Genomic DNA, 72,089 nt, shown 5'->3' with positions numbered 1-72,089 from the left:
ATGGCTGAAGAAGTCCAAAAGGTCAATGACGAGGAGTTTTTGATCTTGAAAAAATATCACATGATTGTACAAAATCTTTGACTGCCTTCCACATTTGAGGCCACCAAAAATCCCTAGATATCAGCTCCAAAGTCTTATTATATCCAAAATGTCCTGCTGCTGGGAAGTCGTGACAAGCTTGAAGAACACGTAAACGTGCTTCTCCTTCTGGAACATATAGGAATCCTTCGAAATAGAGTAGGTTGTTCTTGAATTCAAATTTAGAGGGATCATGAGATTTAGAAGAATTATTCTTGATATTATGAACAAGAGGGTCTGAAGACATACTTAACTGGACTTGCTTAAGAAAATTTAAATCAACAGTCAATGTTGATTTTATTGCTCGAAGATGAAATTGCTCTAGCTTCAAGAGAACCATTCTTTGTTGCTCAAAAGTTGCATTTCCTTCTTTTGGTGTAAGATAAGAACGTCTAGACAAGGCATCAGACAAACCTTGTTGTTTTCTTGGCCGATAAGTCATGATGAACTCGAATCTTGATAAAGACATGCTCTAACGAGCTTGAAGACGATTTAATACGCATGCTGACATAAAATATTCGAGGTTTTTGTGATCCATATACACGGTGACTGGACTGAAAGCGCCTTCTAGATAATGATGCCATACTTGAAAAGAATCCACAATTGCAAGAAGTTCTTTGTCGTGGATCTCATAATTGATTTCTATTGCTTAGAATTTTCTTGAATGAAAGGCTACTGGATGAAGTTTGTCATCTGTTCCCATTTTTGATAAAACCGCACCTAGAGCAAAGTCTGATGCATTTGTTTCTATAAAGAATGCTTTGAAAAAATCAACACGATATAAGATTGGTGCAGAAACAAACGCTGTCTTCAAAGATTCAAAAGTAACTTCCACTTCTTGATTCTATTGGAGTTTGTCTTTACAAATCAAACGTGTAAGTGGAGTTACAATTTGAGAGAAGTCTTTGATGAAGATCCAATAGTAGTTAGCAAATCCCAAAAAATATTGGACATCTCTTACCGTTTATGGGATCTTCCAATCTATAATAGTTTGAACTTTTTTAGGATCCATTATAAGTCCATCATTCGAAATGATGTAACCTAAGAAATCGACTTGAGTAGTGTGGAATACACACTTTTCTATCTTGGCATAGAGTCCTGCATCTTTTAATTTTTGTAACACATGACAAACATGAAGTTCATGTTCTTCTGGATTCTTAGAATAGATCAAGATGTCGTCTAGATAACTTACCACAAAATCGTCCAAAAACTCTCAAAAAAACATCATTCATTAGATGTTGAAAAGCTGTTGGTGCATTTGTAAGTCCAAAAGGCATGACGTTGTATTCAAAATGTTCATACCTAGTTCAAAACGTAGTCTTCCATTCATCTCTTTCTTTAATGCGTACTAGATTGTATGCTCCCCGAAGATCTATTTTTATATAGATCTTAGCTTGATTCAACTGATCAAGAAGTCCAGATATTAAAGGTAGTGGATACCTGTTCTTGATGGAAATCTTGTTGAGTCCTCGATAATCAACACACATCCGTAATGATCCATCTTTTTTCTTCACAAATAGAATTGGAACTCTTGCCGAAGATTTAGTATGGTGTATGAAATTCTTGGCTAGATTTTCTTCAATATACTCCTTGAATTCAGTCAACTCATTTTGTGATAAACTGTAGATTGGTCCGAATGGCGGTTGTGCTCTTTCTTGAAGGTCAATTGAGCAATCATAGGGACAATATTTTGAGAGCGTATCTGCATTTTTTTTTTTGAATACATCTTAAAATTCTTGATATTGACTTAGAATGCCACTTGAAGTCTTTTCACTAGTAGAAACAGGTGTGGCATAAATAATATATGGTGATTCTTTCATAGCAGCATGCAAGAAAGCTTTTGCACCTATAAATACGAGTTTAATTGAACTAAACTTATGACTCTCTACTTGATTAATTACACTGTTAGTTATATTTTTAGATAAATTAAGAGTTCAAAAAATCTAATGTATTTGAGGGTTGTATTTTTCTAACCACGATAAACCTAAAATGATTGGATTAGAGAAAAATCTAATAATATTAAATACTACAAAACTATTATGACCATTGATTATTACTTCTATAGGAAGGGTTTTGTGAGTAATATCTCCAGAAGACAATGGACGACCATCTATGACTTCTACATGAACAGGTTTAGTTTTTTTTACTAAAGATATCCTAATTCTTTTAGTAAATTCTTCATCTAAAAAATACGCTGAGGTTCTCGAATCTAACAAGACAGAGACTTTGTAATGTTTAGGTCATAAAATAATATTTAATATAAAACAAGGAGAGGGCTCTAACGAGAGAATAGGACCTTTACTAGATGTTGTGCAAGATTTCAGCCGTACAGTCCCTATTGTAGCTAGACAAACTCGTTTTTTGACATACTGATTTCTTTCACAGCCATACTCCTCATTTTGTGATTGCGTCATTTCTTTGAAAAATGTTGAGCAGTGTGCTTTGGTTCTCCACAATATAAACATAATCCTTCTTGACGACGACGAGTCATTTCTTGCTCAATAAGAGGTTTGAAACGTACTGCATCAATTTGCATATCCTCTACTTCCGAATGTATGTGTTGAAGAGGTGTTGGTGTTGCCATTGAATTATAGTAACGTTGAGGTCTACTTGTATGGTTCTTAGATCGAAATTCAAAAAGACAATTGTCGTACTTCACAGCAAAGTCAATTGCTTGACTCAATGTTTGAGGATCAGGTAAGTTGAGCATTAATTTTTTTACCTCATATTGTAATCCATAGAGAAATTGGCTAATAAGTGTAGCATCATCCCACTTGATATCAGTTGCAAGTTATCGAAATTGTGAAGCATACAACGTTACTGATCGATTGCCTCATCGTAAAATATGGATCTTATTGGTTGCAACACGAATTGCATCATGTTCTCCATACATGGATCGAAACTCTACCAGAATAGCCTCTAGATTATCCAATATTGGATCTCGTCGTTCAAGAAAAGATGAAAACCACGATAATACTGAACTTGAAAGAAGTGTACCAATGTATCTAACTTACGATCCTGAAATTAGATAGCTTTGGAGTTGAAGTTCAATCACAAGTTGCACTTGATTGATAAATCCTCGAAACTTCGATCTGGTGCCATCAAACTTCTCGAGTAGGGCAATTCTTGGTTCTCTAACACTGGAAGGGCGTTCTACCATAGAAGAAAGGACATGGTTTGGTGCAGATGTTGAAGCAGCTCCAACCATTTCTATATCTTCACTTCTTGCCAATCTTGTTGCTCCTTGTGGTGGTAAATTGAGTTGATGTATTGCAAGTATTAACTCCCTCAATTGCTCTTGCATTTGTGCCATTGCATTCTTCATTTCAACAAGTTTTGCCATGATAACACTTACTCAAGAGAAGATGTCTAATATCACTCAAGACAAATAGAAGAGAGGATTTGAGAACAAAGAAAATACTAAGGACAATATCAGTTTAGAAGAGGGTAATCTGCAACTTCTAATATGCTTATATCTTATCAAGAAAAAGAGGTAATCTACTCTTAATCAAGGTTAGACAAAGCTCTGATATTGTAGGTGTACTCTTGTCAATCTGTCAAGGACAAGAACTCGATGAAAAAATAATCCAGACAAGTGAGCCTTCACTCAAAGAAAGGTAATAAAATATAAATAAATAAGTATGTATATTGAAAGAGAAACTAGAATGGCTATTGCCAAAAGATAAGAAAACTAGAGACCCTTGAAACTAGACTAGAAGCAAGAAAGGAATTGACAAGAGTGAAGAAGGCTTCACTCTTGCCTCTATATATACTATCTAACTAGGGACTACATGGCAACATTCTATAGGACCTCCAATATGTCTTGACTTTGTAGGACATATGCCTTGACTTACAAGGCAAGTTTTTCTACGTGTGGGCCACATAGTTAGCTTGATCTTCAAGCTAACAACATGTGTGGCACATGGCCAACTTGTTGACTACGTTTCTAATCCAAAAAGTCAATTAAAGACACCTATGAAGTCAAAGTAGCATCTACAAAGCTTCTAGGAAGCTTCCATATTAAATACTATAGAATTAACTTACTTTTATATACTTTTACTTACTTCTACTTATTTATATATGTAATTACTAGCTTACATGAGTATGTCCATGACACCTTCAAGAAGGAATACAATTGCCATTTGGACCAATCTATAATTTATTACAAAATGAGTTGGCCAAATTCAAAGAATATATTGAAGAAAATCTAGCCAAGAATTCCATATGCCATTCTAAATCTCTAGCAAAAGTCCTAATTCTATTTGTAATGAAAAAAGATAGATCATTGCAGATGTGTATTGATTATTAAGCACTCAATAAGATCACCATCAAAAACAGGTATCCACTACCTTAAATATCTAGATTTTTTGATCAGTTGAATCAAGCTAAGATCTATATAAAAATAGATCTATAAGAAGTATACAATGTGGTATGCATCAAAGAAAGAGATGAATAAAATACTCCATTTCAAAACACGTACGGATATTTTGAATATAATGTCATGCCTTTTGGACTTGAAAATACACCAACAACTTTTTAACATCTTATGAATGATGTTTTTTGAGAATTTTTGGACAATTTTGTTGTCTGTTATCTAGATGACATCTTGATCTATTCTAAGGATAAAGAAGAATATGAACTTCATATTCTACATATGTTACTTAAATTAAGAGATAAAGGACTCTATGCCAAGATAGAAAAAATATATTTCATACTAATTAAATTGACTTCTTAGGTAATATCATTTCAAACAATGGATTTATGATAGATCCTAAAAAAATTCAAATGATTATGGATTGGAAGATCTCAAAAATGGTCTCAGATGTCCAATATTTATTAGAATTTGCCAATTACTATTGGATCTTCATCAAAAACTTCTCTTAAACTACATCTCTACTTACTTGTTTGACTAATAAAGAAAAACTTCAATGGAATCAAGAAATAGAAGTAGAATTTGAAGCTTTAAAAATAGCCTTTGTTTCTACATCAATCTTGTATCATGTTGACTTTTTTAAGGCATTCTTTATGGAAACACATGCATTAGAATTTATTTTGGATGCTATATTATGACAAATAGAAATAGATGATAAACTTCACCTAGTATCTTTTCATTCTAGGAAATTTTCAACACCCAAAATTAACTATGAAATCGACAACAACGAGCCTCTTGTAATTGTGGATTCTTTCTAAGAACGGTGCCATTATCTAGAAGGCAATTCTAGTCTAGTCACTATATATACACATTACAAGAACTTCAAGTACTTCATGTTAACTCTTGTTTTGAATCATCGTCAAGCTTGTTGGAACACGTCTTTGTCAAAATTTGAATTCAATGTTACTTATCGACTAGAAAAACAACAATGTTTATCTTATGTCTTTTTTAGACGTTCTTATCTTATATCTAAAGAAAGAGATGGAGCTTTTGATCATTAAAAGATAATTTTATTGAAACCAAAATAATTTCATCTTCAAGAAGTGAAATCAACATTGACTATTGATTCAACTTTTCTCAAACAAATTCAATCAAGTATGTCCTGTGATCTTCTTATTCATGATATCAAGAATACTTCTTCTAAATCTCAGTTTGAATTCAAGAACAATCTACTTTATTTCAAATGATGCCTATATGTGCTAGAAAAAAAAGCACGTTTACGTATTCTTCAAGCATGTCACAACTTTTCAACAGCATGATATTTTGGATACAAGACTCTAGAGCTAATATCTAGAGATTTTTGGAGGCCGCAAATATAAAAAGCTATAAAAAACTTTGTTCAATTGTGTAACATTTGTTCAAGGTCAATAACTCCTTGGTATTGACTTGATGGACTTCTTCAACCATTACATATTCGAGAACAATCATGGTCTTTTATTTCTATGGATTTTATTATAGATCTTTAAGTCTCAAAATTGTATGATTCTATATTTGTGATAGTAGATCAATTTATCAAAATGAAATATTTTGTACCATGTACAAAATCTATCATAATTGAAGAAATTGTCAACCTTTTCTTTGACAATATCTATCGATATCATGGATTGCTAAAAGATATTATATTGGATAAGAGGACTCAATTTCTATCAAGATTTTAGATAACTCTTTTTAAGATTTTAAAGGTGGATATAAAACTTTCTTCATCATTTCTTAATGGATAAAAAGAGAATGTAAACCAAGTTTTTGAATAATACTTAAGGCACAATTAAAGGAAGTTCAATAACATCAAAAGATCATCGCAAATGCTTATCAAAAGGAACAACCATAATTCAATATAGGTGATAAGATATAATTACTTTGTTGTAATATCAAGACTACTTGTCCTTGTGATAAGTTGGACTACTGTAGGTTTGAACCTTTTCCTATTTGTAGACAAATCAATCCAATTGCTTATTGATTACATCTACTAGAGGCAATTAAAATCCATCTTATCTTCTACGTGTATCTTCTTGAACCATATAAGACTATGAACATACCAAGAAGAAGACAAGCTCCACCCCTCTTATAGAAGTAGACAATAATAAAGAGTTCAAAGTGGAAGAAGTTTTAGACTCAAGGCAACACCAAAATAAATAAAAATATCTTGTCCATTGGCGCGGATATGATATTAGTGAATGCACATGAGAGCTAGTAAAGAATCTTACAAATGTAGCAAAGGTAGTAGAGGCTTTTTATTGACGTCATCTATCTAAATTAAGATGAAGAATAGTAAGTCTTTGCTATAAAAGAAACAAGGTCCAAGGAAGATTGCATTCTACCTTCTATCTTTTTTTGTGGCTTCTGTGTATTTGTAACGTTGAGGAGATGGAGAACCAACAACCAGCAGATTCAATTGAAGAGCTTTCATTTGCGGACTTCTATGATGAGACATTACAATTGTCACAACCTTCAAGATGACAAAACTGAGATAAAGATCCTCAAAAATAACATTTCCTTCCTTAAATAGATTATAAGATAGAACATATTTAATATCACGACCTTGGAAGAGACTCCTAATGTTTAGTAATTTTATTAGAAGTAGGAACAACTCCTGACGGTTTTTCAAATGTTTTATTTGAAAAAAGTTACAAAGGCTTCAACAATAACCAAATAACAAGGTGGTCTTTTGACCCTGATATGGGACACTATCAATGGTTGAGAGGGCCTATCAACTATCTTCAAAGAGAACAAAGATCAAAATATGTGGTAAATATAATTTACCGCATCTTGGATTTTCTCAACATATGAAGACCACTCTTCATGGAACTTGTCTCTAGAAGAAGAGGTAATGTCATGGACATATACATATAAATCAATAATTACTTATATGATTTACATAATAATAGGTAAAAATAGGTTGATTTCATAATATCTTCTTTAATAGCTTCTTAGAAGCTTCATAGATACTACTTTGACTTTATAGGTGTCTTTAATTGACTTTTTAGGTTAGAAATGTAATCAACAAGTTGGCTATGTATCACACATGTTGGTAGCTTGAAGAACAAGCTAATTATGTAGCCCACATGTAGAAAACTTGCCTTGTAAGCTAATCCATGTGTCTTACAAAGTCAACACATATTAGAGGTCTTATAGAACATCACAATATAGCTCTTAGTTAAATAGTATATATAGAGGAAAGAATAAAGCCCTCTTTACTCTTGTCAACTCTTTTCTTGCTTCTATAGATTTAAGAGTCTTTAGTTTTCTTGTCTTTTGACAATAGCCATTCCAATTTTCTTTTAATATACATACTACTTTATTGGCATTTTGTCACTTTTCTTTTGACATAGATTTTCTAGGTTTATTCATCTTCTTCTAGTTCATGTCCTTGATACATTGAATGAAAAGAATAGCAAAAAAAAAAAAAAAAAAAAAAAAAACTATAAAATCTATTAGAATATATATTAGTATTCTTATAGGCAACCAATAATTATAATGCTGAATAAAAAATTAGAATTAAAATGTAGATTTACATAACAATAACAATCACAATAAAAACACTTTGTTGATGTGTAGCATGGAATTTCATTTTTCAACTAATGAGCTAACAAAATAGTTTTATTTAATTAGATGAGCATCTTTGTACGTATTTTCATAAGGTTGAATGATTATGTAGAACTCGTAATTATAATGTAATGCAATAATTTATTTGACAATCAAAGCTTGTCATCAAAAGTAGTATGTGTAGTGAGTATATTTTAACTTTCAAATTTACCATTTAAAGGTGTATTATCAAAACTTGAATATAGTCCATAAAATAAAGCTACAATCAAAATAAAAGATTATATTACAATTTAAAAATATACTTCTAAAATTAAATTATAAAAATCTAATATAATATTAAAGAAATTAATAAAAAAATTCTATTAAATAAAATATCATCATGTTGAAAAAACTTAGAGTACTTTGAATAGAAGTTGATGTCTCTTTCTATATGTATATATATATATATATAAAGTAATAATTTAAAGACACTTATAGAAACACTAATTTTTCTTTAGTTGCAAAAAATGTACATAGCATTAGTATTAATAAATTTTACAAAATATTCTATGCTTATGTTGTGAAAATGTTGAAAATAAATGACTATTGGTTGTGTTCTTTGTTACATTACTCTACTAAATGGTTTGCATTATCTATCTATCTATCTATATATAATCAACTATAATTTTTAAATTTTAAACACAACAATTTAAACCAACTAATTATCATACTTCTTTATTAATTTATTAATTTATTAAAAATAATAATATTATAATAAAATAAAATAAACCTTATATCTTTTCAAAAGTATCTTTTATTTTGTGAATCATTATACAAACATGATTTTGTGTGACAATTTAGCCAAATACAAAAAAATTAAAAAACATAACACAATTAATATGCTTTTAAGAGAAATATATATATATATATATATATATAAAGGAGAAACATGGGGAACAATGGAGACTGAAGGGAGAGAGGGAGGGGAAGCAATACGAACCCATGGAAACTGCGACACACACTCACCACCACACTCATATAGAAAAACAATATCAACAATAATGCAAGTCACACTGAGAGGGACTAGATTCTTAATCTCCCCTTAGAGGGGTGCAAGGGTAGTGCCCTAACGGTCAATGTAGGTTCAATTTGGAGCCTGTTTAGTGGAGGCGCTAGGGTTAGCAATAGGATTTTGTCCAAACCTCATATGGACATCAGAGTGCTCCCTAGCACAGCACATGTTCTCTCTCCAATGGACGTAGCTTCAACTCTAAAAAGAACCAATTACATCTTTGTCTCTTCTCAACTGGATTGCATGTTCTGATCTTGCACATTTGCAAATGTGCAATAAGCGCCAACATGAAGGAGAGAAGGGTCCACCAATAATAATAAAGTGGGGACCTGGCTCAATCACCAATAACTCCATCACCGCCACAGGTCCCACATTCTTCTCCTGTATTAGTAAAGAGAGGAGAGGAGAGGAGGGAAGAAAGCGGAAGAAGGGGGACGCATTTGCTGCTGCTGCTGCTAATGATGTTTCTGTAGCAGCACGCTGGATGGTCGTGCCAGTTACCGAATCAGCCCCGGTTTTCAGTGTTCTCTTCCTCTCGTCTCGATGTGACGCTACTGCTGCTGCGATAGAGAGAGAGAGAGATTCATCACTTGGATTGGCTGTAAATTTCTACTTAGTAAGGGCACAACAATCTATCACAGTACTTAGAAGTAGGTAGGTAAACAAACACATCCACAGCAACCTACTTCTAAGTACTGTGATAGATTGTTGTGCCCTTACTTCCGTTCCTGGTTCTCTCTTTCTCTCTCTCTCTCTCTCCCTCATGAGCTCATAGATGCTATTTGTACTCGTTGCCTGTCTGTCTGCTTACAGTGGTGGCAATTGGCGTAGGTGAGATTAACGAGGTGTGTGGACCTGTTCTTCTTCTGCGTTTTGGGTTTTGGGAAATTTCCTCTTGTTTTGTGCTGCTTCGACTGTGCGTGTAGGTCTTTCTTTAACTTGGTCGGTGGAGGGCGATTGTAAGCCCTGTCCACTCTTAGTCGATCTGGCACTCTTTGCACGCTCCCTCTGGAGCAGCTCTCATCGTGCTTTATTTGGCAGCCTTTTCACTGCGAAGTATTGACGTCGTCTCAGGTTTTCTTAATCAAGCTATTCCTGGAATAGTCAGGTGAGGAAACAGCTGATAGAATCACTTCCATTGTGTCGCCCCTCTTGTATGCACACAAGTGTGACGCACTGTTTGACTTGCTGTAGAAGCTGGCTATGGCTATGTCGGCGAGGGGTGGAAAAGACCCTGGTACGGCCGTCATAACGTTTCAATCTGGGTGCATGTCTTTTATTGCTCTTCTCCTCGTCTTTAAGGACAGAGGCCTATATGCAAGCAAGCAAATGGATTCCGACGTACTCTTTGTATAAGCGCATTGATCTTAGAAATATAGTTAGGTCTCCAACTTTGAAACTACGAAAAGTCGTATATCTCGAAACTTCTGGATGAGTACCGTTGTCAGCAGCTCAAACAGCTCAAGTCAAGCCAAGTCAAAGCAGGTCAGGTCTAGTTACGTCAAGTCAGGCCAAGTGGTCGACTCGCGATTCCCTTACAAAGATCTCTGTACGTTTTCAAAATTTGTGTAGCACACTGCCCTGCTGTGCAAAACGTGGACATTAGTTCTTGAGGTTGCTGATTTCAGCTTTAGCGCGTTTTTAGTTCTCATATTCTGTGCTCTGATTTGGCCCAGATTTGATGATACGAAATCTGAGCTAAGCCTACTCTCTTCCATGGCTTACGGTGACGTCTCAGTTGTGAGTATGATGCCTGAATTAACTAACTCTATTGACGATGATTCTGGTTCTTCGCCGTGGACGTCCCTGCCAACCGATATCGTCGAGCATGCCCTTGCTTTGCTTCCCTTCCCGTACATATTTCAAGTGCGCTCTATCTGTAAGAAATGGAATTCTTTAATCTTCTGCTCTCAGTTCCAAGAGGCCTCCTTACGATGCCCTGTGCCTTGGGGACAATTTTATTCGCCCCGAATTGGATGGAAGGGTGGAGCTTCTCCATTGGTCACATGGCAATCATACAATCTCTCTGAAGGGAAATGGGTCAGTATGCCTCAATTTGAATTTCCAACGTTTGCCAGAAAATTCTCTTGGAATTTGATAGCAGCCAATGGAGGACTATTCTGCTTTGGAGCTTCGGATGCGCGGCGATTATTAGTTTGTAATCCTATGACGAAGAGGTGGAAGGAGCTTCTTCCGGTGAGCTTAGATTCTAAAGCTCCAATAATCAGTCACATGATTGTGGACGAACAAAGAAATTCCTACGATATTCTATTTTTAGGTATTTTTTATTACGCCCACTGCCTGCCCCTCATTTGTATCCAGTCTCAATGAGTTTTATCTCGTGGTTCAAGTTTACATTTTCTGAATGATCGTGTAAAATTTTAATCTCTTAACAAATTATTTTGCAGTCTCAAAAGCTTCCTGGGACACACGGGGACTTTCTGTTGTTTTTGCAGGTAATGCTGCATATAAACAGCCTGATGCTAGATGTCGCATGGTAGATTTGTACGACTCCGTAACTGACACTTGGAATGCAGCTGAGATGTTGCCAGCCGACTTGATTTTGAAGAGTGGAGCTTACTGCAGTGGTGAATTTTACTGCTTGACCCGACACTTTCTGACTGGTCGTTACACAATAGTGATTCTAGATCTGACCATGCTGAGATGGAGAGATAATAATATTCGTATTCCAGAGGGTTTTGAGAATTATCCCTACATCGTAGCTTGCTCGGGGCAGGTGCACTTGGTCAGTGGAAGCTCTGAAGCTACAGATACGATGCCGATGGCAAGCATTGGGATTTTTCGGTTGGATCCTAACCTTTCAAGTTGGGAAAAAGTAAGCGAGTACTCAAATTTCCAGTTCCTTCGATCTACTGGGGCAATCTATGGTTGCGGGGCTCATGGATCGAAGATTTATGTGGTAACATATGCATATGATATGTGGATTGCTGTTTACAACATTTCTACCGGCATTTGGGAGGAGCCCATCAAAGGCAATTTCTACGACATGAAGGACATCTTTGAGACTAAATTCTCTTTCCAACCCAACCTTCGAGTTGCACCCTGAGCAATGTATTTTGAACCTCGGGAATGTGAAAGTAGCTCTCTAGAAGAACCTGTATAGTAGAGATGGCCGTCTTTTCTACGTTTTCGCCCATTCTAGTAGCAAATGAGATTGTCATGAGTTTTCTAGAACTTGTACATTTTGGTGATCACTTGGTGTATAGCTGAAGCACAAACACCTTGCAATTAACTTTGTTAGGTTCTTAAATCGCCAGATTTCTGCTTTTCAATGGTGTGCTCCTCTCCGTTCAGATTTAAATCAGTGGGTTCTTTCAGACTTTGCTCTAGTGTGTCAATCATGGCGACTGATGCTTTTCATTTGCTAAACATGTCGCAAATTTCTCTCATTGCCTGTGCAGTTTGGCTAACTCCTCGCACGGTTACGCTTATTTACATGTTGATGCCAATGGAACTTTTTTCTTTTTGCCAGATTTACCACAATTTATAGAATTCATACAATCAGATCAACCTTAGCCCCAAAGCTGTAACAAATGGATATGAAGACAACCTGTTTTAACAAAAAAATTATATACACGACTCAATCCTAAGGATATGTGCAGAGGACATCTCATGTGTATGTTTCAAAAAAGAATTTGTATCTTTACCTGCTTGTCTAACCCACTGCAAGCTTGCCGAAGTGTAAGCTAGAGTGGTTGATTTTTGCCAGCATCTACCCACAGTTAGAACATGAAGAAACTAACCAAAACATTTGCACGACGAAGGTTATTTCCAAAATAACCCATCCAGGGGCTGCAGGGCCTAGAAATCAAGATTTAAGAAGATATTCAGGAACTGCGCAGGCATCACACCAAGGCGCAAGGTATGATTAAGGGACAGCTCCTGTGTTTTAGTCGAATTGAATTGTAGCACCGCAAAAACTGGCGAAAGAAGTATTCAGCTGAGATAAGTAAATATTATCGTTGTTAAGATGAAACATGCTACTAGGTTGTGCAGAGTTGAACAGACGCAGTTTCTCTGCGGTGTCCAACAAAGATTCAGATCGTTCCAGGCCAGGTTAGTAATATTTCAATAAGTTTATCCAGCTCAAGACATTAAGAAAGAAAGAAAGAAAGAAATCTTCGCAGGAATGAGTTTCGTACGCTATACTAGACGAGCAATACCAGAACATGAATGTGGAGGAAGAGTTTCAATCAATGCACAAATGCATCTAGGTTATAGGAGCACGGATGGTTGCATCTAAAGCTGGCTGTGCAGTTGAGATTGTGATCAAGGCTTTATATACTTACAGATCCTACGGTGATCATGTGGAGTTCGCCATATGGGTGCCTTGGCTACAAACACAACCCGAAATTAGCCAATTACACCTACACTGGGATTTCTGTGGAGTTTTTGAGCGCTCTCGTTGTCGTAGTCAACAATGGTTGATGGAGGCAAGTGGCCAATAGCGATCTTGTGAACAGTTGCAAAAAGCGGAAACTTTTTCTCCCAATTTCGTGCCTTCAACACTTGAAAGACTTCGCCAGCTGTCAACACTCCCTGAAAGGAGGAAGCCAAACAGTTTGTTGTAATTGAAGCAAACAATTCAAATGTTTCATGAAGTTCCTAAAACGAATCACTTTCCAAGGCCAGCTGCACTCATCTCAGAGTACTCATCCTAGAGAACAAAATTTGAAATTGGAGAACCAAGTGTAAATCTTTTTAAAAGCTTACTTGAAGTTTTTGCCCTCCTAATAACTCCGCCTCAAGCTCATCAAAAGATCTGGTATTACATCACCATAAATTAGTACATGCAAATGAAGACAAGAACATCAGTTCCTAACAGAAAATAACAACTGAGTCATTAATTAAGGGTCCATTATGTCCTGCTATGAATCATAATGCTGTGGTGAAAGTAAAACGTAATACGTGTTTGCTAACCTCTTTCCACCATTTCGTGCATATGCCTCAGCAACTTTCCTGTTGCGCCCCCCAACTGTGAAATATTCAAATACCAAGGGTACATCTCAATGACACTTGTGATTCGCTTTGTAACTAATACTAAATTAAGAAGTACATTACATGTAACATGCATATAGTAACTATCGCGAAATAGTGAGTGCAGCATAATCCAAGCAGTAAACTCAAAAGTGGGTGAAAAATTACAGCATGTAGTGATCAGATCTGCTACGCCACAGCTCTCAAAAAAGGTTGCATCACTGACAGTTGGAAACAGCAGCTTTGAAAATCCAATCATCTCCTTCAGCCCTATCCGCATGATAGCAGCCTGCACATTACAACAAGTATCTAAACAAACTCACCCGATTGGGAAAGCCAACGAATATGGGTGATGTAGCAAACAGGATTAGTTCGGAGAGAAATTGAATGTGCAACAAAAAGAACGAGAAATTCGACCTTTGTGTTGTTGCCCATCCCCAAGCCATCCACAAATCCTGCCACAATCATAATTTACGATTTTAGATACAGAGAATTTGTGAGACGATGGTTTTTTCAAATTCTATAGTCCTCAAAAGTGCAAACAGGAATCGGCCATTTATCAGAAACAAATGAACCTGCACATATACACAAGAAATAACCGAGTACCCGCAGCTATTGCTACCACATTCTTCAATGTACCACACAGCTCAACTCCTTCAACGTCTTTTATCTACAAAAGAAGAAGATGCATTTGCTCATATGTCAGCTTTTGTCTAGCATACTCAAAGATATTTAACCAACAAAACACTAGGTACACTAGAAATGAGGTGCTGGCAAAGTAGAGCCTACAGATAGTCATTGCATTCAGTAGAAACTTACAGCTGCAACATGAAAATATGGAGTGGCAAAAGCTTGGACCCAAGATTTCGCTATACTGGTATCTGCTTTGTAACCAACAGTTGCTTCACTAAATTGTTCCATGGCCACCTGAATGTATGCTTCCATTATTAGTGTCCAGCAGAGACGATATCATGAGATGAGGAGCAATTAATTTTAAAAAGCTAGAGCCTTTGTGATTCGAATGGTCAAGCACAAAGTTCGCAACAATCCAACTTACAATACGATGTGATTTGCAATCCTCTTGTAGAGGAATAGGCTTTCAGAAGTTAATAGATTAAGAACAACTCCTTCCTCAATCGTGGCTGACGCTAAAACCTTCAGAAGAGGTTTCAACGAAGGCAATTTCGTACCTCATTTGCAATATTTGCTCCCATAAGTACCGAACAGTCGATGCCTAGGTGCTTCGTGATCAACTTCGACAACATGACAGGGCCATCTGGTTTCACCTTCAATATCACACATGAAAACACGAAGTCATACATAAATGTCGAAAATATTAACTAAAACACTGCTGAAAAGGCCATCCAGCATGCGGATTGAGCCTGCACTCAATCCAGTTCACCGAACGTGCTAAGGGGAAGCTTGTTCACAATATAGCATGAATTTAGAATTCGCGACAATCTAAACGAATTCAGACGAAGCTAGCGTTAGAACTTCGATAGGTGTATTACCATTGCCTTTCGGTAGATCCATTAGAAACTCAACATGAAGCTCAACTGCAAGTGCTCATTTTCCAAGAACCAAAAAGTAAAAATAATAAGAGGCAGGAAATGGCTAAATACCTCCATTCCTTTTATCAAAGATATAGCCTTGGCATTGGGATTCACTTTACCCTGAAGTTGCTTGCAAATTGATTCGACAAATTGATGTGGTGTGCAAAACACTAACATCGTTGCATCCTTAACTGTTCCCTCCTTGCGAGCAACGGCCCTAGTCAGTCACAGATTTCTAGCTAGTTTCACAATTCCTCATGTGTATTGATTTAACATCTGTCGCAGGAAAGCCGAAGGATAAATGAAATCAAGAAGAGTGAAATATGTACATGTATATAGCCACATAGAAGAGAGAAAGATTTCGAAATCCTTTGAATTATAAGTAGAATTGACGAGTTACCAGTGTTCTCGAGATTTGGATCCGCAACAACGTTGACACCTAGATTCACATTGGGCAAATACTTCACATTTATCTGTCCTTCATGGTACAAGAAGAGCTCATTAGAAATCAACCCAAGTATGTGAGCATTAAGATTGGCAGACATGTGCTCATTCCAGGCCTAATGCCTAAAATAATAATCAATAATTCGGGAATCTTCGCAGGAAATATTATCAGATGACAACGATTCTGACCTTATTCTTATTGATGACCTGTGTCAGCTTCTCCCCATTAGCCAATGTCTCCTCAAACACCCACATCCGCACTTCGTCTATAAAGCCACATCCCCTAAAATCACTAGTGAGTGTCTCAAAAACATTGAGAAATCGAAGAAACCAAACAGCTGCAGCAAACGTAGAATCCCAGCGAAATTCGAGTGTTTCTAGCAGAAGTATTTGAGAAACATCATGTACTTAAAACCCACGTACCGTGTATATTTTCGTGGGAGAGGGCATTTGTAGCCACGAGCTTGGCAGCGACACTACCCCAATTCCCACTCCCAATCACCGCAATTCTTTCCTTCCCTGTATTTTCCCCTGCACGGACATCGCTGTGATAGCCATGGCCAATTGCAAATGGCGCCCATGTTGTCATAGAATGCAGCTGATTGCATCCAACTGAGCGTATGTTCAGCACTGCTGCTTCTAGCCCTGCTATCAATTTCAAATGCAATTAGCGCCGTTTCCTGCCCTAGTCTCGGGAGACTCCTCAAATCTACTCCCGCATAAGAATTCAACGGAATGAAGATATGGAGTTGCAATAAATTCAAATGGAACAAAAATAGAAACTGCCGAAAGTTGCCTTCGGTTCGAAACAAACTCGCCCGACCCCCTCCAACATCAACTCTGCTCACATCCCCAGATCAAAGTACTCCCCTACACTAGATCACCACAATGAACCCATCTCCTACAACGTCTCAGCTACTAGAATGTCCACAACACCCACCAGGAGTTGAACTTCTCTCTAACTCCCAATTCAATTCCAAAATCGATACTCCCAACTCCTAGCTCAATTCCCCAACTCACAAATCATCCTTGCCAACCAACCATGGCACTGCTCGATACACACACCCTAACGCACATCATGGCTAAGTAATATGACTAAGCAATGTAGCGATCAAACACCCAAACCGATTGCACCGACAACCGGCAGAAAGTCACTTCTACTGCCACAGGGAGAATCGTACAAGAAATCGGAGCCCACCATGACCAGAATAGACGCCGCGAATTCCATGTCGAGCCCGAGATGCGGCCCTTCCACCGCACCCAACTTCATTAGACGTTCTTCCGAGCTTGAGAAAGTCGGCCAAGATGGATCGAGGAGGAATTCTCATGATGGATCAGCGACGGTGGCAAATGCAATACACTCAGCACACTCAGCAAAGACTCATGAAACCCAAAATGCTGGAGATTGATGTGGAGTTGGTCGACTTCAGTGCGAGAGTTTGGATTCAGGGTGCGATGCATCCTATGCATGAAGCTCATGCGCCATCGTGTGAAAATGGACTTTTTGAAGCTCAGGGGACGCTGTGTGAAAAGGGGTAGTATGGGTGGGCATGCGTCGGCAGCGGTGAACCGACACATTATCTTGTTTCAAGTTAGCTCGTTTCACACTGCTAATATTAGGGGGTTTTGTGGGTTGTAGGATGAGAGCAGATTGGAGAAAAATGTTTAGATCATGTTAAAAATATATTTTAAAAAAATACTGAATCCGTGTAGTCATAAGATGATATATTTATTTTTTAAAATATTAAAAATTTGTATATTAATTAAATCAAAATTCATTTACTAAGTTTTACTTTTACATAATTTAAATAATTTAATTATAGTCCATTATTGCTTAAATATTATTGTAACTTGTACTAAAATTTAATAAAAATATGCATTTTTTTTCTTTGTATCTCAAAAATATTCTGATTTTTTCAAAATTCGCTTTTAATATTGCACCATTTACATTATTTTTTAATTTTATTGTATAATTTTAAGAAGAATAAAGAATTAAGTCATAACTTCACCATCTAGTAGAACAAAAAAAATATCTTGTGTTATTTTATGCTATTGATTATTAGCATACAAAAACTTACCAATCTCATGTCTTAATCCCTGTGTGATCTTAGAATTCTACACCTATATGAAGATGCCAATAGAAAGAAATTTCATCAAATATTTAATAGTCCATGTGGAGTGTCAAAAAAATATATTTCACTTCTTCTTTTATTATTTTATATTTTCTCTTCTTTCTCCTTGTTTTTGTCATTTATGATCTTATACCCACTATTATATCCACAATTGGTTTGTTTGTTTTAGTCTCTTCATTCCATCGTAAATAAAAACAACCACATACCATATTTTAATAATCATTTATAATACTCAACATAAAAAACATATACACATAGAAAAAAAAAACTTTCAAAATATATATATTCCAATTCATTTCTCCACTAAAATTGGCCTGTATTGACATCCTCTAGTGATGATTGACGACTTGTTGAGATTAAAGTTTCAAAACTAGTCAATAGATGACTTTGACAATGGTCAATAGCATCACAAATCATCAAATAAATAATAAAAAACATTGAGAGAATTGACTTGTAATTCTATCCATATGTTTACTATCCCGGAGGTCCAAGGACCACACACTACGGCAACTAACTTCAAGGAATCTCATGTGGTGTCATTGAAAATACCCGATATGTCGCCAAGTGGATCGGGTTAGCGTTGTTTCAGCGTCGCCAGTCTCCACGAGTCTCCTCCCTAGAGCTTGAGTGCTTCCATATCTTGTGACTAGGTCGTTGTTTTAGGACTATCTCAATGTTCGCACAGTTTCAGGAAGTAGAGGAAGCTGTAACAAATCGACAAAAGGTTTCTGTTTTCTAAGTGTCTGCGCAGTCGTATGACGATGTAGCGGTTGAAGATGGAGGATCAAAATATCAGTGATTTCGATGCATGGAAAATTCTTGGTGTAAGAACAGTGCAAGCATGAGGTGGGTATAAGTTCTGCATCTGTGGAGAGGACAGAGTCCAGGGTTGAAGGAAGGGCCTGCGAAGGTATAGCAGGAGGGGTGCGGGCGATGTTCCCCGACGTGCATTTACACGTGAGCTTTCACGAGGTTGCGTCTTCTACCACATAACTTGGCCGATTCTACGTCGCCAGAGGATTTTGTAGGCAGTGACGAGATTTCCTCTCTTGTCTTCACTTTCCTTTTGGTGTGTCCGCAGCTTTGCAGCGAATCAAACGAAACGTTTCGCTTTGTGAACAGCAGAGTTTGATAGATCTTGCTGAGAGAGTAAGTGGGAAGTCATTGCGAATTGATTTTCGATCATTCGGTTGAGGGTGGAGACCGTGATCCAGGGAGTTGTGTTCTCGTGGTGTGTGTTGAAGAGGCGATTGCGTCGACTCTCTCATCATGACTTATTTGAAAGTTTCGGCCTCGGCTTTTTCTTCGCGAACATACAACATCATCATTCTTTGCCTCACTAGTTACATTCTCGTAGACTTCGTGTTGTATCATTGGGGGCCGCCGCTGCAGTTAGCAGATGGAGCTGGAGCGGTCCAGACTTGGGGGGCTGACGAAATAGACCCTATCTGCGAGTCGGCGTTAGGTCACTTGAAAGTTGGGCCCCAACTTCCAGCGGCGAATGCATGGAAGCAGATGAAGTGGACTGGAGCCCCGGCGTATTGTCCCGTGAAGGGACAATTGATCGAAGCTCTGGATCCCTCCAACAATTTTCGCCGCGGGTTCGCCTTAAAATTCGTCACTGATGTAGAGGATATAAGACCTTATTGCTTCCCTGGCTATATGGGGCCAAAATCGACCTCAACAAAAGAGCACGCCGCGTTTATCTAGATATGGGCGCCAACGATTTCCGCACAAGCGTTACCTGGTTTTCGCAGATGTACCCCTGCGACTTTACCGAGGTCCATGCCTGGGAGGTCACACCAAACCGCTTCAAGATTCCTTCACCAGGCTTCAACGAGGACTCCAATTGGGGTCCCGAGAATCCTCATGCCACACGCGTCCTCAGAACGCCGCAAGTCCTGGACTGGATGACGAAGCGTATCAAGCAATACAGTACATTTGTCGCGGATGCCGATGACGAGACCTCCGTCAACATCACACGGTTCATCAAAGAGGAGCTGAAACTCACCTCACAGGACACGGTGGTGGTGAAGATGGACATCGAGGGAGCCGAGTGGCCCATTTTGCAGAGATGGTTGAACGATCCCGAGATGGCGCAGATCGTCGACGAGCTATTTGTGGAGGTTCACTATCACCACCAGAGCATGCTGGATTACGGCTGGGGTCATTTCTCTCGCACTCGCCAGGAGGCCACCCAGCTGATGGCCAGCCTCCGGGCGAAAGGCTTCTTCGTCCACCCTTGGCCGTGATCGGCTCATCGCTCCCACAGCTTCACCAGTTCAATTCTATCGCAGATATGTCTAGATTAGACCACAAATAGGTTGTCCATGAGCATGAAGTAGATCATATTGTAGGTGAGGATCAACAGTCTTCTCTGGTGAGGTAGAAACACCCATTCTTTAAAACACAATAACTACAAATTTCCTACATCGATGGTTCTGCTGATCCTAAATTGAAGTGTTGGCTGCTCATCGTGTCGGCGATCGGGACAATGTCGGTAGGCGTTCGTCGTTCGAAGTAGCAGAGCTATGCAATCGGTTACTGTTTGTGACGTGCTCTTCTCCCTCTCTTCTAGGTTTAATAACTGACCTTTAACTCTGCTAGTTTGAATTTTTTTGAGTAATGTTGATGCTAAAGCATTCATTCCTTGCTTCGTATGTGTTGATTTGTGGCATGCTTTTATGGATCTTAGAACCTTATGCATTTACTTCTAGTCCAATTGCAAATCCATGTGTTACATTGGTATCTATACATACACTTTACATCTACTACACAGAATGTTGAGTGACAGTGCAACAAATAATTCTTTCTCTCTATCTAAACATATATCTATACTAGCAAATATTGCCTAGCTTGCACTCAACTTCTAAATAGTTTGTGCCATTTGTTTGTGCCACCTTTGGATACTATACAAATCATCCAAGCTTTTACTGTTAGGCTTTCAAAGTTGTCTTTCTTACAAATCTATTGATAAATCTGCAAGGTGTCACCCTCAAATCCTAGAGAGTCTTTGTACTTTCCAATTAGAGCCTCTAAGCTTCAATAAATTGTCCAAGAATCACACTTGCTGCATTAAAACAAATTGTTAGGCTTGAATTCATGCATTTATATACACCCATACTTCAACAACACCATATAAGGAGATGAAGGTAAGAAATTAGAAATTGTATGGAATCCACTATAGCCACAAAAGTAACTTTGGCTTTCATAATTTCAATTGGAAGCTCCTGAGCACCACACCTAATAATCTTGCAATGCTATTCTTAGCAATTTGGAGCAACAACATGCACATTTTGATCTCTAATTGATCAAAAGTTGAGTTATTGCTTCATACTTGCTTCACTTTTAATAAAAACAATGAGATATGCAGCCAATTAGAGATGGTTTTTGTCTTTTTGAATTCATCCCATTGGTTTATGTCCTAAATTATTTTATAAGATATAAATATATATATATATATATATGTTTGTATTCACTACTATTTTGTGTATATGAAAAAAATATTGTAATAACTTTAAACCATTTTTAGCAAATTTTGAAAAAAGTAGTGTAGTAATTTTGAGAATAATTTGATTGAAAAGATATTATAATCTTAATTTTTGAACCAGTATAATATCAAAGTGATTCTTGATTATAAATATATATTTTATAAACATTAAAACATTTATCTTTACTTTTTTAAAGACTACATCAAATTACTTTGTAAGGTATTAAAATCTTATTAAGCATATTAAAATATATCTTCTATAGATTATTCTAGATCTTTAATATTAATATTTTGTATATTATTACTAATAAGGATTGTCAATATTCATGGAACATAGTGCTTTAGAAAAAATATCACCAAAAATAAAATATTCATATCTAATATAACAAACAAAATATTTGAATATCTTTACTCACACAACGAATGTACATTTAATATTATTTAATCATAAAATACAATACCATGCATTTCTCAACCTATCAAAAAGATCATTGCTTTAAAGCAATGTAAAATTCTTAATCTTAAGTATTATCAAAGATATGAATCTTAAAGAATCAAAAACTTAATATACTCTTATATAAGTAAAAAAAATAGATATTCATTCAAAATTAATATAGCATTGAAACAAAAATGACTATTACTTAAGATAAGAAGACTAAAAAGTCTTGAAATAAGACTAAGGACTAGAAAGGCATTAACAAGAGTGAAGAATGCTTTACTCTTGCTTCTATATATACTATCTAATTAGAAGGTATGTGGCCACATTTTATAAGACCTCTAATACATGTCCAACTTACAAGACATGTATCTAACTTATAAGACAAGTTTCTTATATGTGTGCCACATAATTATCTTTTTCTATAAGCTACTAGCACATGTAACATGCGGCTAACTTATTAGCAAAGTTTTTATCCTACTAATCAACTAAGAACATATGTAAAGTCAAATATGTTTCTATAAAGCTTTTAAGAAGCTTTGCTATAAGATAATATCAAATCTATCAACATTCATTGTTTATTTAATACTTCTTATTAAGGTAAATATGTATCTCTATGACATTATTTTCCTTCTCCATCTTTTTTTCACTTTCTATGAATGACTTTTATAAAGAATGGCAATTATATGTTGAGAAAGTCAAAGTTGTATCAAATTATATTTGCCACATATTTTGATCATTATTCTCTTTGAAAATAGTTGATAGATTGTCTCAGGTATCGATAGTGTCTCATATTAAGATAAAAATACCACCCTATTAATTGGTCATTGTTAAGGCCTTTATAACTTGCTTTAAATAAAACATATAGAATATTGTTGAAGGTGGTTCTTACTTCTAATAATATCAGTAAGTATCAAGAGTCTCTTCCAAGGTTGTGATACCAAATACGTTGTATTTTGCTATATATTTGAAGAAACACATATAATTCTTGAGGGCCTTCATTTCTATTGTATTGCCTTAAAGATTGTAAAAATCACAATGTCTTATCTAATAACTCAACAAACAACATTGCTTGATTTGAATCTATTGGTTGTTGATTCTATATTTTTTTTAGCACCACAAATATACAAAAATTATAAATAATTATAAAAAATAGAATATAATCTTTCTTGAATCACATTTCTTATATAGCAAACCAAATATTTGCAAGATATATGATTATCACTAATATCATATCTATGCCAATGAATAAGATATTTTAACTTATTTCGGCACTATCTTGAATTTAAGACTTCTTCAAACTTATATTCTTGGTTATTATCCATTTTTATAAGAAGATTTAGCATTTGTTGTTTTTTTAGTTTATTTATTATCTTATATGGTTTAAAAAGAGATACATAGAACACAAAATGGATCTTCATAGACTTTGGTAGGTGCAATCCATAAACAATTGGATTAATTTGTTTACATATAGGAAATAGTTCATATCTACAATAATTCAACTTGTTACAAGAACAAATAGTCTTAATGTTATAACAAAGTAATTATACCTTGTTGCTAATATAGAAATGAGGTTGTTCTTTGTAATAAGCATTTGCATTGATCTTTTGTTATTCTTGAATTTTTTTAAATTGTCTCTTTATTGTTACATGTAGCTCTGATAAATGATTTGTTAAATCTTCTATTGTAGGATTATCAACTTTTAAAAAGTCAAAAATATCAAATTATAGATAATAACTATAATTGAAAAAAAGGTGTTTATTGAGTAGAAGAATGTATCGTATTATTATAAATAAACTCTACCAATCACAAAAAAATTATCTAATTGTCTTATTGGTAGTTTATGATATACCTCAAATACTATTTCAAAACTTAATTTACTACTTCTTTTTATTCATCAATTTGAGGATGAAAAGCCAAAGATATTTTTATATTTATTTTTAGAATCTTGAAAAGAATATTCTAAAATCTTAATACAAATTGTATCTCTCTATTCAATGTAATATTCCTTAGCAATCTATGATAGCAATAGATGTTGTCAAAAAAAAGCTTAGCTATTTCTTTACTTATAATAGATTTTTTATATAATACAAAATATGCCATCTTGGTGAATCAATCTACTATTACAAATATAGAGTCAAAAGAATTTGAGACTAAAAGATTTGTAAAAAGTCAATAGAAACAAAAGACCGTGATTATTTTGAAATAGGTAATGGCTGAAGAAGTCTATAAGGTCAATGACGAGGAGTTTTTGATTTTGAAATAATGTCACATGATTGTACAAAGTCTTTAATTGCCTTCCACATTGGAGGCTACCAAAAATCTTTAGATATTAGTTCCAAAGTTTTGTTGTATCCAATATATTTGGTTGTCACGTTGTCGTGTTGTAACATGATTATATGGTAAAAAATGATAATATGGATCATATTATAGAAGAGCCAAGTTAAAAGATAAAGTAGAAAAATATAGATAAAAGATAGGAAGGTAGTAAAACTTTTAGTAGTAATGATGTCTTTTCAGAAAAGTGACTTCTATTTACTTTGTAGAATTATAAATAAGGCAATACAAAGTAGATTGAAAAAATAAAAATATATATACATCTTTAAGAAGAAGTTAAGAATAAATCCTTGCAAATATTACCTAGAAAAATTAGATATTGATACCCAAAGAGGATCAGTTATGAACCAGAGTCAAAATCATACTTTGAGGCAGAAAACCAAGCTCCAACAATGATTCTTAGGTTTTTTGGTTGATTAGAGATAGAATTAGAGATCAAACTTTATAGAGTATTGATAGGCATTGATTTGAGGTGATTTGGTTTTGTATTGACTTTGTAAGAGCTTTGCAAAGTCAAGGTTTGTTTTGGGTGACTTTGGATTTATGAAGTAAAATAAGAAATACTTTTTGAAGAATTCTGTAAGTTTGGCAATAGATCTATAAGTGAAATTTTGAGAGTTTGTGGATATATATGTGCTCAATATATGTTGTGAGTTTGAACTTGATCAAAGGATTGGATTGAGGAGTATTGAGATTTTAAAGGATCAGGATCTTAGGAAGTAGAGTTTTAGATCTAATAAGGATTTTTAAGATTTCTTGTAATTTGTTAGTTGAATTAGAGTAAAAGTTATGTATATAGATAGTAGACTTTTTTTTCTACATATGTGAGGATTTTGAAAATCAATTGAAAGGTTCTATAAAGAGATATTGGCATTGAAAATTTAACATTTAGATTAGAGAACATGCCAACATTCAAGCAGATTTTAGGATTGATCTTTTTTTTAGAGATTTCGATCTTCTTCAAAATATTTGTACTTATTTTCAGCTTAATTGTTAAGAGGTGTGCAAAATTTTAATTAAAATCAATGGTTCATTTATTAATTATTCAGGTTTAAATTTATTGTAGGAATTACTTGAAATTATTTAGAATTTGATTAAAATTTGTTTAGGATTCGATTAGGGTTTGGTTGAGATTTGGTTAAGATTTGTTTAGAATTCGATTAGGATTTGGTTGATATTTGGTTAGGATTTGACTAGGATTTGGTTATGGTTTTATTAAGATTTTTTTAGAATTTAATTAAGATTTTATTAGGATTTGATTAGGGTTTGACTAGAAATTATTTAAGATTTTATTAGGATTTATTTAGAATTTGTTTAAGATTTTATTAGGATTTTTATAGGATTTGATTAGGATCTGGTTAGACTTTGACTAGGATTTGATTAGGATTTGATTAGATTTTGACTAAGATTTAATTAAGATTTTTATTTTAATATTTTATTTGAATTTTTATTTTAGTATATTTTTGAATTTTTATATTATTTCTTTATGATTTCTTGAAAGGATTTCTAAGAATTCTTTGTATTTCTTGTATAATTCCTTTGAAATTTTACTTGAATTTGATCAATATTTGATTATATTTGCCAATTTTTAATTATAATTTGTTTAAGAATCTATTAGAGTTTTTAGGACTTGTTGTTGCAATTTTCTTTTTATCTTCTACAGCTAGGTGCTTGATGCATTCTCAAGCCAAACTTCTCGTAATACAAAAACATACATACATATTTATTCTAATATTTACTTATATGATTAAGTAGAAGTAAATAAAAGTAGATTCATTTTATAATATTTTTTAAAAAAGCTTCCTAGAAGCTTTATAGATCTTGCTTTGACTTTATATAATGACTTTTTATGATGTGATTTTTTAGTCTTTTGAGCAGCACAAGAGTGTAAAGATATTTTAGTTCTTTAAGATTCCTATCCTTGAGAATGTAACAAAAGTACTAACTTATTATTTTTGTCTTGTTTTAGAAGTATGGATTATCCTACCTTTATTGTTATGTTTTGAAGGTTGTGGATTATCTACCTTTGAATAATTTTTTTAATTTTTTAAACATCGATTTTTTTCTTAAAGAGAATAAATATCCCTCTTTTTAGAAATTTTTATTTGATATTAAACATTGCAGATATCCTTCTTCTAATTTGATTTAAAGATTTATCAAGTTATTTGAAATGGAAGGAAAAATTATGTATGTTACACTTGACAAAAGTGAGAATAGATTTGCAAGTATTGTAAATCTTTATAAATTTGTCAAGATTCATAGGATGAAAATTACATGCATCATCAGTGCCAATTAACAAAATACTAATCATATGTTCATAGAAGAGGTTTAGAGTTTGCATCAAGAAGTCATGGAATTGAAGGAAATAAGTATATCAATCTTACAACCAAATCTAGGAAGTTTTTCTTCTATAAATATAATGAAGACAAGGATTAATATGCCTGAAAAGTATAATAGAACAAGATCAAAATTTTGAGAATTTTTACAATAAGTCAAACTCTCTATAAGGTTGCATCTCTTCCAATATCCTAATGGATTTACTCAAGTTGGGTTCAAAGGTGCATTTCTATTTAGAGGTATTCTTTCTTAATTATACCTTTAATTGAAAAAGATTTATGATTCTTTTATGATTTGAATTTATTTCTAGAAGTTCTTACAACCACATTTTGAAAAAAATGATTAAGAAAGAGTAGTAAAGACAAAAAATTTACTTTTATAATAAAGATTATAGTGAAACAACATATATACTATTAAATTCTAAAATCTTCTTTACAATGTCGAATGCAATGATAAAGTCCTTATCAATCAATTTTGATATAAATTGAAGGATAACATCAAAGATTTATTATTGAAAATGTCAAAAGAAATATCTTTGGAATAATTTATTGCTCAAGCCATTGTATGTAATAATTGATTATTTAAAAGGCATCAAGAATAAAGACTTGATTGGAGAAGAACATATCAAGTAATAATAGCAGCTCTTAGGTTTTTAAAAACTTATTTATTAATACCAAATTGAAAGCAAATTGATATGGTATATTTTAAATTTCTTACTAAATAAGAAAAGATTCATTGTTGTTAAGAGAATTTATGCTTATATTGTAGAAAATCCAAGTACACTATTTAATATTATCCAAAGAAGTAATATAATCATAAAATGAGGAGCATGATTGCCAAAGAGGTCAATGTGTCAAAAAACAAGTCTTTCTAGTTATAATAGAGACTGTGCGGTTAGAATCTCTTGCAATTCCTAATAAAGGTCCTATTTTCTCCTAAAGCCCCTCAACTTGTTTTATAATAGAAGTTTGTTTACGACCAAAAAATCACAAAGTCTTAACCTTACTGGATTCAAGAGCCTCAACCTATTTCATAGACAAAAGCTTTGTCAAAAAATAAGATATAGCTTTTGTTAAGAAAACCAAACCTATGCATGTAGAAATAATAGATGGTTGTTTATTATCTTCTGAGGATATTACACATAAAACTATTTATGTAGAAGTAGAAAGTAGTTGTTATAATAGTTTAATAATATTTAATGTGATTAGATCTCTTTCTAATCTAATTATTTTAGGATTATCGTGGTTAAAAAGATATAATCTTGAAATAGACTAGATTTCTTGCAATCTTGACTTTACCTATAATTTAGTCTAAGATTATATTAGGTAAGTAAAAATCCATAAAATCCAAAATATTATTAATAGGTACAAAATCTTTCATGCATGTTTCAAAAGAAGGATCAATTTTTATTATATATGCTATATCTATTGTTAATAGAAAAAATATTTAAAGTGCCATTTCAACTAAATACGAAGATTATTAAGATATCTTTGAAAAGAAGAATACAAATATTCTTTTAAAGCATCTTTTTTATGATTGTTCCATCAATCTTGTAAAAAGAGCTTAAGAAGCATTGGAACCAATCTATAGCCTATTATAAAATAAGTTGGCTACATTCAAAAAATACATTGATGAAAATTTAGCTAAGAACTTCATATACCATTTTAAATTTTCAATCAGGACTCTTATCTTATTTGTGAAGAAAAAAGACAAATCTCTACCAATATGTATGGACTATCAAGGATTTAACAAGATTACTATTAAGAATAAGTACCTTTTATCCTTGATTTCAAGACTTCTTCATCAACTAAATCAAACAAAGATTTATACAAAAATAAATCTATAAAGAACATATAATCTCGTATGCATTAAAAAAAGAGACAAATACAAAATTACATTTTGAATCAAGTATGGACATTTCAAATATAATGTCATGCCTTTTGGATTCATGAATGTGCTAGCTGCTTTTCAACATCTAATAAATGATATTTTTTCGTAAGTTTCTTAATAACTTTGTCTTCTATTACTTAAATGCTATCTTGATCTACTCTAAGTAAATAAAAGAGTATAAATTTCATGTTTATTGTCTATTAAAAAAACTAAGAGATGCAAGATTATATGCCAAGATGAAAAATTGTGTATTTTACACTACTCAAGTTGACTTCTTATGATACTTTATTTGAAACAATAATCTTATGATAGATCCTAAGAAGATTCAAACTATTATTGATTAGAAGATTCCAATAATAGTTAGAGATGTGTAATATTTATTGAATTTTTTTAATTATTATTAGATCTTGATCTAGAGGTTTTTTCAAATTACCGTCCTTCTTATACACTTGATATGTAAAGATAAACTTGAATGGAGCAAAGAAGTTGAAGCATCTTTTGAAGCCTTGAAGATAACATTTATTTTTGCACTAATCTTATATTGCATCAACTTTTTGAAAACATTCATTATAGAAGAGAATGGCTATTGCCACAATACTTTTTACTCAGTGCACAAATTTTTCCGGTGCACATCAAAAATATGCTAAGCATATAAATAATTAAATTATGTACACAAAATTTGTGTCATTTTAGATTTTAGGATTTTTGTGTGTCAAGTAAAATGTATTGAGGTAATAGCCACATACTTATCTAAATAGATGCATAAAACTTTGCTATGGATGTTATTCTGTTACAAATGGAAAAAATTGATAAGTTCTTTTTGGTAGCTTTTTATTTTAAGAAATTTTTAGCAGCTCAAATTAACTATGAGATCTATGACAAAGAACTTCTTTCAATGATGGATTCATTTCAAAAATAGCATCAATATCTAAAAGATACTTCTAATCTAATTATAATATATATAGATTATAAAAATCTTGAATACTTCATATCAATATATGTTTTGATTTGCCATCAAACAAGTTGGAATATGTCATTATTAAGATTTGATTACAAGATTATTAATTGATGTAAAAAATAATAATATTTTTAAAACATCTTATCTTAATATTCTTATCTTACATCAAAAGAAGAAGATGTAAATTTTGATCAATAAAGAATGATCCTCTTGAAGCCAAAGCATTTTCATTTTTGAGCAATAAAATCAACATTGACTATTGATTCAATCTTTGTCAAGTAAATACAATCAAGTATGCCTTTTGATTCTCTTATTCATGATATCAAGAATAATTCTTTTAAATCTCATGATACTTTTAAGTTTGAATTTAAGAATAATCTATCCTATTTTAAGTAGTAATTATATATTCCAAAAGGTAAAGTATGATTATATGTTCTTCAAGCTCATCATGACTTTTCAACACTCAGACATTTTAGATACAATAAAACTTTGAAGCTAATATCAAGTGATTTTTAGTGGCTTCAAATGTAGAAGGTAATTAAAGACTTTGTACAATCATGTGATATTTGTTCAAGATTTAAAACTCTTTGCTATCAATCTTATAGACTTTTTTATCCATTATTTATTTCAAAATAATCATATTCTTTTGTTTTTATAGATTTTATCACAAATTTTTTAATCTTAGATTTGTATGATTCTATATTTGTGGTAATAGATCATTTTATTAAGATGGCATATTTTTTACTATGTACAAAATCTATCATAGGTGAAGAAACAGCTAAATTTTTCTTGAATAACATCTATTACTATCACCAATTACCTAAAGATATTTTATTGAATAGAACTTTTGACTTTTTATAAAATTAATAATCCTACAACAAAAGATTTGGCAAATTTTTTATGCAAGCTACATGCAATAATAAAGGTACAATTAAAAAGATTAATGTAGATACCTATTGCAAGAAATAACTATAATTTAATGTGGATGATAAAATATAGTTACTTTATCACAATATCAAGACTACTCATCTTCGTGACAAGTTAGACTATTATAGGCTTGAATCTTTTCGTATTTGTAAATAACTCAATCTTCTTATTTATCAATTATATCTACTAAAATCTATGAAGATCCATCATATATTCCACATATCTCTTATTGAGCCATATAAGATAATGAATTTTTTAGGAAGAAGAAAAATGCCACCTCATCCTATAGAAGTGGATAATAATCAAGAATTTGAAGTAGAAGAAGTCTTAAATTTAAGGTAGTACCAAAATAGATTAAAATATCTTATTCATTGGCATAGATATGGTATTATTGAATACTTATAGGAGCTAGCAAAGAATCTTGTAAAATCAACAAAGAAGGTTGAGGCTTTTCATTGATGACATCTATCAAAATCAAGATAAAGAATATCAAATCTTTTCTATAAAAGAAATAAGATCCAAAGAAATTTGCATTCTACTTTCTACTCTTGTTTGTAACTTTTGTGTATTTGTAATGCTAAAGAGATGAAGAACCAATAACCAGCAAATTAAAATTAAGAGCTATCACTTACTGACTTACTAGACAAGACTTTATAATTATTACAACCTTCAAGATGACGTAATCAAAATGAAGATCCTCAAAAATAACATATCTTTCATTGAATAGATGTCAAGATATAATGTATTTGGTATCACGACCTTGGAAGAGATTGCCAATATTTGATGATTTTATTAGAGGTAAAAATAACTCTTGATGTTGTTCCAAATGTTTTATTTGAAGGAAGTTATGAAGGCTTTAAAAACAATCAAATAACATGTTAGTTTTATCACACTGATATGACACACTATTGATGGTTTAGAAGACTTATCAACCAACTTTGAAGAGTTCAAAGATCAGAGTATTTGGCAAACAAAATTTGCCACATCTTGAATTTTATCAATATTTGTTGACCGCTTTTCATTGAACTCTATTTTCAAAAAGAAAAAAATATCATATATATATATATATATATATATATATATATATTTCTAATATTTATATATATGATTAAATAGAGGTAGGTAAAAATAGATTTATTTTGTAATATTTTTTAGATGTTGCTTTAATTTTATATGCATTTATAGTTGTTTGATAGCTTAGAAACTTGGTCAAAAAGTTAACCACGTATTGGCAGCTTACAAATTAAGCTAAGTATGTGGCATAAATATAAAAACTTATCTTGAAAGATAAAATATGTATCTTACAAAGTCAACATGTTTTGATGGTCTTATAAGACATCACCTTGTAGCATTTAGTTAAGAGTATATATGGATGTAAGAATGAATCCTTCTTCATTCTTATCAATGTCTTTTTAGTCCTTAGACTTATTCCAAAACTTTTTAATCTTCTTGTCTTTGACAATAGCCATTCTAGTTTAATACTATATCATCTTTGAGTGATTTTCTGGTCTTTTGAGTGGTACAAGAGTATATTGATATTTTAATTTTTTGAGGTTCATTTCTTTGGTATTAGCTACTAAAAAGTCATAAAAAGCTTAGAAAATACACAATTATGCTTTGTCTTTTAGAATATATAATTATTCTTCAAAATAGAGTAGATTATTTTTGAACTCAAACTTAAAAGTATTATGAGATTTAGAAGAGTTATTCTTAATATCATAAATAAGAAGATTAAAGGAAATATTCAATTGAATTTGTATGAAAAATATTGAATCAAAAATTATTATTGATTTCATTTCTTAAAGATGAAAATGCCTTGACTTCAAAAGAATTGTTCTTTGTTGATCAAAAGATGCATTTTTTTTATACAAGATAAGAATATCTAAAAAGAACATTTAATAGTCATTTTTTTTGAGTTGATAGATAATCTTGATAAAGACATGCTCCAATGGACTTAGCAAAAATTCAAGTACTTAAGATTTTTATGATTTATATACATGGTGATTGGATTAGAAGCACCTTCTAGATAAAGATGTTATTCTTGATATGAGTCCATGATTATAAGAAGCTCTTTATTGTGGATCTTGTAATAAATCTTAGATACTATAATTTTTTAGAATAGAAAGCTATAAAGTAGAGCTTCTCATTTGCTCCTATTTAAGACAAAATTTTACCCATAGCAAAGTTTGATGTTTTTGTTTCTATAAAAAAATATATTAAAAAAAGTGATGCAAAAGAAGATTGGTATAAAAATAAATGATGTCTTTAAGGCTTTAATAGATGCTTTAGCTTCTTTATTTTACTCAAGAGTTTGTTTATATGTCAAACAAGTAAAGAGAGTCACAACTTAAAAAATAAATTGATAAAGTTTCAGTAATAATTAGCAAATCTCAAAGAACATTGTACATTTTTTTTATTGTTTTTAGAATCTTTGAATCTATAATAGTTTTGACTTTCTTAGGATCTATTATAACACCATCATTTGAAATAATGTATCCTAAATAGTGAAGTTGAGTAGTGTAAAGTATACATTTTTTTATTTTAGGATATAATCTTATATCTTTTTATTTTTTAAATATACAATGATCATAAAATTTATATTATTTATATTTTTAGAATATATTAAAATATTATCTAAATAATAAATAATAAATTTATCAAGAAATTTACAAAAGATATTATTCATTAAATGTTGAAAAGTAGCTAATGCATTTATAAATCTAAAAAGTATGATATTATATTTGAAATTCCTATACTTGATTCAAAATGTAATTTTTTATTCATCTCTTGCTTTAATACGTATTCAATTGTATATTCTTTGTAGATCTATTTTGATATAGATCTTTGCTTGATTGAATTGATGAAAAAGACTTAAAATCAAAGACAGAATATATCTATTCTTGATGGTGATCTTGTTGAATCCTTGATAGTCCACACATATCTATAGAGATCTATTTATTTTCTTTACAAATAAGATAAAAGTCGTTCCTCAAATTTAAAATGGAAAATGAAGTTCTTAATCAAGTTTTCAATTAATATATTCCTTAACTACAACCAAATTATTCTATGATAGGCTATAGATTGGTCTGAATGGTGGTTGAGCTCCTTGTTAAAGATCAATTAAATAATCATAGAGACAATGCTTTGAAAGAATATCTGTATTTTTTTTTTCAAAAATATCTTAAAAATCTTAATATTAGCTTAAAATGCTACTTGAAATCTTTTCTCTATCAAAATAGGTGTGGCATATATATCAAAAGCTTATCCTTCTTTTGCAGCATGTATAAAAGCTCTTGCACCTATCAATAAGGATTTGGACATATTGGACTTATAGATTTCTATTTGATTAGTAAAATAATGGACTAAACTATAAGAAAAATTAAGATTACAAAAAATTTAGTCTATTTAAAGATTATATTTTTTCAACCACAATAGTTTTATAATAATTAAATTTTAAAAAATTAATTATATTAAATATTATTAAGCTATTATGACTATTAATTGCTACATATAAAGGAAAAATTTCATGGATAACATCTCCAAAAGACAACAAACAACCATCTTTTATATCTACATATACAAGTTTTATTTTTTTGACTGGGGATATTTCTTACTATTTGACAAAGTTTTTATCTATAAAACATGCTAAGGCTCTTGAATCTAATAAGGCTGAGATTTTATGATTTTTTGGTCCTAAATAAATTTCTACTCTACAAAAAGGTAAAAGATATGAAGAGAGCATAAGACCTTTACTAAATATTACGTAAGATTTTAGCTGCAAAAACTCTATTATAGCTAAAAAAAACTAGTTTTTTGGCACATTGTCTTCTTTGGCAACTATGCTCTTTATTTTGTGGTTGTGTTATTTTTTTGGATAATGTTAAGAAATATTCTTAGATTTTCTATAATATAAGTAAAGTCTTCTTGATGACATCAAGACTTTTCTTACTTAGTAAGAGAATTAAATCATATCATATCAATTTGGATTGATTTTATTTTTAATAAATAAGTTTTTGTGAATTTAGAAATTTTTGTAATGATTTAACTTATACTTCTCCAACTAAATCTTTATTCTTGGTGTCTTTCAAAGAGTCAATTATCACAAGAAATGGCTTAAGCAATAAATTACTCTAATGAGTTTGCTCTTGATATTATCAATAGTAAATCTTTATTTTTATTTTTTAATCTATATTAAAATTGATTGACAAGGGCTTTGTCATTTCAATCAACATTACAAGTAAGGTTTTAGAATTTAGCAGCATATATGGTAGCTAAATGTGATCCTTATTGTAAAGATATGACTTTGATTTTTGCTACTTTTTTTCAATCACTTTCTCTAAATGTGGCCATGAAAACTTTCAAGAATGAATTTAAATCATAGAATAATTATAAATTATTTTCTATCAAAGATACAAACTAAGAAGGAGTACTCTCAAAAAGAAGTGCATCTATGAATCCAACTTAAATAAATTCATCAAGGTATTGAAAAGAATGCAACTTTAGTAGAGTTTTACTTATTGTAAAAATCCTCAAAACTTTAATCTTGTTTCATTGAAATTTTCTAACATACTTATCTTTTCTTTTTTTTATACTTATAATAGTAAGAATTCTCAAATATAATTATGAACTTAATTTCTTTGCTTCTTTAAATTACATAATTTCTTAGTGTAGACTTTGAACTTCATTGTTGATCTCTTCCATAGGCATTGGAATACTACATCTATAATTGATATTAGAGATATATAAAATTTTTATCCAAAAAATATTGAGAAGCTTGTAAAGATCTATAATGGTTACAAATCTATTCTCACTTTTGTCAAAAGTAGCATCTATAAATTTTTTCTATAGATAACTTAAATAAATCTATTTATCAAATTATCCATAATATATAATATCAAATAAAAATTTCCTTCAAAGAAGCATAATCTACTCTCTTTAAGAAAAAAATATTAAATTGAATGTAAGTAGTTTGAAACCTTCAAAACACAATTATAAAAATAAGATAGTCTATTCACTTCTAAAAATAAGACAAAAATAATGAATTAATACTCTTCTCAAACTATCAGGGATATGAATCTTGAAGAACCAAAAATTCAATATTCTCTTATGTAACTCAAAAAGATTAGATGTTCAGTCAAAATTAATATAATATTAAAACTAGAATGGCTATTTTTAAAGATAAAAAGACTAAAAGTCTTGAAATAAGACTAAAACTAGAATGGTGTTGATAAAAATAAAAAAATCTTCATTCTTACCTCTATATATACTATGTAATTAGAAGCTATATGGCAACATCCTATAATATCTCTGATAGGTGTTATTCTTATAAATAAGTTTTTTATATATGTGCTACGTAATTATCTTGTTCCACAAACTACTAGTATATACAATACAAGGTTAATTTTTTAGCAAAGTTTCTAACCTAACAATTAACTTCAAACACATCTAAAATCAAATATGTATCTATGAAGCTTCTAAAAAGCTTTGCTATAAGATAATATCAAATCTACCAATATTTAACTTTTATCTAATACTTCTCATTTAAATATATATATATATATATATATATATATATATATATATATATATTTGTAACATATATCTTTTAATATAATGATCAATAAAACAATGCACATGATGATTTCTTATCTATCAATAAAATGAACATTTGGTATAATGATATTTCTGATTTTATATAAATTTTTAATTATAAGAAGTTTTTTGATTGAATATTTAATTCTTATATATCTTTTTGATTTGAAAAATATAACATCTTTGAAGTTGATATAGCTATCATACTTTTTCAATTCAATAGTTATTTTTTTTCAATAAGGTATTTTTAATTAATTTATTATTTTTTAGTTATCATAAATAAGTTTTATTTATTTATTTATTTATTTATTTATTTATTTATTTATGTTGATTCTATATCAAGGACATGAATTGGAAGATGATGCATAAACCAATAAAATCCATGTCAAAGAAAAAGTGACAAAATAGAAATAAGAAAGTACATATATTTAAAAAAAATAGAATGACTTATTCTAAAAAGACAATAAAACTTGAGACTCTTGAAACTAGACTAAAAGCAAGAAAGCAGTTGACAAGAGTGAAGAGAGTGTCACAGACACAAAATACAGACTTGAAATCTAACAAGAAGTTCAAGAAGAAGTGGCAGAACTAGATTAAACAGATGAGTACAAGAACAACACCAGAAAGGTGAGCTAGAACTCCAAGAGATGTGTTGTCGAAACTGAAGAACGCTTCAGCCTTGATCCCTATATATATTCCTACTTAGGAAGCTTCTCGAGCTACTTCTATTAACTAAGAAGCTTCTAGAAGGTTCCAGAGGCTTCTTTTCTAGAAGGTTCTAAAAACTTCTCAAGCTACTTCTATTAACTAGGAAGCTTCTAGAAAGTTCCAGGGGATTCCTTTCTAGAAGCTTCTAGAAACTTCTAGAAAGTTCCAGGGGATTCCTTTCTAGAAGCTTCTAGAAACTTCTCTTCTAGAAGGTTCCAGAGACTTGCTTTCTAGAAGCTTCTAGAAACTTCTCTCTAAAAGGTTCCAGAGGCTTCTCTTCTAGAAGGTTCTAGAGGCTTGTTTTCTAGAAGGTTCTAGAAACTTCTCTCTAGAAAGTTCTAAGGAATATGTCACTAATATCACCCCCTCTTTTAGCTTCGAGGTCTCTGAGAAGCAATATTGTTGATCAGTATCAACGCAAGAAAATGAAGATCTGTCGCATAACTTCTGCTATGAACTCCAACTGTTGTTCACGAGGCAAGTGGTTCATCGACCCTTGAAGCCAACAGTAGTGGCCCACGCCTTCGACTTCTGACCAAGCATGAACTTCCGTGTCCTCATTATGAAATTGTCCTGCAAACACGCCTTCTGGTTGACCATCGTAAGCAGGCTCGATCTCAAATACGATCACCAGTGATCGGTTACTCGGTATCCTCCGTCGTCGTCGTGGTACATGTAGTTCTTCATCTCGGGGTCGCCTTCGTGAGCTACTCGGTTGCAATACTCTGACTGGCATAGTATCTATCTCTTGGCTATCCATATCAAAAGACCAAACTACGATCTATCTTGGAGAAAATAACTACATCAACTATGAATTTTGCTGGTGCTCTCCCCTTTTCTTATATTGTTGAGAGAACAAGCTTCAGAAAGAAGCTATCATCGAATTGATTTAGGTTTATAGGGATGTCATTGATGAAACTCCTGTACCTTTTGTGGCGCATTCGTAAGATTTTCAGCTGGCTCCCACGTTCGCTCATTAATGTCATAGCCGCACCAATGAACAAGATATTCTAACTTTCCCCACCTTCGTCGTGAATCCAATACCTTTTCAACCTCGTATTCTTCATGGTTCTCGATTTCAATACTAGGTGGCGGACATTGCACTCTTCCAGGAAAAGATGACTCTCGATAAGGTTCCAATAGAGAAACATGAAAGACTGGATGTACCTTCATAGAAGCCGGTAACTCTAGCCGGTACGCCACTGGATTAATTTGCTTCTGGATGATAAATGGTCCCAATCTTCGATAGTCCAACTTATCACATGGTCGTTTGGTCTTGATATTTCGTCGAAGAAGCCAAGCTTTGTCTCCAACTTTGAAAGTAGGTACTGGATTCCGAAATCTATCTGCAGACGTCTTATAGGATTCTTGAGCGGATTGTAATTGAAGCTTCAACATAGTTTGAAGCTCTGATAGTTGCTTCGCAAATCCTTCAGCTGTTGGATTGTTATTTGTTGACGGACTCAATAAATCAAGCTTCGGATGATATCCATAGTTGGAAAAGAATGGTGTTTGTTGAGTCGATGCATGGAGGGTGTTGTTATATGCAAACTCAGCTAGCGGTAGATATGCAGTCCAATCGTCTTGCTGATAGTTGATGCTGCATCGTAAGTACTGTTCCAAGACTTAGTTCACCCGTTCCGTTTGGCCATCAGTTTGAGGATGAAAACCTGAAGAAAGCTTGATATCCACCTTCAATATCCCAAAGAGAGATCTCCAAAACTTTGACACGAATTGGGTACCTTGATCTGATATGATATCATCTGGTAGTCCATGATATCGATACACATTATCGAGAAAGAGTCTTGTTGTGACTTCACTGGACGATGTCTTCTTACAAGGAACCAAGTGTGCCATCTTCGTAAGCCGATCTACCACGACAAAGATGCTATCAAATGAGTTTGATGATGGCAAGTCAGTGATGAAGTCCATAGAAATTGAAGACCATGGTCGATGTAGAATTGGCAATGGCTGTAGAAGTCTATAAGGGCGATGCCGAGGATTCTTAGATCTTGAACAGATGTCACAAGAGAAGACAAAATCTTTCACATCCTTCCACATTTGAGGCCACCAAAAATCTCGGGAAATAAGCTCCAAGGTCTTATTGAATCCAAAATGTCCCGCAGCTGGAAAATCATGGCGAGATTGAAGAACTCGGAGTCATGCTAGTCCTTTTGGAATGTACAATTGCTCTTCAAAGTATAAAGGATCTCCCTCTACCTTGAACTTGTCGTCATTGGTACGTTGCTTGATATCAATGGCTACTGAATCTTTAATGGTCATAGCACGTACCTGGTTTAGGAAGTCTGCATCAAATGATACAATAGTAGCACAAAGTTGAAATCTCTCTGGCTTCAATAACGTTGTACATTGTTGATCTAACGCTGCTTCTCCAGCCTTTGGTGTAAGATACGATCTCCTTGATAAAGCATCGGATAGTCCTTGCTGCCTTCCAAGTCGATAAGTGATAACAAAATCGAATCTAGATAGCGACATATTCCACTGAGCTTGATGCCGATTTAAAACTCGAGCCATCATGAAATACTCCAAATTCTTGTGATCCGTATATACGGTTACTAGATGTACAGCTCCTTCAAGAAAGTGACGCCATTCTTAGAAAGAATCCACTATAGCAAGAAGTTCCTTATCGTGGATCTCATAATTGATTTCACCAGCAGAGAACTTCCGAGAATAGAATGCAACTGGATGGAGCTTCTTATCTTCACTCATTTGTGAAAGCACAGCTCCCAAAGCAAAATCTAAAGCATCAATTTCTAAATAGAAGGCCTTTGTAAAGTCTGGATGTACCAAAATTGGAACTGTAGTAAATGCTGTCTTCAAATCTTGAAACGCCTTCTCCGCCAAAGGTCCCCATTCCAACTTATCTTTGCATGTTAATCGAGTGAGAGGAGCAGCAACTTGAGAATAATTCTTGATGAAGATCCGATAGAAATTAACAAAACCAAGAAAGCATTGTACGTCTCTAACCGTCTTCGGAACCTCCCAAGACATGATTGCTTCTACTTTCTTGGGATCCATCTTCAAACCTTCTGTAGTCGCAATGAACCCCAAAAATTCCATCTCCGTCTGGTGAAATAAACATTTTTCTAATTTGGCATATAGTCCTCGCTTGCGTAGTTTCTCCAAGACCAAACGAACATGCTCCTCATGCTCTTCCTCGTTTTTAGAGAATATTTGAATATCGTCTAAGTAGATGACAACAAAATCGTCGAGGTGTTCTCGAAAGATGTCATTCATCATATATTGGAAAACCACTGGAGTATTGGTAAGACCAAAAGGCATGACATTATATTCGAAATGACCATACCTTGTACGGAATGCTGTCTTCCACTCATCTCCTTCCTTGATTCGTATGAGATTATAAGCTCCCCTTACATCAATTTTTGTAAAGATCTTCGCACGTCCAAGTTATTCTAAGAGACTAGAAATCAAGAATAATGGGTAACGATTTTTCTTAATTACCTTGTTGAGGCCTCGATAGTCCACACACATCCATAATGATCCATCTTTCTTCTTCACAAATAAGATGGGTGCTCCAGTTGATGATTTTGAATGACGAATGAAGTTCTTGGCTAGATTCTCGTCGATGTACTTTCGTAACTCTACCAACTCCGTTTGCGATAGATTGTAGATTGGGCCAAAAGGTGGTTGTGCTCCTTCTTGCAAGTCTATGGCACAATCATATGGTCGGTGTTCCGGTAGTAAGTCGGCGTTCTTCTTTTGAAACACGTCTTCAAAATCTTTATATTGCTCCGGTATACTTGCTGTTGAGATCTTCTCCTCGGTAGTTGGAGCCGCATAAATGACAAATGAAGTGCCTTCCTTAGATGATCTTATAAACGCTCTTGCTCCAATGAATAAGGATTTTTTTTTTCGAGGTTTTTTACTAGGTTTTTTCTTGGATGGTTTTGTGGGAAAAGTCATCTTCCGCAACCTCCAATCTATCAATGGATTATGTTTTTCCAACCAAGAAAGACCAAGAATAATAGGATTTGATGGGATTCTAATAATATTAAAAATGATATGACTACTATGGTCTTTTAATGTTACTTCAATAGGTTTTGATTCATGGGTGATGCTACCAGACAATAAAGGTCGTCCATCTATGACCTCAACATGAACAGGTTTTGATTTTTGTACTAAAGGGATCTTATGACGCTTTGCAAATTCTTCGTCTAAAAAACAAGCAGATGCTCCAAAGTCTAGTAGTGCTAAGGTTCTCAGTTTTTGAGGGCCGATAAACAGAGGGATTGTAAAATAAAGTGCAGGTTGGACAGAAAGAAAGGAACCTGATTGTTGTTGGGATATTTCATTGTCCAGCCGCACGGTGTCGTATTACATGCTTTCTTGCTCGAGAATGCGTCGAGCGTCTGGCTGTAGAAGGTAGTATGGAGATTCACCGATAGTCAAGCAGTCTATCAGTTTTGACTGCTGGAATATAAACGACTGCAATAATGTACCATAAATCTATATGGATGCTCTTCGACTGCTTGTCGAAGTCCTTTTTGCCCTAGCCGGTAGGTCTCTAGACGTTACAGAGAACCCCGTACAACCCAAACTGTTAACCTTCAATACTGCTTTGTACTTACGATCTTGTATCCACTGACTGTTTTGTTAGATTAACCCAATAAATTTCATTCACTCCGCATACTCAATCCTATAGGCACCCTTTTAATCCTTCAATCACAGACGTAACTGGATTTCACAAAACAGTCAAGAGTATTCAAACCTACTTCATTTAAAAATCCCGATTCACCATTACAACACTGACTTCAGCAGCGATTGCCTCAGTCTTCCCCAAAACTCTACGAAGAAGAAAAATCCAAATTCTATGTCTTTCCTTCTCCGACCCGAAGCATGAAGCTCCTCTCTCTAATTCCCTTGATCTTCCAAAACCTCCAATAAAAAAACCGAACTAGTAACCTTGCAGAAGCTTGAAAAATCCTTCCCCCCCCCCCGATTTTTCTCAAAAAAAAAACCACCCCCAAAACTATATCCCACCTAACCTTATCCTCTGAATTTCTTCAATCTTGCGTCTTAGATCTGGAATTGGCTCCCACCTCAAGCTTGGATCCGAAATTGGCTCTCGCCGTCAAGCTTTCTCCTCCGTTTTTGCCTTTAAGAAATCCATTTACTGAAAACAACGTTCCCTGAGACGGCACAGAGAACAGGACAGCCTGAAACAGAATCGAACCCCGTAATCGGGACCACATTGAGTCGTCCGACCAATTCAGGTCCTATATTGAGAAAGATGCCCGTAGTAACCTGGATGTTCCCGTAATTGGGTCAAATTGGTCCTCGCGTCAGATTGGCTAAGATCCGTAGTAAGACCTGGATTTCCCGTAACTGGGTCAAATTGGTCCTCACGTCAGATTGGCTAAGACCCGTAGTAAGATCTGGATTTCCCGTAACTAGACTGCATTGAGTTGGCCCACCAATACAGGTCTCATATTGGGTAAGAGGACCCGGATTGGATTATCGAAATTGGATCCAATTGGCTCCTCGAACCCGTCGTGTGAATTGGTCCTTCTCTTTCTGCTGACTCCCGTTATTGGAATCGAACGGGGCATTTCAGTATGCCCCGCCTGACTGTAACGAAGTCACTGAACCTGACCACTCAGTATTTGTACTGGAGTTGGTCGATGCTCCCAATATTCGAGGTAACTGAATATTAATAAAATTCCCCTTTCTTTTTATTTTCACTGTATACTCGTGTTACAACACGACATTCACCCCCTCTGAACCTGTGCATCCTCCGGTATGCACCAATTTACCCAATTGTTGTTTGATTCAGAATATATCCCCTACGTCTTTGTCCAGTTCGTCTTCGTCACCTCCATTATCCATATCACTTTCATCTTCTTGCTGCGGAATCTCTGTACCTTCATTAAGGTCTTCCATATTCATCTCTGCGTGTCTTTGTTTAAATATTTTTACTCTCTTCCCTGCAATTGGTATTTTTAATTTTGTACCATCTAACTCCCGTAATGAGTAAGTCGCATTATCATGAACAGTTGTTACAACATATGGTCCAAACCAACGTTTTGAAAATTTCCGCAAAGTACTATGTTGATTATCCAGACTATTGTCATAAACAAGTACCCAGTCACCTTCCTCGATTGCTTTTGGTCTCAATCGATGTTGCTTATCGAATCGCGCCTTGTTTTGTAACCTTGCTCTTTTTAACCTTTCCAATGCTATCTGGACATCTTCCGTTCTTTGCTCCAATTGTCGAATCCTAATAGCCAGAAGTTCTTCTCTTGTCAATCCATCTTCCCATGGTAGCATACTCCAAGTAAGTACCTTTTCTTCAATCGGCATAATTGGTTTTTGACCTGTCATAAGTTCTACTGGCATATATCCTGTCACCGAACTATGTGTTGTTCGATCAGCCCATAATGCAAATGACAAAAGCCGTGGCCACTCTTTAACCTTCCCATTACAAGCTTTAACCAATGCTTTCACAATCGGCGGGTGACCGCGTTCGCTTTTCGCATTCCCTTCCGGATTATAAGCAGTAGTCAGTGATAGTTTAACTCCACATCTTTCAAAGAACTTACGAGCTTCTTGTGCATTTAATTCTCCACGATCTGCAGTGATTTTTCCTATGCATCCATAACGGCAAATGACATCTTCAAGCAAAAACCTACAAATCCCCTCTGTAGATTTTGTCCTCAATGCTCTTCCTTCTACTTGATTTGATAAATCTTCACGAGCTAAAACCAAATATCTCATCTGCCATAACCCAACCGGCATAATAACCAAATCAACAACCCATTTAAAATGAATAGCCAGAGGATACGTAGGATGAAGACCATCTCGATGTCGGATATTAGAATATGATTGACAGATTTTACATGACTCTACAAATGAGAGCACATCTCGATACATATTTTTCCACCAATATCGTTCCTTGAGTTTAGCAAAAGTAGCCCAGATTCTTCTATGCCCTGCCCATAAACTATCATGAAACTCCTTTAATAATTTTAGTTTTTCTTCCCTTTTGCCTATCACTCGTTGTGGCATCCCAATTCCTTTCTTCGGTCTCTTCCATAAGAATCCATCTCGAAGTAAAAATCCATATGCTTTTTTTCTTATTTGTTTGAATTTTTCTGTAGACCAATTCCCTTGCTTAGTCGAGGTATTCAAGTAATGACCAATATCCAATAATTCTCCTTCATAAGATTCTTCAAGAAATAGCTTGTCTTCTCTGTTGAGATTTGATATTGAATAGAATTTCTATCCGACGTCATCAATGTCTTCAATCATTTCGTCCTCCCTCTTGTATCTTGCTCGAGATAGCATGTTTGCTACTAAATTGTCCTTCCCAGTAATATGCTTAAATTCTGGATTTAGTGACTTAATATAAGCAATCCATCTCAACATTGCAATATCTGGCGTTGAACAGTTAATAATCATTCCAAGCAATGGCAAGCAATCTGTTTCAATTACTACTACTGCCCCAATCAAATAGTCCTTTTCAGCTTTCATAGCCGAAACGACTCCCCAAAGTTCTCTTTTGACTTGCAAATATGCACGCTGACGAATACTTAAAACTTTAGCCCCAAATCGAACTGCAAATCTACTCCCATTCGAATCAACTTGACCCACCGCCCATCCAACGGTAATTGGACTAGCGTCTACAGTAAGAATCACTGGTCTATTGCTCTTATAATCAACCTTCCTCAATATTGGAGGTGACATCAATAATTTCTTCAATCTTTGCATTGCCTGAATATGCCTTTCTTTCCATTCAAATCGGTAACCCTTGCGTAACAGTTCATATAATGGATCCGCTATGTGAGCAAAATGAGGGATCCAGATTCGATAAAATACACATGCACCCAAAAATCTACGAATCTCTGTTAAAGAATCACAATCCTCTTTCATCCTTCCAATTGCATCAACTTTAGTCGGATCTGGTTTTTTTCCGTAAGATCCGCATAAATGTCCAACAATTACAACCTCTCGCACTCCAAATACGGACTTCATACCCGATAATGTAAGATGAACTTCTCCAAGCCGAGTTAAAATCTTTTCACAATCTTGTATATGATCAACAACATATCTGCGACACCTCCTCGTATCTAAAGTTTCATCCTTGTCTCCTTCTCTGCACCCTTTTATAGGAACATCATCCAAAAAAGGCATAGTCTTTTCCGGGATAAAATCTCTCAATACCTTATTCATCCCATTCATCATATGCGCAACTGAGTTGGTCGCGCCTTGAGGAAGAGTGCACATTGTAACCAATCCAAGGGGTGTCCTCATCGTTGTCATATCTCTACTTCCTTCAGCAAGTTGAAATTGATCATAACCTGAATACAAATCACCCATTGAATAGATCGCCCTTCCAGCAAACGCCTCAGCAAATTCATCCACAATAGCTCCAATTCCTACATTCTTGACAGTTAAAGCATTCACCGGCTGCATATCTTGAATAAACCGCAGTGACCCATTCTTCTTAGGTACCGTAAACCATCGACTAGAATACAGCGCAAATGAAGGTTCTAATATTTTCATCTTTATCTTTTCTTTTAATAGTTCCACCAATTTAGGTAAATGTGCCCTCGGTATTGGAATCGGTCTTAGATTCCAAGGTACATGCGGTACAGTGAAGATAACCATAGGTGTTATAATATTTGGATCCACACACCCAATTTCATGAGATTCGAAGGCAAACGATCTACCTTGTTTAGCCAACATCTTTTTGAAGCAAGTAATTTCCTCCGGCAATAAAGAACCATCAGAACCAATCTTCAATTCTTCAAAAGTCTCTTCAGTAAACTGATGTCCAATACTCATTGGATCTCTTAAACTTGCTTCTTTTGATGTTTCTCCCATTTGTTCTTTAGAATCCTCTGGTAATGGTCCGGCAACAGGCTTCACCTTCTTATCTGCCGTTTTATATCTCGACTCTACTGTGACTTCTGGTGCTTGAAAAGATTCAAACATGGTATAAACCTCTCTCGAATGAATCTCAACAATCTTATCATTATCTCCTAACCCAATAGATGTAATCAATTCCAATGAATCTTCCAGCCCATTTTCTTCATAAACACCCAAAATCCTCTCATCATCTTGCAATGTACCTATCTTGCGTAACTGTCCTTCAATATCATATAATCTTTTTCTTTCTTTTCTTTTAAAATCTTCAACTTTCTTATACATAATATTTCCATTCTCCAATATACCAATAAAACTCGCATCAAAGGCACCTTCATCTCGCGAGAGTACCTCCTCTTTTGTACCTCCATAAACTCGCTTTATAGTGGTACCTCCCCAAAATCCTTAAATCCTTCAACAATCTTTGGCAATGGTTTCTCCCTCAACCTATCTCGATTCCGTTCATGGTTAGGAGGTACTGTTAGAAATTATACAGCTTTCCTCCCATCTTCGCTCCGTACCCTTGCATAAGCAGAACCATCGTCAAGTACCTTTGTTTCCATCCGTGTTGCCGTGATATAAGGTTGTCCTAAAATCAACGGATAAGACGTTGTATCTTGAACGAAGAAATGTTGCTCCGTCGCAACATCCCCAATCCGAATTTTGACATCTGGACAAGCTCCATATAATTCACCTCGTGTGTTATTAGCTGCTCGTATTGCCCATCCATGTTCCATATCAATTGGCCATTTTTGCTTCTTATAAAGATCTTTAGACATGAGATTTATTTCAGAACCATGGTCGCCTAAAGCAACTATTGGTTCTTCTATATCTCCTACCTTCACCAATACCTCAGTAGTTGCCCTTGCCCAATGCTTTCAAGTATAATGGCTCAAAGTTTCCATTTCCTTGTCACTAGAATCTTCGAAACGTACTCGCTGATTATACCCATTCTTTTCATTTGTTGGTTGCTTGTAACCAATATCAACCTCTTCTTCATCTCTACATATTCTTGCATCAATAGCATGACTCATTCCAGTTTCGCCCATTAATTGCCTCTTTCGCTTAATGCTGTCAATGATAAAATCATGAAACTCCTTCTTTGTAATTTCCAAGACTTCTTTCAATGTGAATTCTACCTTAGCGTTTAATATACGTTCTTCCAACACCCCTTTCAAATTTGTTGCCGCTTCAATGTCAGAAAGTAGTTTATAAGCAATTGATTTGCCCTTATCTTTTGTCTCCGTTGTTTTTTCTCCCAATGATGCTGAGGTATCCTTTATAGGCAATTCTTGTGAAGCTGCCTCCCGAGCCTTGTCTCCTCGAGTTTGCCTCTTAAAAGAATTTCCTTCTCTAGTATCATCAAAATTTCCTCGTCTTTTTTCTTCCATCAAAGCTTCATGTTGGCTCTTAGCAATATATGCATGAACTGAAAGAGACTCAACAGGATCCTCTCAACCTGTTCTACCTCGTATTGTAGCTACAGTTCTCAATAACGCTTCTCGAGGTAATTTCCCTTCTTGCATTGTAGAAATGACAGAAGCCCAAAACTCACTAGTTTCCATACTTCCACCAATTTCATCATCTACTCTAGCACCATAACTTGCACTTTCTCGTGCTACTGTTTCATACTCCTTTAAGTAATCTTGAACCAATGCTCTCATTCCTCCCTTGCCAAAATTGGTTTGAAGAAGATCCTCTCTATTTTTCAATGCTATCTTCCCATCTTTCCAGCAAATAATTCCCTGCCGTATCATATTATTAAATTCATTGCAATCTCTTCTAGTGTGTGAAGCATCATCACACCAAATGCATCTTTGTACATATCCTTGTTTTGAAACATTCTTCGAATTGTTTATAGAAGTATTCTCTTCAAGTCTTGCCAATTTGATTTGAAGATCTCGCATTCCTCGTATAATTTCTTCCATACCCATATCTGCTTTCTTTGACAAGGATGTCGAAGGTTGAACTGTAGGCATTGTTGGTGGTGTTGTACGTACTGGAGCTTTGGGTGCTTGTACTGTTTTCGGAATATTGCTCCTATCCTTCCTCCTTTTTTTTTTTTGTAAGCAACCCCACCGCATCTTCAACGTTCTTCCACTTTGTTGTCAATCCTTCATCTTCTTCTTTGTCTTCAAGAAGGGATTCTAATTTTTCTTGCAATTCTCCATCAGCAGCTTGAAGAAATAGATCAACTTTGTTCGGCTCTAATGTTAATTTTTCTACCTTCGATAATTGAGAGTATTGCCTCTCAAATTTTCTTAGTAGCTCTGTTGCTTGCAAATTCTTATTGGGCCATTCAATCCATCCTAGAAACAACTTCTTAGTAACGCGATCAGCATCTTCCAAGAAATATTCATCTTTCAATGCATGTGAAAAATCCTCCCATAAATTCCCATAACGATCCGTAATCGATGTAATGTGGTCCCTTATCTCCAGTATCATGGCAAGTCCAAATAGTGCAACCATTTTCTTCTCAGAAACCCGATTCAATTCCATTTCACGAACATAACATCTTAAATACCTTGAAATATTCCTCCCATCAAATTGATCAATTTTATTGACCACTGCTTGCAATGCTTTGGTTGCCAAAGCTTCCTTTCGATCATTGCTTTGCTATTGCTGCATTGACAATGAGAAGGCTTGAAACAAACTAGCAATAGACGGATCCATGTGCATACCTTGTCCTTTTGAAGACTCCCCACCAAAAACTCCTCCCAAAAATCCTTCAAAATTTTTATTTTCATTTTCCATAAAAATAAAGATAAAATCAACCGAAATCCAATACCTTCCACCTCAAGCTTTCACGTCGGATTCACCACTTTTTTGTCATATTACATGCTTTCCTGCTCGAGAATGTGCCGGGCGTCTGGCTATAGAAGGTAGTATGGAGATTTACCGATAGTCAAGCAGTCTATCAGTTTTGATTGCTGGAATATAAACGACTGCAACAATGTACCATAAATCTATATGGATGCTCTTCGACTGCTTGTCGAAGTCCTTTTTGCCCCAGCCGGTAGGTCTCTAGACATTACAGAGAACCCCGAACAACCCAAACTGTTAATCTTCAATATCGCTTTGTACTTACGATCTTGTATCCACTGACTGTTTTGTTAGATTAACCCAATAAATTTCATTCACTCCGCATACTCAATCCTATAGACACCCTTTTAATCCTTCAATCCCAGACGTAACTCAATTTCACAAAACAGTCAAGAGTATTCAAACCCACTTCATTAAAAATCTCGATTCACCATTACAATACGGACTTCAACAACGATTGCCTCAGTCTTCCAAAAACTCTACGAAGAAGAAAAATCCAAATTCTATGTCTTTCCTTCTCCGACCCGAAGCATGAAGCTCCTCTTCTCTAATCCCCTTGATCTTCAAAAACCTCCAATGAAAACCAAACTAGTAACCTTGCAAAAGCTTGAAACTAGCTCCCTCCGATTCTCATAGAAAAAAAATAAAACCCCCCCTGATCTCTGATCTGAAAAAAAAAAAAAAAAAAAAAAAAAAAACCCCTAAAAACTGATTCTCCTTTAAACTTATTCTCTCCCTAACCTTATCCTCTTGAATTCCTTCAATCTTCTGTCTTGGATCCCAAATTGGCTCCCGCCGTGAGAGCTTAGATCCGAAATTGGCTCATGTCATCAAGGCCTTCTCCTCCGTTTTTACCTTTAAGAGATTCATTTACCGCAAACAATGTTCCTTGAAATGGCACAGAGAACAGGACAGCCTGAAACAAAATCGAAACCCCATACTCGGGTCCACATTGAGTCGCCCGACCAATTCAGGTCCCATATTGGGAAAGATGCCCGTAGTAACCTGAATGTTCGCATAATTGGGTCAAATTGGTCCTCACGTCAGATTGGCTAAGACCCGTAGTAAGACCTGGATTTTCCGTAATTAGATTGCATTGGATTGACCGGCCAATTCAGGTCTCATATTGGGTAAGAGGACCCGGATTGGATTCTAGAAATTGGATCCAATTGGCTCTTTAAACCCGTCGTGTGAATTGGTCCTTCTCTTCCTACTGACTCTTGTTATTGGAATTGAATGGAGCATTTCAGTATGCCCCGGCTGACTGTAACGGGGTGACTGAACCTGGCCACTCAGTATTTGTACAGAAGTTGGTCGTTGCTCCCAATATTCGAGGTAACTGAATATTAATAAAATTCTCCTTTATTTTTATTTTCAATGTATACTCGTGTTACAACACGACAACGGTTCCTATTGTGGCTAGGCATCCTCGTTTTCCTGAACAAATACTCCCCTAGTCTTGACTGTACCTCGATTTTGCTTTTTGGGGCAGTTTCCGACTTTGTGGCCTTCTCCACCGCAATACAAGCATAAATTTTCCTACATACGTCGCTTTTTTTCTTCTATAGTAAGAGATTTGATACGTACTGCATCAATTTGCATGTCTTCCACCTCTGAATGCGAATTCACACCGCTTGCCGACATAGTTGGAGCATGGCGAATTGTATGTTGTATTAAGCGTTGGTCTTGGCGACGTTGGAATAGGCGATTATTGCACTTCACAGCTTGGCTAATGGCTTCAATGAGCGTTCGTGGATCAGGAAGAGTTAACAGCAAATCCTTCACATCATCTCTTAAACCCCAATAGAATTGACTCATCAACGCTTCTTCATCCCAATTGATGTTGCATACTAATTACCTGAAATCCGAAGCATAGACTGATGTAGAACGCATCCCCTGTCGTAGCGACCGGATCTTTGTTGTAGCCCATCGAACCTTATCGTGTTCACCAAATGCTTCCGCAAATGCTTCCAAAAAGGTTTCGAAGTTGTTTAATATGGATGATCGTTTCTCAAACAAAGGAGCAAACTATGATAGAGCTTGTCTCGTAAGTAAGGTTCCAACAAGTCCAACACGTGACTCCTCCGTTGGATATCGTTCGGGCTGTAAAACTGTTATCAACCTGATTTGATTGACGAATCCTCGAAACTTGGAACGTGTTCCATCAAACTTATTTGGAAGGCTAACTCGAGGCTCCTTATGTTGTAGAACTAGTGGTTCTTGTCGAACCTGAGGTAAAGTTGTTTCTCCAAGTGCCAAAATTTGAGGCTGGTATAGTTTAGATTGTGCTATCCCAGATACTCCATCATTATGAAGCCTTGCCACCACTCCTTCAATCTCTGCAGTTCTTTGTGATAGCGTAGCGAGGGCATTCATAATAGCATCTAACTTAGACTCCGAACTTTCTGTCATACTAATGTCTTGACCTCCGACCATTCTAAAAGAAGGACAAAAATGACCCTATAAGAGGCAATATTGGTTTATAGGAGGATAATCCACAACCTATAAAATGCCTTAAGAATTTCAAGAAGAGGAGTAATCCACTCTTTCCAAGAAGAATAAGACTCCAATATTGTAACAGGAGAAGTATCAGTTTAGAGGAGGGTAATCCGCAACCTCTAAAAAATGCTAGTATACCTTCAAGTAGAGGGGTAATCCACACTCTACTAAGAAAGAACTAGCTCTGATATCTCAAGTTAGTGTAGTATCGACAAACTGTCACGGACACAAAATACAGACTTGAAATCTAACAAGAAGTTCAAGAAGAAGTGGCAGAACTAGATTAAACAGATGAGTACAAGAACAACACCAGAAAGGTGAGCTAGAACTCCAAGAGATGTGTTGTCGAGACTAAAGAACTCTTCAGCCTCGATCCCTGTATATATTCCTACTTAGGAAGCTTCTCGAGCTACTTCTATTAACTAGGAAGCTTCTAGAAGGTTCCAGAGGCTTCTTTTCTAGAAGGTTCCAGAAACTTCTCAAGCTACTTCTATTAACTAGGAAGCTTCTAGAAAGTTCCAGGGGATTCCTTTCTAGAAGCTTCTAGAAACTTCTCTTCTAGAAGGTTCCAGAAACTTCTCTTCTAGAAGGTTCCAGAGACTTCTTTTCTAGAAGCTTCTAGAAACTTCTCTCTATAAGGTTCCAGAGGCTTCTCTTCTAGAAGGTTCCAGAGGCTTGTTTTCTAGAAAGTTCTAGAAACTTCTCTCTAGAAAGTTCTAAAGAATATGTCCCTAACAGAGAGCTTCACTCTTATTTCTATATATACTATCTAACTAGAAGCTATGTGGCAATGTTCTATAGGATCTCTAATATGTATTGACTTTATAAGACACATGCCTTAGCTTACAAGGCAAGTTTTCTATGTATGGGCCATATAGTTGGCTTGTTCTTCAAGCTATTAGTATGTGTGGCACATGACCAACTTGTTGACCACATTTTTAATCTAAAAAGCCAATTAAAGACACCTATAAAGTCAAAGCAGTGTCTATGAAGCTTCTATAGAAGATATTATAGAATTGACCTACTTATATCTACTATTATCTAAATCATATAAGTAATTATTGGTTTACATGTATATGTCCATGACATTATCCTTCTTCCTAGGAATGAGTTCCATGAAGAGCAGTCTTCATATGCTGAAGAGATCCAAGATGCGATGAATTGTATTTGCCACATATTCCAAACTTTATTCTCTTTAAAGATAGTTGATAGGCCTTCTAAGCCATTGATAGTATTTCATACCAAGATGGAAAGACCACCCAATTATTTCATCATTGTTAAGGTCTTCATAACTTCCTTCAAATAAAATATTTGAAACATCATCAGGAGTTGTTTCTACCTCTAATAAAATTACTAAACATCAAAAGTCTCTTTTAAGGTCGTGATATCAAACGTGTTGTATCTCACTATTTATTCAAAAAAAAACATGTCATTCTTGAGGATCTTCATCTCGATTGCATCATCTCAAAGATTATAATAATTGCAATGTATCATCTGACAGGTCAACAAATAAAGGCTCTTCAATCGAATCCACTAGTTGTTGGTTTTTCATCTCGTCAGCGTGACAAATATAAAGAAGCTACAAACAAGGATTAAAAGTAGAATGTTATTTTGTTTAGATCTTGTTTCTTTTATAGAGAAGGTCTTCATCTTGATTTTGATGGATGTCGTCGATGAAAAGCCTCCACCTTATTTGTTGTATTTGTAAGATTCTTTGTTGGCTCCTATGAAGATTCACTAATATTATATCCGCACCAATAAATAAGATATTCTAACTTATTTTGGCGTCGCCTTGAGTCTAGTACTTCTGCCACTTTGAATTCTTTATTATTATCTACTTCTATAGGAAGAAGTGGTACTTATCTTCTTCTTGGTATGTCCATTGTCTTGTATGATTCAAGAAGTGATACGTGAAATACTGAATGGATTTTCATTGACTTTGGTAGGTATAAACGATATGTAATTGGATTGATTTGTGCAGAAATAAAAAATGGCCTAAGCTTATGATAGTCCAACTTATCACAAGGATAAGTAGTCTTGATATTGTGACAAAGTAACAATACCTTGTCATCTACATAGAATGATAGTTGTTCCTTTTGATAGACATCCGCATTGATCTTTTATTGTTCTTGAGCTTCTTTTAATTGCTCCTTCATTATTACATATAGCTCTAACAAACAATTTGCCAAATCTTTTGGTGCAAGATTATGAGCTTCTAAAAGGTCAAAAGTAACAAGTCATATATGATAAGCATAATTGACAAAGAAAGGTGTTTATTTTGTAGAAGAATGTATTGTGTTATTGTAAGAAAACTTTGTCAATGGCAAAAGAGTTGTCCAATTATCTTATTGATAGTTGATAGTACATCTTAATTATTGCTCTAAAACTTGATTAACACGCTCTATTCTATTTATCCAATAGTTTGAGAATAGAATATCAAAGATAGTTTTATATCTATTTTTAGAATCTTAAAAAAAAATCTTCTAAAATCTTGATACAAACTAAGTCTTCTTATGTAATATAATATCTTTGAATAATCCAGGATAGCGATAGATATTGTCAAGAAAGAATTTAGCTATTTCTTCACCTGTGATAGATTTTGTACATGATACAAAATGTACCATTTTGGTAAAACGACCTACTATCATGAATATAAAGTCATAAGAACTTGAGATTGAAAGATCCATGATGAAATCCATAAAAACAGAAGACCATTGTTGTTCTAGAATGGATAATGGTTGAAGAAGTTTGTAAGGTCAATAACAAGGAGTTTTTTTATCTTAAACAAATGTCGCATGACTGAACAAAATCTTAGATACCTTTTTCTATTTGTGGCCACCAAAAATCTCTGAATATAAGCTCTTAAGTCTTGTTGTATCCAAAATGTCCTACTATTAGAAAGTCGTGACATACTTGAAGAACACATAATCATGCTTCTCTTTTTAGAACATATAATTGACCTTCTAAATAGAATAGGTTGTTTTTGAAGTCAAACTTAGAAATATCTTAGAACTTAGAAGAAGGATTTTTGATATTGTGAACAAGAGGTTCAGAAGACATACTTAATTGGATTTATTTTATAAAGGTTGAATCAATAGTCAATGTTAATTACATTAGTCAAAGATGAAAATACTTTGGCTTCAAGAAAATTATTCTTTATTGATCAAAAGATGCATTTCCTTCTTTTGATGTAAGATAAGAATGTCTAGAAAGAACATCAAACAAACCTTGTTGTTTTTTGGATCAATATGTGATCTTGAAATCAAATCTTAATAAAGACATGCTCCAACGAGCTTTGCAACGATTCAAATTACATACTAACATTACGTATTTGAGATTTTCATAGTACATATATATGGTGATTTGATTAGAAGCACCTTCTACATGATAATGCCATTCTTGAAATGAATCCACGATTGCAAGAAGTTCTTTATCAAGGATTTCATAATTAATCTTAGTTGCTGAAATTTTTTAGAATAAAAAGTAATTAGGTGAAGTTTATTATCTGTTCTCATTTGTAATAATATAATACCCAAAGCAAAGTCTGATGCATCTATTTGCACAAAAAAATTCCTTAGAAAAGTTGACACAATACAAAATTGGTACAAAAATAAAGGCTGACTTCAAAGGTTCAAAAGATGCTTCAGCTTCTTTGTTCCACTTGAGTTTGTCTTTGCAAGTCAAACATATAAGTGAGGCTACAACTCGAGAGAAGTCTTTGATGAAGATCCAATAATATTTGGCAAAGCCTGAAAAGCATTGGATATTTCTTACCGTTTTTGAAATCTTCCAATCTATAATAGTTTGAACTTTCTTAAGATCCATCATAAGTCCATCATTTGAAATAATGTATCATAAGAAGTCGACTTGAATATTATGAATTATACACTTTTCTATCTTGGCATAAAAACTTGCATCTCTTAATTTTTATAACACACAATGAACATAAAGTTCATATTCATTTGAGTTCTTAGAATAGATCAAAATATCGTCTAGATAACAAACAACAAAATTGTCAAAAAAATTCTTGAAAAACATCATTCATTAGATATTGAAAAGCTTTCGATGCATTTGTAAGTCCAAAAGATATGATGTTGTATTCAAAATATCCATATCTAGTTCAAAATGCAGTCTTCTATTCATCTCCTTTTATAATACATACTAGATTATATGCTCCCCGTAGATCTATTTTTGCATAGATCTTTACTTGGTTCGGTTGATTAAAAGTCCAGATATCAAAAGTAGAAGGTACCTATTCTTGATGGTGATCTTGTTGACAAAATTGTGAAGCATATAATGTTACAAATTAATTGCCTTGTCATAAAATATAGATCTTATTGGTTGTGACACAAGGTATATCATGTTTTCCATATATGGACCAAAATTCCTCCAAAAATGCCTCCAGATTATCCAATATTAGATCTCGTCATTCAAAAAATGATAAAAACCACGATAGTGCTGAACCTAAAAGAAGTGTGTCAATGAATTTAACTTGTGACCTAGAATTGGATAACTTTGAGATTGAAGTTCAATCACAAGTTATACTTGATTAATAAATCCTCAAAATTTAGATCTTGTACCATCAAACTTCTTGGATAAGGAAATTCTTGGTTCTCTAATACTTGAAGAATGTTCCACCATGGATGGAAGGATATGATTTGGTGCAGATATTGAGGCAGCTCTAATCATCTCTATATCTTCACTTCTTGCCATTCTTGTTGATCCTTGTGGTGGTAAGCTAATTTGATGCATTGCAAGCATCAACTCCCTCAATTGCTCTTGCATTTGTGCCATTGCACTCTTCATTTCAATAAGCTCTCCTATAATAACACTCAAAAAATATCTAATACCATTCAAGAAAAGTAGAAGAAAGAGCTACGAAAGAAGTTGAGGACAAAGAAAATACTACGAACAATATTAGTTTAGAAGAAGGTAATCTGTAGCTTCTAATAGGTTTATGTCTTATTATGAGAAAGGGGTAATCTAATCTTAATCAAGACAAGACAAAGCTCTAATATTATAAGTGGACTCTTGTTAATTTATCAAGGACATAACCTAGAAGATGATGCATAAATCAATGAAATTCGTGTCAAAGAAAAAGTGACAAAATAAAAATAAGGAAGTATATATATTTAAAAGAAATTAGAATGGCTTATTTCCTAAAAGACAAAAAAAATTGAGACTCTTGAAACTAGACTAGAAGCAAGAAAGGAGTTGATAAGAATGAAGAGGGCTTCATTTTTGTCTATATATACTATCTAACTAGGAGCTATGTAACAATGTTCTATAGGACCTCTAATATGTGTTGACTTTGTAAGACACATGTCTTAGCTTACAAGGTAAGTTTTCTACATGTGGGCCACAAAGTTAACTTGTTCTTCAAGCTACTAACATGTATGGCACATGACCAACTTGTTGACTACATTTCTAATTTAAAAAGTTAATTTAAGACATGTATAAAATCAAAGCAGTGTTTATGAAGCTTCTAGGAAGCTTCTATAAAAGATATTATGGAATTGACATACTTTTACCTACTATTATCTAAATCATATAAGTAATTATTGCTTTACATGTGTATGTCCATGACATTTTAATAGGATTTTAAGGTATATATAAAACCAATCTTTAAAAAATCTTCATGCACTATTTAACTTTTATTTTTTTCATTATTATGTCTAAAATTTGGATTTTAAAGCATATGAGTATTTTCAAGTTGTATCTAAATTTATTCTTTTATTTTATTATAGTCATTTTAATCATTCTTTTTTTTGCTTTCCAAAATATATTGCAATTGCAAGTTTCTTTGTTGATTATTATTTATTCTTGAAATAATAATAACAAAATTATTGATGGACTTTCTTATTTCTAAAATAAAAAATTAAGATTTTTTTAATAAGTTCGAAATTTATAAAATAGTATAAGATTTTATTATTATTAAATTTCTATAATTCATCATTTATTATTTATCTACTTACTTAAATAATGTTTGTATGCTTCTCATCTATGAAGTTGTACCACTTTTATCTATATTATTTACTATACTTATAATTAAAATTATATTTTCATATCATAATTTAAATTAGTATTATGATTTTGGATTTTATTTATTAATTATACAATATCATTTTAAAAACATTATATATTTTGGTAGAAATACTAAAAATATTTTTTAATTTTATATCTTAAAGATGCTTTATAATTTTCTTTAAAAATAATTCATCTTGATGTAATACCATAGATATCTAGAATACTTAAATATATAGAATTATACTAAAATATCTAATAGATAAATAAAATTGGATAAAATAAATAATTTTATTTTTAAAATGATTTGAAAGAGCTTTCTAAACAAAAATTAGATTCATATGTGTCTTTGGACGTGCCATATGAATTCAAAAACTTTTATTATTACTATTATCATCTCAACAACCACTAAAGAATCTTCTTATTACATAGATACTTAGTCTACAAGCTTTGTGGATTTTAAAAAACTTTCAAATATTTTTCTTGTGAACTTATATATTTAGAGGCAAAGTTGACACCATTCAATGTCTTTCTTGTACTCCAAACTTAATTAAATATATATATATATATATATATATATATTATGCACTTAACAATAGTAACTCTTATACATTTTTTTTTTTATAAAATACTTTTTTTTATTTCATTGCTGCTTTTTTTAGTTTCACATAATTAAGGTACAAAATAACAAAAGATGTCACTTCACAAGTCTACATGGATGTATGTCCTTGATACATACTTACACATCTGAAATTTCTCACAAACTTGGATATAAAAGTCTTAAGAATAGATCCAAAGAGATTCCATGTGACTCTTTTTAAAAATTACATTTAATTCTAATGTTACATAGAGATATTTTTCACTTTGCCAAAATGATTAAAACATGTATTTTTATTTCATGATTTGTCACATAATACAACAAAGATTATTGACATGGCTATCTTGGTTATCTATTTTACATATTAACAATCTGGATTTATCAAATTTTATAACTTTTATTAAGGATTTTACAAAAAGATTATATATATATATATATATATATATGTGTGTGTGTGTGTGTGTGTAAGTGTATTTTTTAATCTTACTTCATATATATAGAGACACAATACATCAACTAAATAGGTTGTGTATAGGAAGTAAGGCATTCAAATATTTTTTTATTATTAATTTGGTAAGTACCCCCAAAAATAGCCAAATTCTTGAATTTTTTTTCCAAAGTGATTCTTATTACTATTCATTTTTTAATCATTTCATTTTATAAATGTGCTTGCTATTTCACTTCACAAACAAATAGATGTCATGAATTATAATTATTACTATATATTTTCATCTAAAAAACTGAAGAAAATGAAGGATTTCAAAGAATGAGAAATTCTACATCGTTAACTTTGTCCCTTGATTTGGCCCTTTGATACCTTTTTCCATCACTCAGCCAGTGTGAAATGGGACTTCCACTGCGTGATGAACAAATTAGGGTTTCGATTAACAGCGCAGTGGTGCTTGCTCCTGTGGCTCATTCGGCCTCGCAGCTCTGATTACCGAATCTCCTTTCATTTCATTGTAGTGCGATCCAATTTCCGAGCTGCACGTTTAGGTGTGCGGAGGGCTGACGACATGCATCTGACGTTGGAATTCGGGTAAGCATCGAGTGCTTGGTTTTGTCCCTATCTCATGTTTTCAATGTTCTCGGTGCTGTTTTTTGGTGGTGAGTTTGGGAATTCCTTGTGTTGAAGTTTGTAGAGCTATGGATCGTGTTAGTTTCGGGTTTCGTTATTGAGCTCTGATGGTCTGCTTGTGTGCTTGCAGCGGTGGGTTAGAGCTTCTATTTGGGTCGCAGAAGAAGCACGAAGTGGAAGTCACTTCGCCTGATGACCTTAAGGAGGTACTTTTGCAGCTTCTAGATACCATTGCGCAGAGAAGATTAGAATTCTGGGTTTTCTTGTTCGTTTATTTACTCGAAAGCTGCTTGTCCGGCAGCGAAATTTTCACTTGGTGCTGTCCTATTGCTTTGTTGTGTGAGTCCTGCGTTTGTGGTTTAGGTCTGCGCAATCATGATGTCTGTGTGTTTTTGTATTCGGAATTTTGTTGCGTATTTGTGAGCTTGAGCGTCTAGATTGCTGAACTTTCTCTTGCCCCATATATGACTCTAGACCTGCGAGGGTTAGGTGTCTTGCTAATTACGAAAGTTCAATACGAATTAAAAGAAGGGTTTGTGACAGGTGACGATGGAGTCGTTGCTTTCTTGGATTAAGGATAATCTTATAAAAGAAAGGCCAGAGATGTTTGTGAAAGAGAGCTCAGTGTAAGATTTCCAAGTTTTCTTACCGCTTGTAGGATTACATCGTCTACATGAATTGCAGTGTAATTTATTTTTCTTTATTTTTTTCGTTGTTGTTGTTGCAATTTAGATAATAAATACAGTGTTGGGGGAGAGCAGTTGCTGATAAAGTTTAGTTTTAGGGTATAAATAGTAATTTCACTTTATTTGAATGTTTGGAAGTTGTTTGGGACCATCTTGACAGGTCTACCTGTAAGGCTAGATTGTCGCAGGGAAAGTTTGCTGAGACAGACTGAATATTTTTTCAGGTCATTTATGTTCATGAGTTTTTTCTGTAGCAGTTCTATTTTTGTAGCATAAGTATTTTGTTTCATAACCTGGTTGGGTTTCATGCAGGCGACCAGGCGTGCTTGTTTTGATCAATGACAGCGACTGGGAGCTTTGTGGTCGACTGGAGACGGTGCTGGAAGAGAATGATGAAGTTATATTTATTTCCACCTTACACGGTGGCTGAGCTCATTGCTTCCATTGTAAACAACACCTAATCATCATTAAGTGGTGGATAATTTGTATTATAAATATAATTTAAAACTCGATTAGCAGAATTAGCATCAGCAACGAGTTAATGCTCCTCTTTCGATCCAGGGCTTGTAGTGTTGGATGTAAGGTTGTATCAAACATTGTTAAGATGGAAATGAAGTGCGAGTTTATCTCAGTTCAATCTTACATAGATCGTTATTTGGCCTCTCGTTGAGAATCTGTTCACATGTTTATTTTTTGAGTAGGTTATAAGTACTTATCTCTATTGATTAATAAAAGTCACTAAAAATTTGTCAATTATTAGATGTTAGTAATAATTATTATTTATCATAAAATGGAGTTAATTCTTAAAATTTTGATTAATTATTGGAGTTTATTAGTTTTGAGAGATTACTTACTGAGATCTGAGATGACAATTATATATAAGTGTAAGACTTAAGGTACATTATTAAAACCACACACATTATTAAATAAGATTCTTAATAATATAAGATATAAAGATAGGAGACATATACTTTGATACATTTAACAAGTGATAAACTTGAAAAAAGACAAGCATGAGGAGGTTACTATCATGGTATAAGGATTCTCTTATAATGGCCTTAAGTAAATAAAAATGTATAACATTTTTACTAAAATTACTATTTAAAAAATATATAATTTTTTTTAACTACAAACATATAACTTTTATAAGGAAGTAAAAAAAAAAAAAGGATATAACATCTTTCTAATTATTATTATTGCATATAAAGACATATATAGAAGTGATTATTTTTCTTAGAGGGAGAAGAATTTAAAGAGTCATCCTATTATAAGATTTTTATATCTTATCTTGTCTTACATCATTTAAAGATAGAAAAATATTATCTTGGTTGAATAAAAGTTCTTAGGAAAATTTTCTTCGAAGATGTGAAATTGAATAATGTAGATTACTCTTCTTTGCAATGTAGAGGCTTGATGCCATATATTTTGATAAAATCAATCTATTTTATTTTATTTTTGACAAGATGTGTAGTGCATTCATAAAGTATTGAGTTGGAGATTATTGTTGTAAAAATATTATGTTTTTTTTTTTTTTATTTCCTTATTAGCTTCAAGGATGATATGATTAAAATCTCTTATAATACCTACTATTGTTATTTGTAGATTGGTTTTACCATTTATTAACATTGCTAGCAATAATGATGAAAATCCAAGCTTTGTGGATTATGCACCAAATTTCTATTCATATATTGTGCTAAGTTGTGGTGGGCTAGTGCCATAGTTAACTTATTATAATATTAGAACAAGTTATTTTAAGATTAGAAAAAAGAAGAGTTTTCTAATTTAAATTAATTAGCACATCAATGAGGTCAATGTGCAACTTAGTAAGTGAGATGGCTACTTGATTTCTTTGGTTGTATACTATGGTTGATAAAAATATAAGTTTTTGTTTGTATTAAAAGCAATCCTCAAATTAAACTCTGTGAGATGGAGGTAGTTCTATTGTTATTGATTTGGATTATTAATATGTCCACATTTCCACTCTATTTTGATTAAATTCCAAATTACTCAGTACTTGAATAATCATACTATTGGTTGATGGTGCAAAGGTGCAATTGAGGGTTAAAAATAATTTAAATAGATTTTTTTAATCCAACTTACTTACTTTTAAATTTTTACTTTGGTTTTAATGATTCTTTCTATTATGTTATTTGTATGAGTGAAAGAGTCATGAAGTATACATATTTTTTCTAGGATAAAACAATGTTTGATTCTAACCTATATAATAATGGCCTTATACCGAAATAGTGATGTTGATCTTAAAAAAGTCCAACTAGTCCAACAAATCTATATTTTTTAATATCTAAGATAGTATATTTATGCTTTGAACTTGTCACAATAGAATTTGGTGATAAAAAAATCATGTGATCAATAATGATATTTTCCATTTTTTAAAAAAATAAATAAATATAGTACTTCTTAAATTACTTAGCATGGATGTATCTATTGATACTTGTTAATAGATTAACTAATACTTAAGAATTGAAGTTTGTTTGTTATTTGTAATTGTTGTTGTGGAAGTGAGTTCCATTAAATAGAAGTTATTATTTTGAGTTTCTTTCACTTTTTATAGACTTATTCTTGTCACTCATCTCTTATTCTAAAGCAAAGTTGTTGATATTGATAATAATATTAGTGTTTTGTTTGGAAGATATTCAATTTTAGATTTTTGTCCTAAATATATAATGATATTGTTCTGTGTGTATTTTTATTTTTATTTTTGTTTTATTTTTGAAGTCTATTATTAAGTTATCTTGCCCTTTTTATTTACCACGAAGGTAAAACCATCTTTTTTTGAAAGAAATAACTCTTTAATAATTGTTAAGATTTTATCAATGTCATTTCTATTACTATTCGTGTTGTTTGTTTTTATTCTTGTATAATTTCTTGTGTCTCTTTGCTTACATAGTCAATTATTTGCCATAATTTTTTTAAAAAATAGATAATAATGGATATTTTTTGGTATAATTTTTAATATGAAAAAAGAAATTAGCATCTTATAACTAGATTAGGATTTAACACAAGACTTCTTTAAATCACTTGAAAATAAATAAAAAAGTCTCTATTAATAATTCTTGCAATATTTATAATTCCTTTGATTTTTTCTTCTAATATACATAACCATTTTTTAAAGTACTTAAAATGCTATTAGAAAAAAATACAATGTACTGACATATTTTTGCAAGTTCAAAAAAATTGGCATAACAATGTTAGAATTAATAATTACTTTTGAAGTTTTATATTCAATGAAAAATCATAAATAGCTCTTAATGTAGTCATTAGAAAAACCTTCACCCTAGTTATCTCCGACTTAGACCTCTTCTTCAATGTTTGGAGTGTTGCCATTGTGTACATGAGTCCCTCTTGCCATTACAAATAGTCTATGCATACCTATATGTATAAAAAAAACTAAAAATCACTTTTTATTTACTTTTTAAATCCACAAATTCTGTTCCTACCGTCCGATCTTTTATCGATAGCACACTTTATACAAGCCACGATTTTGGATTGAAAAGAACCAAATTTTGACCTTCGCGGCCGCAGCCGCGCCAACCCTAAACTACCAAAGCTTACAGCTCCGAACAGTACAGTCTGCTGCATCCTTCACTTCAAACTCAAGACTGAGCTTCATATAACTTCTAGTGGAGAGAGATGTTAGCATTGACCTGGCGGATCGATGGAAACTGTATTCCAAGGATTCTTTCAGGTTGCGAAACTGCCCAAGCACCCAGATGATGTGGTGCTTTACACCCACGCCGCTTAAAGTACTGCAGACAGGTAAAAATGTTTGCCATTGCGCCCCGTGTAAACTATGTATGGAATTACTAACTTATTGTGTTCACAGAATAAATCTTTATGTTCTGGCTTTAACATGTGTTTTTTTCAATATAGCAGCATATTGTCAAATTTCTTGAATATACGTATGTACATGTGGGCACATGCTGGATTACTGTTTGATGCAATACATCTCAGATGATAAATAAATTAGTATGCATTTGGTGACTGAGAAGCATGTACCAGGAAATAAATAGGAAAGAGAGTGTGAGCTTCAACTGGTTAGTTTCTGTTCTTTTTTCACATTGACAACATATCAGTAGCTAGTTCTAAGCTACAATTGAAGAGGATATCGTTGGAGAAGGACAGAGTCCTTACTGGATGTGTGGGGTTCGAGAGGAATTTGTTAGTATATTCCACATAACTTATCACAATCCGCACATGAGAATCGTTACCAATATCAGTATGAGAAAGGGCTGTTGCATCAGTATTTGTGAGCTCCTAGAGCTATCATCATCCATCAGCAGAAGACGAGGATTGTTGTCGTATGCCTAGCACACTGTTTTCGTAACAAATCAATTGGGAATGAACGTACATGTTATCCTTAGCATGAAGGAACACTGCTATACTACCCACCTGGCTAGCTTCGGTAAACTCAGCCTCCATCTAAAATTCATCACCGTCCAAAATGTGGATCACAAAAAATCCCGGGTTCAATAAAAGGTGGACAGAAACTCTGACCCGTGCCTCCGGCATTAAAATACAGTCCTTGCCACTTACCAATGAAGTATATACAACTACAGCTAGCTTACAGACCTAATCTTTTGAACAAATGCTCAAAAATCTCCTCACCGGAGACCAGTTCCTGAGCAACGAAAGCGGCGATAGCGATCATGGCAAGACGGCCATTGTTGAGCTCCTTGGTCTGCATAACCTTCCTTTCAGCGGGATCAGTTGGGAGGAGGCCCAAGGGGTCAAAGCCCAAGTTACCGGGTTCGTAGTCATCCCTCAATGTGTTGAAGTCCTGGGAACGGGGAGTTGCCCAACCAAGACCTACTCTGTATGCCTCGCAAAGAGCGATGGCGAAGATAAGAGGCTCCCAAAAGACGGCACCGCGAGCTTCAACCTGCTGGAAGTGGTAGATAGCTGGACCAGAGATTTGGCCGTCAAAGTTGTAGAACAAAGAGTAATCCTGGAGCTGCTCCTGGACAATAAATCCTAAAGAGGCAAGCATGGCAACACGGCCGTGAGTGATTTCCGACTCCCTCCACCTGTTCAGCTCCTTAATGGGTCGGGGGCTGGAGGCAGCGCGGGCCAGGAGGTCAGCAGGGTCGAAGATGTTCTCGAACGGAGCAGTCACTCCGGGCATTGTCTTCGCATCTGCAACGATGAACGAAAAAGTCAATATACAAAGCTAACACGAGGCAAGCGCTCCGATCGACGCTGACGGAGTGCAGCCACGAGAAACACGTATATCTAAACGATGAAACCTACGAGTCGGACAACAAACGCAAAAAGGGAGTAACAATGTTTCTCCTTGCATTTGCGAGGGTCTACGTCAGGCAACTAAAAATCACCCGCTGGCTCTAAATGATTCCATACCTTATCTTAAAGACAGACAGATACTCTAATTCACGAAATGTACAACAAAATCAGGCTTGAAAGATGAGGTCTTACACTCGAGCACATTTGGGGGCACGACGGCTGGATCAGGAGAGACCTTGTCAGCTACAGCGCTGATGTGCAGCACAGAAGTGCGCCTCGTTGCGTGAGGTGCAGCTGCAACGGAGAAGAGCTTAGCTGCAGAGATGCAACTTACTGAAGATATCGCGGCCGCCATATTTGTTGTTTTACTAAAAACAATAAGGACACAAATTTGCCAAAACCGTGGAGAAAATGAGAGGACAACACAGTGGGAAGAGAGTTCAATCTGAGCGGAGATTGCAACCAACTGTGTCCCTATTTATAAATCAGAAACTGCTCCTCTCCACGCTCTTGTGGAATTCCAATGAACCCTTCAGAGCAGCTCAATTGTGTGATGATGAATGAACGAGCCTCTGAATCCATCCTCAACCTCTTATTATGTGAAGTTATCGTGGCACAATCCTAGCTGCCGATGTTGCGGGGGGACGTTTGTGGACATTTTGCGGAAATTTTGACTAGGACGATGTGAATGAAGCAAGGCTGAATGTTCAGCCTCCTCCACCCAATTTGCAGAGCGGCCCATTCTATCTTCACACCATCACTTTGTCGCAGAGTCCCACTCTTGCTCCCCGTCAGTCTCTCTCGCTACATTCACTCACTTTTTTCCCTTCAGTACTGGAAAAATTGATCGTGGGGCTGGAACTTTTCCTCGGCATTCGTGCTTGGATCTCCGCCACTTGGAAGGCCTTGTACAAGCATCCACCGTGGCACCTGCGGATCTTTTTGTTGGCTCACAAACGTTCTTGTCACAGTGATCTCAGAGCTTGATCCGCTTTCGGCGCTGAATCGAGTCTTGTCCAACACTGTACATCCACCCACAATGCACTTCTTCAACAATTTTAAACAAGGACCAGGCGCAACAAACATATCGACACAGACACTCGCATACGGCGCCAGTAAATCGACTCTGCTGAATATTGCTTTCCTACTCCACGATTTCCATCGTTGCGTGCCTCTAACGTAGCCGACCCATTCTCTACCACCCCGATTTCCGACCTATAATGTTGGGTATTTTCGTGAGTCCACCATCCTTTATGATTAGTTTTGACATCCTTCTGGTTAGAAATAAGTTTAGTGCTTGCTAAGTGTACAACATTCTTGATCATGAAAAAGTGTGGCAAGATGGATGGAGTGAGAGTCTTATAATTTTAATTGCTTGGGGTGGAATTCAAGTTTAGTAGGAGCTAGTTGAATTCTTGTTACCTCATGCATATATTATTTGTAGGTAGCATGGAATTAGGTGAAATTTGATAGCATAATTAAGAGGCATACTTTTTGATTATGAAAAAGGATGATTTTCAATTTTATAACCCACTATGGATTGGAATTAGCTTGGTCTATATGTGTCATGAATATATATCTATTGTAATTGTTGTCTAAGTAATATGAATAGGTAGAAGTAGGTAAAAGTAGATTAATTTCATAATGTCTTTTAGAAAAGCTTCTTAGAAGCTTCTTAGACATTGTTTTGACTTTACATGTGTTTATAGTTGATTCATAGGTTAGAAAATTGGTCAACAAGCTAACCACGTGCCACATATATTGGTAGTTTGTAAAACAAGCTAATTATAAGGGGTCCACATAGAAAACTTACCTTGCAAGTTAAGATATGTGTCATGCAAAGTCAAAACGTGTTTGGAGGCTCTATAGAACGTCACCACATAGATCTTAGGTAGATAGTATATATAGAGGTAAGAGTAAAGTCTTCTTCACTCTTATCAATACTTTTCTTGTTTGTAGTCTAGTTTCAAGAGTCCTAGGTTTTCTTGTCTTTTGATAATAGGCATTCCAATTTCTTTTTTAAAATACATACTTTTCTATTTCTATTTTGTCATATTCTTTGAGAGAGTCTCGCTTATTTATTCCCTTTCATCAAGTTCTTGTCCTTAACAAATTGACAAGAATACACTTATAATATCAGAGTTTTGTCTTTTCTTGATTAAATTTTTTTTTTTTTTTTTTTTTTTTTTTTTACATAAGCATATTAAAATTTTTATATAAGCATATTAAAAATTGTAGATTATCCTCTTCTAAATTGATATTGTCTTTAATATTTTTTCTTTATTTTTAAGTCTTCTCTTCTATTTGTCTTGAGTGATATTAGACATCTTCTTTTCTTTTAGTGTTATCATTGCAAAATTTGTTAAAATGAAGAATGCAATTTGTGCATCAACTCAAATTACTACTACATAGAGCAATAAGAATGGCAAGGAGCAAAGATATAGAGATGATTGGAGCTGCTTCAATATTTACACCAAATTAATCAATAATATTACATGCTTCATAGTTTTGATAACTTGTAATTAATATCAAGTGGCATGATGTTGCACTTACAAGCTAATTTCTTTACAGATTACAATATGAGGTAAAAAAAATTAATGTTCAATTTATTTGATCTTCAAACATTGAGTCAAGCAATTAACTTTTTTGTGAAGTATGACAATCAACTTTTTGAATTTTGATGTGAGAGTCATACAAGTATATCTTAATATTACTATAATTCAATGAAAATACTAACATCTTCCCAACACACACATTCAAAAGTAGAAGATATGCAAATTCATGTGATATATTTTAAATCTCTTATTGAGCAAAAAAAGACTTGTTGTCATTAGGAATGATTTTGCTTATATTGTGGAGAACCTAAACACAATATACAATACAATTATATGGTCCCTATTGTTGCTCGACAAATTTATTTTTTGACATACTATCTTCTTTGATGGCCATACTCCTCATTTTATGGTTGCGTCGTTTTAATGAAGAAAACTAAATCTATTCACATAAAAGTCATAGATGGTCATCCTTTGTCTTCAAAAAATATTATTCATAAAACTTTTCTTATAGAAGTAACAACTAATGGTCATAATAGCTTTATAATCTTTAATATCATTAGATCTTTTTTTAATCCAATCATTTTAGATTTATCATAATTAAAAAAATATATTTCAAAAATAGATTTGATTTCTTGTAGTTTTTACTTTTTTGAAAGTATAACTAAGAGTATAATTAATCAAATAGAAAGTCATAACTTGTAAAGCACACAAATTGGAAGAAGATGCATAAACTCGTGGAATCTGTATCAAAATTAACTTACAAAATAGAAGAAAATATATATATTCAAAGAAGAATTGAAATGACTATTACCAAAGACTAGAAAATATAAGACTCTTGAAACTAGACTAAAAAGAAGAAAGGAATTGATAAGATTAAGGAAGGCATCACTCTTGCCTCTATATATACTACTTAACTAAGAACTATGTAGCAATATGCTATAGGACTTTTAATATGCATCCAACTTGTAGAATACATGTCTAATTTGCAAAGCAAGTTTCTTAGGTGTATGCCATATGTCCAACTTGTATTACAAGTGGTCAACATATTGACATGTGGCTTCCTTGTTGGCCAAGTTTTCAATCTACCAATTACCTATAGACATATATGAAGGCAAAGCAGTGTCTTATGAAGCTTATAGGAAGCTTTTCATAAGATATTATCATATTTATCTACTTTGACTTACTTCTATCTATTCTTATTATCTAAATAATTATTAGGATAAATATGTATGCGTTGTCGTATGGCATGATTTGCTACTTGGGAAAAAACTGGGTATCTAGCTGTAGAGAGTGTAGCTTAAATCTTTATATGAATCTTGTATTAGCCTCCCAAAACTCCTTTATTTTTGCATAAATCTCAAAATATAACAAAACCCCTTCAAAACATATTTTTTCCGCAAAGGATTTTCTTGTCTTGAACTTTAAAAAATCATAACTCTTGATCTAACCGTTCAGTTTGTCTCAAATTTACAAGATAGGTAGAATTCACCTTTAAATTTTATCACGAAAAAAAAAAACCGAAAATTCACTCCCGATCTTTTGACATCTAAGAAATCCTAGTAGATGCTCTAAACCCTAATTTATAAGCACCCGAACACTATTTTCTTAATATCTCAATAACCCAATATTCAAATGTCATAAAACTTATGTACAAAGTTTACTAACATTAAATTACACATTCCTTGAAATCTTGAGTCAAAACCTTCTCAAATTGCTCAAGATATAGCTCAAGAGACAACCACTAGCAAATCGGATTACTTACTACCCTAAGATTGCATGCACTGACTTCAAAATCCAATAACTCCTTTATTTCAACTTGGAATCTAGTAAGCAGTATAAAAAAAGTGTAGCCGCAAAAGTGCTCTCTCCAATCGCGGTCGCCGATCCTCAATTTCTATTCGTATGCGTGCGTTATGCTAAAAAGAGTGATAGTAGCTCCCAAATCAATACTTTAACTTTGAGCGCTTGTATCTCCTTTATATATACTCCAAACCATACAAAACTTGCACCAAAACCATAGCCAAAAATCTAAACCTTTTGACCTTAGCCTTCAAAATTCAAATGGCTTCGAAAAACTAAACTTAATCTCTAATATGGCCTCAGGCAGCCTCCTTAAAGCCCATTGGTCATGATTTTTGACCAATAGGAATGGAGATTTTTATTACCCATCTCCATTCATCTATATTGGTGCCCTAATTACTCCCTTTGCTATCAAAATCCTTCTTCAATCCTTTTACTTATAAGATTTACATAATTTATGCTCTAAACACCAAATAAAAGAATCAAAAGAAGTTTTCAAAGGTTACCAATGTCTAACAAAGGTGATTCTAAATATTTAGAAGTTACTATCAAACAAAACCAATCTTAAAAGCCACTATCAAAAAGAAATTAAAATTATACAAATTCTATAGTAATCTTTTTAAACAACCTCATCTCAAAGTAATAATCAAATTATATTCTACAACCAATTAAAATCTACTAATATGGCTCTCACCATATAACTTAATGAATTATATTTAAAGTACATAATTATATTATTTTCATATAGTATCCGAACCACAACACGACAGCGTGTGATATTATCCTCTTTTAAGAATAAGTTCCATGAGTAGCTGTGTCGTACTGTAAAAATTTACAATATGTAAAAATTAGTTAGAACATATAATATGTTCATAAGACTTGGTGTATGTTGGAATGGTTAAATAGATTAATTTAAAAAGAATGGATTTAAGAAACTTTATTTTGAGTTTATCTTTTTACTTATAGCATTTCAAAAAAAAAACATTATAGAACCCAAATGTTTAGTATGGAGCCTTGAGAGGAGATTAGAGCCTAAAGAAGAAATTCTTAACTACTAGAAGGTTTATTGGGAGGGATGAAAGGAAGGCATGGTTGGATGAAGGCAAGGAGTGAAGACCTTCATCCCTATTGGTCAAATGTCATGCCCAATGGGCTTCAAGGAGGCTGTCCGAGGCCTTATTAGGGATTAGGGTTTCTTTTTCGAAGTCATTCGAGCTTTAGAGGCTAGGATCACTAAGTTCAAGGTTTTGGGTATAATTTGGATAAAGATTTTGTATGATTTCGAATTTTTGTGAAGAAGATATAGGTGTTCAAAGTTAAGGTGTCAAATTTGTACCTACTGTCACTCTTTGAAGCATAACATATACGTACGGAGTGCAATGAAAGATCGGAGATTGGAATTGGAAAGAAAGCTTTCATGGCTATACTTTATATATATTTTTTGACGAATTTCTAATCTGGATAAAAGACTTATAGGGCATTGAAGATAGCACATGTAATTCAAAGGTAGTAAGTGAGTCATTTTTTTGATAGTAATGTTTGGAGCCATATCTTAAGTAGTTGGATGAATTTTTGGCTCAAAATTTTTGTAAGTGTGTGTTATTAGGTTAAAAAGTTATAAATGAAAGTTTCATAGTATTTGAGTACTTATTTTGTGAGATATGAAGAAATTAGCACATGGGTATATGTAAGTTAGGATTTAAAGCTACTGTTAGGATTTTGGCAATATCTCAAGATCCGTAATGAATTTGCACTTGAATTTTTTTGTGGTAGTTTTTGAAAGTATATCAGTTCTGCATGTAAAATTTAAGATTTTTTTGGATAGCCTAATCGTGAGATATGAGCTATTGAAGTTTAAGAACCATTTCTCATACAGACATATAAGGTTTTAAGATACTTTATCATACATTTGGAAGTTTTCTTGGTATTTGAGCTTATATTTTGATTTAATTGTCCTAAAAGTGAATATATTATATTTATAAACTTGATAATTTTATATCTTAGACTTGATTGAGTATTTAGTGGCAGCCAGAAGCTCAGCGCTTTCTTGAGACAAATCTTCTCTACCTCAACAATGGTGATTACATATTGATGAAGTCTAAGATGCACCAAACTATATTTACCACATACTTTGATCTTTATTCTCTTTGAAGGTAATTGATAGGTTCCTTCAACCATCAATAATATCCCATACTAGGACAAAAAGACCATCCTAATATTTGATCATTACTGAGGCCTTCATAACTTTTTTCAAATAAAACATTAGTAATACCATCAGAAGTGGTTCCTAGTTCCAAAAGTATCATTAAACACTAGCAGTCCCTTCCAAAATTGTGGTACCAAATGCATTGTATCTTGCCATTAATTTGAGGAAGAATATATCATTTTTGAAAATCTTCATTTCGATTTTGCCGTCTTGAAGATTGTGATAGTTGCAATGTCTTGTCTAGTTGCTTAGCAAATGATAGCTCTTGAGTTGAATCTGTTGGTTATTGATTCTCCATTTTTTAAGCACTAAAAAATCCAAAGAAACAATAATACAAGATAAAATAAAATCTCTATTAGGCTTTCTTTGCTTTATAACAAAGAATTTCTTGACTCTTCATCTTGATTTTGATAGATATTGTTGATGAAAAGCTTTAACTTTAGTTGATGCATTTTCTAGATTCCTAGATGGCTCCTATGTGCATTTATTAATGTCATATCCATGCCAATGTACCAGATATTCTAATCTATTTTGGCGCTGCCTTGAATCTAAGACTTCTTCCACTTCAAATTCTTTATTATTGTCCACTTCTATAGAAAGTGATGGCATTTGTCTCCTTTGTATATCTATTGTCTTGTATGGCTCAAATAAAGACATATAGAATATAAGATGGATTTTCATAGACTCTGGTAGGTATAATCAATAAGCAATTACAATTATCTGTTCACAATTGGGCAATGGTTCAAGC

The 72,089-nt window shown here is 33.7% G+C and overlaps 4 protein-coding genes across 12 annotated transcripts; 2 read left to right on the top strand and 2 right to left on the bottom strand.

Moving 5' to 3' along the window:
- Positions 1–9,795: 9,795 nt before the first annotated feature.
- Positions 9,796–12,447, top strand: LOC112292367 (F-box/kelch-repeat protein At5g15710). 7 transcript variants are annotated; one of them, XM_024540756.3, is made up of 4 exons: positions 9,796–9,949; positions 10,146–10,212; positions 10,781–11,382; positions 11,561–12,447. In XM_024540756.3, the coding sequence occupies exons 3-4, from the start codon at positions 10,821–10,823 to the stop codon at positions 12,169–12,171; spliced, it is 1,173 nt and encodes a 390-aa protein (XP_024396524.1). In that variant the 5' UTR covers positions 9,796–9,949; positions 10,146–10,212; positions 10,781–10,820; the 3' UTR covers positions 12,172–12,447. The 7 variants fall into 7 exon arrangements, with proteins under 7 accessions (XP_024396524.1, XP_024396525.1, XP_024396522.1 ...); XM_024540753.3 differs by having other exon boundaries at positions 9,809–9,949; positions 11,513–12,447; XM_024540757.3 differs by lacking the exon at positions 10,146–10,212 and having other exon boundaries at positions 9,807–9,949.
- A 599-nt stretch (positions 12,448–13,046) lies between these two features.
- On the bottom strand, positions 13,047–17,539 carry LOC112292366 (glycerol-3-phosphate dehydrogenase [NAD(+)]). Of its 3 annotated transcripts, none has more exons than XM_024540746.3 (13): positions 17,298–17,539; positions 16,523–16,747; positions 16,289–16,365; positions 16,056–16,128; positions 15,725–15,846; positions 15,293–15,388; positions 14,922–15,029; positions 14,709–14,772; positions 14,520–14,557; positions 14,271–14,391; positions 14,046–14,100; positions 13,839–13,887; positions 13,047–13,664 (listed from the first exon to the last, which is right to left on the bottom strand). In XM_024540746.3, the coding sequence occupies exons 1-13, from the start codon at positions 17,425–17,427 to the stop codon at positions 13,479–13,481; spliced, it is 1,344 nt and encodes a 447-aa protein (XP_024396514.1). In that variant the 5' UTR covers positions 17,428–17,539; the 3' UTR covers positions 13,047–13,478. The 3 variants fall into 3 exon arrangements, with proteins under 3 accessions (XP_024396514.1, XP_024396515.1, XP_024396516.1); XM_024540747.3 differs by having other exon boundaries at positions 16,523–16,744; XM_024540748.3 differs by having other exon boundaries at positions 16,523–16,744; positions 17,281–17,485.
- Positions 17,540–58,686: 41,147 nt separating this feature from the next.
- Positions 58,687–60,163, top strand: LOC112292246 (ubiquitin-related modifier 1 homolog). Its single transcript, XM_024540540.3, has 4 exons — positions 58,687–58,796; positions 58,966–59,041; positions 59,379–59,461; positions 59,834–60,163. The coding sequence occupies exons 1-4, from the start codon at positions 58,774–58,776 to the stop codon at positions 59,949–59,951; spliced, it is 300 nt and encodes a 99-aa protein (XP_024396308.1). The 5' UTR covers positions 58,687–58,773; the 3' UTR covers positions 59,952–60,163.
- A 3,669-nt stretch (positions 60,164–63,832) lies between these two features.
- On the bottom strand, positions 63,833–65,220 carry LOC112292747 (light-harvesting complex stress-related protein 1, chloroplastic). The gene is made up of 2 exons (XM_024541545.3): positions 64,973–65,220; positions 63,833–64,675 (listed from the first exon to the last, which is right to left on the bottom strand). The coding sequence occupies exons 1-2, from the start codon at positions 65,133–65,135 to the stop codon at positions 64,104–64,106; spliced, it is 735 nt and encodes a 244-aa protein (XP_024397313.1). The 5' UTR covers positions 65,136–65,220; the 3' UTR covers positions 63,833–64,103.
- Positions 65,221–72,089: the final 6,869 nt, after the last annotated feature.

Source organism: Physcomitrium patens, chromosome 15 (genome assembly GCF_059467195.1).
Source record: "Physcomitrium patens ecotype Gransden chromosome 15, ASM5946719v1, whole genome shotgun sequence".
Taxonomy (NCBI): domain Eukaryota; kingdom Viridiplantae; phylum Streptophyta; class Bryopsida; order Funariales; family Funariaceae; genus Physcomitrium; species Physcomitrium patens.
This window is presented reverse-complemented; position numbering and strand designations above follow the sequence as displayed.

Coding starts and splice junctions, on each gene's coding strand:
- LOC112292367 (XM_024540754.3), top strand. CDS start 10,821: ATGGCTTACGGTGACGTCTCAGTTGTGAGTATGATGCCTGAATTAACT. Junction 11,383..11,512: donor CTACGATATTCTATTTTTAG/GTATTTTTTATT, acceptor ATTATTTTGCAG/TCTCAAAAGCTTCCTGGGAC.
- LOC112292747 (XM_024541545.3), bottom strand. CDS start 65,135: ATGGCGGCCGCGATATCTTCAGTAAGTTGCATCTCTGCAGCTAAGCTC. Junction 64,676..64,972: donor GCCCCCAAATGTGCTCGAGT/GTAAGACCTCAT, acceptor TCATCGTTGCAG/ATGCGAAGACAATGCCCGGA.
- LOC112292246 (XM_024540540.3), top strand. CDS start 58,774: ATGCATCTGACGTTGGAATTCGG. Junction 59,042..59,378: donor CGCCTGATGACCTTAAGGAG/GTACTTTTGCAG, acceptor GGTTTGTGACAG/GTGACGATGGAGTCGTTGCT. Junction 59,462..59,833: donor TTTGTGAAAGAGAGCTCAGT/GTAAGATTTCCA, acceptor GGTTTCATGCAG/GCGACCAGGCGTGCTTGTTT.
- LOC112292366 (XM_024540746.3), bottom strand. CDS start 17,427: ATGAGAATTCCTCCTCGATCCATCTTGGCCGACTTTCTCAAGCTCGGA. Junction 16,129..16,288: donor AGGTCATCAATAAGAATAAG/GTCAGAATCGTT, acceptor CATGAAGGACAG/ATAAATGTGAAGTATTTGCC. Junction 14,101..14,270: donor AGATCTGATCACTACATGCT/GTAATTTTTCAC, acceptor AATATTTCACAG/TTGGGGGGCGCAACAGGAAA.